The sequence below is a fragment of the Panicum virgatum genome, chromosome 3N (assembly GCF_016808335.1).
Source record: "Panicum virgatum strain AP13 chromosome 3N, P.virgatum_v5, whole genome shotgun sequence".
Taxonomy (NCBI): Eukaryota; Viridiplantae; Streptophyta; class Magnoliopsida; order Poales; family Poaceae; genus Panicum; species Panicum virgatum.
In genome coordinates this window covers 13,643,426-13,704,373 of record NC_053147.1, presented here as the reverse complement: position 1 = coordinate 13,704,373, position 60,948 = coordinate 13,643,426, and the positions used below count along the sequence as shown (strand labels likewise).

Below are 60,948 nucleotides of genomic sequence, written 5' to 3'. Positions count from 1 at the left end.
AAATTTGTTTGCTACTATGCATAAGTACTTTCCTATAATGTAAATGTCTTGTCAAACCGGGATATGCTGTCAGTATTCTCTAACTTCGACACTGGTATGTATTATACCATGTCAATTTCCCAGATGGAAAAGGTAGGATTTGTTTCTTATAAATAAATGCTACCGAAATATTACAATTTTAAAAGTTCTGCTTACATATGATATTTAAAACTGATAGTCACAGATATACCTTGAAAGACTGCAATTTTTAAAAAATGCCATAAGTATATAAATGAAAGTAGTGGCTATGTGAAAATTTTTGTCAGAGATTCTGTACCCAGTTACACCTGTTGCATGCTTGCATTGCCATGCAGGTTGCGTGTCACATGCTGATTTCAAGTTATACTATGTGGAAGAAACATTTTCAACTGGATTCAAATTATCACAAAAGTTCAGATAAACTTAAATCAGTGTGCAATTTCACTATATGCACCTATTTGTTGTAGCATGGATTTTCAAACAAAAAAAATGTTGTAACATGCAAATTTTACATGGTTACAAGTGTTTCACAAGTTTATTGCCTGACCATTTTTTGTCTAATTTATGAGCAGGAGGAAGGACCACAAGAAAGAAGTGAAGCTACATGCTGGGGACTGATGTATTTGACATGCCTTTGAAGGTACAGATAATAGCCTTTCGAATCTTTAACAATCCCATTGGAAAGGGTATATTAGAGTTGTTCCGCGTACTTAGATAAAATGTAAATTTCTAGTAACAGCTTCATTTTCTTATCATTAGTCCTTGTAATTTCTGGCTGTTTTATGTTTAGAGTTCACCAGTTTATGTGTCACCAATAAATTGCTGTTGATTCTATTTGGCCTCTTTTTTCTGGTTGGACCGTGCAGCTTAAGATACAGTAAGATTATGATTCCTGCTCCTGGTAGATGGTAAATCTACATGTCATTTGATTTGATTCTGACAAAGGTTTAAGATGATGATTTCTGCTCCTGGTACATGGTTAATTATTTGTTTCTGCACACTCTATGTTTTGCAGTTTCCAATGCAGTGCCACTTTACAGGACTCAAATTATCACAGAAGTTCAGATGGCTTAAATCGATATACCATTTTACTTGATGCTCCTATATGCTGTAACCTGCAATGAATGTTTACAAGTGTATCACAAGATCGCTACATAAACATTATTTGTCTACTTTTTGAGCAGGAGGTAGATCTACAAGAAAGAAGTAAGGTGAAAATACATGCTGGAGGCTGATGTGTTTGACATGCCCTTGAAGGTATAGAAAATATCCTTCCAAATCTTAGCTTAACGATCCCATTGGGAACAATATATTAGAGTCGATACACATGATTGAATAACAAGATGCAATGTCAAAGAAATCGTAAAATAACATTGCAGACTCTGTTATTTATTTTTGGGAAAAGTCCGGTTTACACCCTCCAACTATCGCAAAAGTCCGATTTTTAACCTTCAACTACGAAACCGGACAACATAGGCGATCCAACTGTCAAAACCGGGCAAATTTGGCTCCTGTGGTGGTTTTGAAGGTAGTTTTCTATTTTGTGAGAATTAAAAATATTCAACTTTACAATAAAAAATTTATAAGTAATTAATTTTAAGTCAAAAAATTATGAAATGGATATCAAAAGTTTTCTAAAAATATAACCTATCTATTGTCACATGACTTGTGAGCTATTCAGATCTAATTTTTTTATGTTCATAATATTTGGCTACTTACAGTTATGCCTCTTATATTTAATAACTAAGATTCAAATTGAGCAATAATAGATATTTTACAATTTTAGAAAAATTTTAGTACTAGTTTCATATTTTTCTAATTTAAAGTGAATTAGTTTTGATTTTTTTAAATCTAATTATATTTATTTAAGGGAAAAGTCTATTTTTCAACCCTGAACTATCACGATAGTCCGATTTTAGCCCTTGAACTACGAAACCGGATATCTTACACCTCCAACTAACGAAACCGTTTGAAAAAAAAAACCCTGGCTCAGCCAAAGGCGGTTTGCTACAGTAAATTTCCGAATTTCTAGAATTTCACACCTCTCTCAATTAAATAATAAAGAAAGCATAGTTAATATTGTCTAAAAATCATGATATTTTTTGGGAGGTAGATCAAAAGACAAGGAATCTATTTTGGCTAGATGTGCTACAATAGACATAAAGGAATTTGAATTATAAAATTTTAAAAATAGGTAGAATTCAAAATTCCTTGAATTTTCAGGTCAGCTAAACCTATGATAAAAATGCATTAAAATATGATAATTCATAATTTTTTATTTAGTTTAGTTAGGTACTTTTTATTGGCCCAAGTTCTATAGAAAATTCATAAATTAAAATTTGAGGAATCAAATTTGATTCAAATTTGAGCATTGCGAAGGAATTCAAAAACTTTCATAAAAACTTGGGCCAATAAAAAATACCTTATTAAAGTAAATAAAAAATTATGAATTATCATATTTTTATTTCATTTTTATCAAAGGTTTAGCTAACCCAAAAATTCAAGAAATTTTGAATTCTACCCATTTTTAAAATTTTATAATTCAAATTTCATTATGTTTAATGTATCACATCTAGCCAAAATAAATTCCTTGTCTTTTTATCTACCTCCCAAAAAATATATCAAGATTTTTAGACAATATTAACTATGCTTTCTTTCTTATTTAATTGAGAGAGGTGTGAAATTCCAGAAATTCGAAAATGTTACTGTAGCAAACCGCCCTCAAAACATCTTGCTACAGTGCTCAAGGGGGTGATTCGGACGGTTTTGCCAGTTCAAGGGCCTAGGTTACCCGGTTTCGTAGTAGGAGGTTGAAAAACGGACTTCTTGACTAGTTCGAGGTTGTAAAATAGACTTATCCCTTTATTTAATTTTAAAAAAATGCAAAACCACACAAGGGCCAAATTTGACCAGTTTTGACAGTTGGATGGTCTATGTTGTCCGATTTCGTAGTTGAATGTTGAAAATCAGACTTTTGCGATAGTTCGAGGGTGAAAATTGGACTTTTCCCTTTATTTTTCTCTTCTCTGAACTGTGAGATAAATTTCCATTACAATGTCAAGAATCATAAATTAACTGTTAATAATGGTGGTACAGTTGCACCTTATCACTACAGAAAAGGCGCCCCATAAATTTCAAGAGTCAACAATAATACTCTTTGGCTACATTTTCTTCTAATACTACCTCATTTACATTGCACACAAAATTTCAAACCATCACTGTGCTGTTTCTGACTTTATTAGGGATAAGTCTATTTTACAACTTCGAACTAGTCAAGAAGTCCGTTTTTCAACCTCCAACTACGAAACCGGGTAACATAGGCCCTCGAACTGTCAAAATCGTCCGAATCACCCCTCGATCACTGTAGCAAGTTGTTTTGAGGGCGGTTTTGCTACAGTAACATTTTCGAATTTCTGAAATTTCACACCTCTCAATTAAATAATAAAGAAAGCATAGTTAATATTGTCTAAAAATCATGATATTTTTTTGGGAGATAGATAAAAAGACAAGGAATTTATTTTGGCTATACGTGATATATTAAACATAATGAAATTTGAATTATAAAATTTTAAAAATGGGTAGAATTCAAAATTCCTTGAATTTTTGGGTTAGCTAAACCTTTGATAAAAATGAAATAAAAATATGATAATTCATAATTTTTTATTTAGTTTAATAAGGTATTTTTTATTGGCCCAAGTTTTTATGAAAGTTTTTGAATTCCTTCGCAATGCTCAAATTTGAATCAAATTTGATTCCTCAAATTTTAATTTATGAATATTCTATAGAACTTGGGCCAATAAAAAGTACCTAACTAAACTAAATAAAAAATTATGAATTATCATATTTTTAATGCATTTTTATCATAGGTTTAGCTGACCTGAAAATTCAAGGAATTTTGAATTCTACCTATTTTTAAAATTTTATAATTCAAATTCCTTTATGTCTATTGTAGCACATCTAGCCAAAATAGATTCCTTGTCTTTTTATCTACCTCTCAAAAAAATATCATGATTTTTAGACAATATTAACTATGCTTTCTTTATTATTTAATTGAGAGGTGTGAAATTCCAGAAATTCGGAAATGTTACTGTAGCAAAACCGCCCTCAAAACAGCTTGCTACAGTGATCGAGGGGGTGATTCGGACGGTTTTGCCAGTTCGAGGGCCTATGTTACCCGGTTTCGTAGTTGGAGGTTGAAAAACGGACTTCTTGACTAGTTCGAGGTTGTAAAATAGACTTATCCCACTTTATTAATCCCTCTTATGCTCTGTATTTCGTGAAACGTTGGTCTCTCTGCCACATTTCTTCATCTATTCATTTCCATTCTCATTCGCAGCCTTGCTCTCGCCAATTTCTTTCCTCTTTGCTTTGAGGAACTCAAGGAGATCCTGGAGTACAACATCACTGTTCTCGTTCCTCATTAGAACCTCAGCAACCTCTGCAGGTGAGACCATTACCTCCTCTATCAGCTGTTCAATTTCTGGGCACATGGCATGATTTTCAACCGAGTGGTAGTTCCTTGCCAGAATCCGGAACGACTCTGCAGTGCAGTACCCCATGTGGATGTGCATGTCCATCCTGCCAGGCCGCAGTAATGCTGGGTCAAGCCGCTCCCTGTAATTAGTGGTGAAAACGATGATCCTCTCCTCCCCGCTTGTTGACCAGAGACCGTCCACGAAGTTGAGCAGCCCAGATAGCGTCACCTGTTCAACAAAATTACCAGCAGCATTGGTAAGAAAGCTGTCCAGTCAACAAATGCAGGGTGCTTATCACATAGTACGTGGCTACGATTCAATCTAACTGATGTAGTAACATCTAACCTTGTCATCGTTTTCTTCTCCTGCAGAGCTGGACCTGGCACGTTTCTCACCATCTTCCCGCTGCTGCAGCTCAATGCTACAGTCAATGTCTTCAACCACAAGGATGGATCGGTTGCTCATGCCGACAAGAAGCTTCCGGAGGTTCGAGTTGCAACTGACCTCGGTCAGCTCAAGATCATATATGTCAAACTTGAGGTAATTCGCCATTGCGGCGATCAGGCTTGACTTGCCGGTCCCAGGTGGCCCGTAGAGCAGGTAACCTCGCTTCCATGCCCTGCCGATCCTCTTGTAGTAGTCTTTCCTCTTGACGAACCTCTCAAGGTCATCCATGACAGACTGTTTCAGCTTCTTGTCCATGGCGAGCGTGTCGAAGGTGGACGGGTGGCGGAGGTCGACGGCTGTCCAGGCGTCGTACTCGATCATGTGCATCTTGAGGCTCCGGTGCTGGTCCTTCATGGCCTTGGCCGTGGCGACGATGTGCGGGAGGTACGATTTGAGGGCCTTGTCCTTGTGCTTCTTGTGGAAGCTGACCTCGAACGACTTGATTTCGAGACGGCCCCTGGCCTTGGCGCCGGCGCCGGTGGTGCCCGCGGCCCTGGAGGCGGCGCCGGGGGTGGTGTTGTCCCGGGAGACGAGGCTCCAGGTGTACTCGACGCCGTCGTGGACGTCGACCATCTGCTCGCCCTGCTCCATGCCGACCATGATCCCCTGCGCCTCGTCGACGCGGCTGACGCGGAGGCGCGGCATGTCGGTGCTGATCCGGGCGGCGAGGTAGGTGCGCGCGGCGTCGTAGATCTGGTTGGCGGAGAGGCCCTCGGCCTCGTCGATGACCACCGTGTGCCGCGAGGAGACGCGGGACCGGAGGTAGCGCCCGGCGGCGTACAGCAGGTCGCGCACCTCGTAGGGGACCAGCTCGCTCACGACGCTGCGCACCACCATGGCCGTCGCCGCCACGGACGCCGCCGCGGTGATGTACTTCTCGTAGCTCCCGCTCGACGACGACATGGCGCGTCGTGGTATGCAGCCGTGATGCGGATGGATGTGAAAGGTTTCCAAACGCGCCGCCGCCGTTCGTGCTGGAGCAGAATAGTTTTTTTCTTCCCGGGCAAGAAGACGAAGAGTGAAAGAGTATAGAAAGGACAAGAGAAGAGTTGATATAGTTCACGGGCCTCACGGCCCTCACTGGTGGTTTTTTTTTTTTTTTTTGAGATTCTCACGGGTGGGTTTTGGGAGGGGTTAACAAAATTGGAACTCGTCGTCGTGTGGTGGACGGAGACAAATAGGGGAAGAGTAAGACGTAAGAGGACGAATCACGAAAGGCCTATGGGCCATGCATCCTAAAAGCCCATCATTTACGTCGGTTCGTTTCTGGCCCAAACTACACGGCCCTCGCGGCTCTACACCTCGGCAAGCTCCGGGTGGTCTGCTAAGAGCATCTTTGGTGATGATCCCTGAAACAAGATCCCTATCACTGAAAGCACAAATATTATTAAATTTTATAATATTTATTTTCATAGGGAGTCGAATCTAGAATCTAAGATTCTATCGAAACTCTTGTGACTACTAGACTAAAAAACAAGATTTCTACTTTATTGTTAATTACTCCCTAATAGTTTTTAGGGGTTTGGTTTTTTGCACTCAACTCCGGCAGGGCCTCTAAATCTTAAATCCCGTTGTTTGATTCCCATCCTAATTTATATAACCTTTGATTAGGTGGAACCATTCCTAGGTAGACTAGGTTCGTGCCCGTGCGTTGCTACTGCAAAATATTCATAGTGCATTACAAATAGCATTCAATGAATCCAATCCTGATACTAACAATCAGGAATGCTTGAAATTTACAAAAAAGAATACACATAATGGGGTGGTACACCTTTTATCTGTCTTGCACCGACTCTTAATTGCCCTTGGCCGCATTGCTACCACTTTTCCATCGATTCTTGATGGCCACCTTTCACTGTGAACGTCGTTCCCTACAGAACCGAACTTCAGGACCGGTCATGTCGTCGCTGTAGGTCACGCGGTTATATCGTTGTTAATGAAAAGATATAATATCATTGGTAGATTGAACGAATATAAAATATTATATGCAACAAAGCAAACTACCCTGCTAACTTGGAAACAAACCAACCTACTAAACAGGAAACAAACTGAGGCACGTTAGCGTAAAAAAACTCGACCGGCGGGGGAAAGACCGCCCCCACGGCTTTCAATTAAAAAGAGGCCAGTTGACCCCGGCCGAGAAAACCCCCGAAAGCCAGCTTCCGGGCTTGGACTGGCGGCACCTTGGCCCTGGGCCGGTCCGTAACCTTCATGGGCTGGGTTCCGTCGCCCACTGGGCCGGGCCGTAGCCACATGGGCCGGGTTCCGTCGCCCAAGAGCCGTGCCAAGCTCAACGGAAGCACAGCGAGGAGGTTTTTTTTTTCCCACAGGCGGGATAAATCCGCCCCTGTGGAGTGTCGCCGGTTGCTTCGCACCAACTGGGCTAACATCCTTAGGCACGTTAGCGTATCACGTATGAATATCTACCTCCAATCATATCCCGTCCTACTTGACGGTTCATTTAAATGGTTAAATTGTGAAACCTGAGTCATTAGCACACTGATTACTAACCAGTAGAAGAAATCAAGAAAGGCTGCTTCTTTCACATTGGAGCCAGCAATCGTAGTAGTAGTGAAGGTTATGACCGCAGCGGTGTCGTGGGTCAATCAGTTTGCAACCAATTTCAGTAAGAAACGAACATTAGCTTATTGCTTGATCGAAAAATATGTAATATCTAAAAAAAAATCAGAAGTATATTCAATCAACACTCACAGCTTCGAACCAGTGCTGCAATGCGAGCTTCTGAGCCTTGCCATCATTGAACAATCCCTTTCCAACCTGAAATGGGCACATCAATTTTAGTCCAGTCCTCCCATCTCTGAACGATTAGCTGACAAATCCTTCAGGAAAAAAAAAACTAAATCAGAAGTAGTATATTCAATCAACACTCACCGCTTTGAGCCAGTGCTGCAATGCGAGCTTCTGAGCCTTGTCATCATTGAACAATCCCTTTCGAACCTGAAACGGGTACATCAATTTTAGTCCAGTCCTCCCATCTCTAAACGATTAGCTGACAAAATCATTCAGAAAAAAAAAACTAAATTTGTACCTTGGCAGCTCGAGTTCTCACTCTTGACCACTTGGACATGGCGGTCTCCTGCTTCTCGATGTTGAAGGACATGGAGCTGCACTTGAGCAGCGCGAAATCCAGCAACTTCCATCTGTCCAATCGCAGCAAACAAAAACAAATCAGCATAGCAGCTTCCATTTTCACTCTTTCACTTGCACTCTCAAGATGCTACTGGATCAAACACACAACCCACATTGAATTAGCAGAGAATCATAAAACACTCATTAAGCCCATAAGAGAACAGACTGACCAAAATCTAAACTGAATTAGTCATTTCTGCTGCTATTAGCCAGGAACATTGCAGGCACAGCTGATGCAGGCTTATCATTGCTACCTGAAAATCAACCAGCCCATTAACTTATTCAGGCATGCAATGCTGCATTCCGTCAGAGTAAAAATACAATAACAAATTGGATACAACTAACCATGATAAGTCAATTGAAACGTTTGGCATTCACTTTCCAGACTTGCCACGGAGCCGGCTTTCCTATTTCAGCTAAGGTTGTAAAATTATCTTTATTAACTGTGATGTGCAAGTGCCTTGAATCTTGTTTGTTCTACGAACTTGCTATCTAGTTCTTTGTTTTTATTTTGAAATTCATGTACGCAATTTCTCTAGATTTCTTCATCCATAAAGCAGAGAATTCTTGAGAGTATACAAACAGAGCGCATCTTCTTAACTATTGAACCATTAATTAATAATTATAAAGTGAAAAACAAGATCTTCTGAAGATAATAGAGAAATTGGAGCAATGGATGTGTATCAACTTTATTCAACGATTGCATGATAATTAACTGGATTCAACGCAAGCATCAACTCATAAGATACCATAAGAATTTATCAATAGTGGAGAAAATGGTGAGGATATGCGATGGAGATAAGCCTGCAGAAAATGCCATTTGAATACTTAATTCAAAACAGACCAGATGATTTCAGTTCCTTAACAAGCATACTTACTACTTAGGAAATGACAAATTACAAGATATTAAGAATTAGATAGCAATAGCAACGAACACATGAAAGAAAATACTATTAATGCAATGTTATTAATAAAGTCAACAAGCTTACTTTTAGATAGTAGCTGACTATTAGAAGCATTTTGTTGGTTTTCTGCACTACACCAGGCCATATGAGTCACTAAAGCATCGAAGATGGAAACAGTAAAAGCATTCTGTGCAGAAACACATCCTACCATCTGTGCTTTGTGTCTTTGTGCATAACATTATATGTTGTGAGAATGCTTAACACAATTTGGCGTTACTAAAACCAATTTGGTGTATCACCTGAATATTATCCTCTGAAAACTGAACCTTCAGGTGCACCACATGACTACTGTTGTCATCTCCCAATCAAAGCTTCCCCATTCTCCTCTTCCCTACGTCAATGTTCTTGCGCTCCCCTATTTTGGCCCGCCTAGGCATTTTAGCCCGCCTAGGCGTCGCCTTAGCCCGCCTAGGCGGCTAGGCAGTGGTGACTCGCCACAACTCGCCTTAACGCCGTAAGAACATTGCCCTACATATACACAAAATTGAAAGTTACATTACAGAAATAAACATCCAAATATCCCAAACATAAATAATACGGAAGCAACTCTGATCTTTCTTCTTACTTGCTCTTCGATAGCTACAAATGCATGCAGAACTCCTCCTGAAATCAAGAACTTCCTGCAGGAACACAATAACACATTGAATCTGCATTTTTTGGATCAGTTTGATCCTTCCATAGTTGCAGGAAGGGGAGGACAACGAGTTTACCTCTCCAAACCTGACAGGGGGACAGGAATCAAGAACTCCCTGCAGGAAGACAAAAACACATCGAATCTGCATTTTTTTTGGATCAGTTTGATCCTTCCGTAGTTGCAGGAAGGGGAAGACAACGAGTTTACCTCTCCAAACCTGACAGGGGGGCTGAAATCAAGAACTTCCTGCAGGAAGACAAAAACACATTGAACCTACATTTTTTTGGATCAATTTGATCCTTCCGCAGTTGCAGGAAGAGGCAGACAACGAGTTTACCTCTCCAAACTTGACAGGGGGACTGAGAGTGGTCGATCTGCACTTGGTGGCGGGGGTAGACGCCAGCAAGGGTTCCAAGCTTGCCCATGGCCGCCTCCTCCTCGTGGCTGCGGTGCCAGCAAGGGTTCCAAGCTTGCCCTTCCTCCTGCCGGCCTCCTCCTCCTCGCGGCTGCGACGCCTCGCACAAGCGGACGGGGGTAGTAGGCGTGCCTGTCCTCCCGCTGGCTTCCGGCGAGCGCGAGGATGAGAGTGGCGGTGGCAAGCGGGTGGAGAGAGATGGGGTAATCGAGGAGGAACTCAGCACGAAGTCGGCGACCGAGAGGAAGGCCGACGGCGTCTGCGACCCGCCAGGGAGGCCAATAGCGGCCGCGAATCGAAGGCGAGCAAGTGGGTACGGCGCCCGCATGAGCCGGGACGGCCGGGAACGCGACCGCCCGCCAGTACCAACCGGCACCCCAAAACCCTCCCCCGCCGCGGCGGCCGGGCCCGAGCGGCGGCGACGGCAGTGGGGGCGGCTGCGGCGCGACGCGCACCTTCATGGAGTCGACGATGCCATTGATGCATCCTCCTCCCAGTTCCCTGCCGCCGGGAGTTCCGACTCCGGCGGCCTAGGGTTCCGGCGACGGCGATGGCGCGACGGAGGATGACGAGGCGTACCGCGAGGAGGCAAGGAGGAGATGGCGGCTGTGACGGCGTGACGGGGGCGACGGTGCGCGCCGCGAGGAGTAGCGAGGAGGCGGCAGCTGGGGCGGAGATAGCGGAGGGGCGTGCAGAGGCGCTGGGTAGGCAGCGAGATTTGTGGGCGGGCGCTGGATTGATTTGGATTCAAGGATGTCAGAGGCTGGACGAAGGGCCTCTTTGGCCGCAGCCCTGCCAAAGGGGGCAAAATGGAGCAGCTCCAAGCCCGGAGCTGCAGCTCGAGCCCTTAGCGGCTTCCACGCACGAGGCGAAGCCACGAAAATATGGCTCCGTCCGGCTCCGCGCGTAGTCTTCTCTCAGTTACCTTTTTTTTAACCCCGTGGTGCGAGCCCGAGGCGGAGGAGGGGCCGGCGGGCCGGCGGCCACCGGCAGGAAACCGAGGCGGAGCAGGTGGTGCAGGCCGCCGGAGATCGAGATCGAGACTGAGACGGCGCGCGAGCAAGCAGGAGGTCGGGATAGAGGCGGCGGCGCGACAAGGAGGTGGGCAGGCCGCCGGAGGGGAGCTCGAGGCCATGGAGGGGGGCGGTGGGAGCTCGAGGCGGGGGAGGGGGCCGGCGGCGGGAGATCGAGGCCGGGGAGGGGGCCGCCGGCGGTGGGAGCTCGAGGCGGGGGACGGGGGCCGCCGGCGACGAGAGCGAGGCGGGGGAGGTGGGGCTGCGGCGAGAGCGAGGCGGGCGCCGGGGGAGGGAGCCGAATGGATAAGGAGGGAAAAAAGAAAAGGGAGAGGAAAAGAAAAGGAGGGGGGAAAGAAAAGAAATCAATAGGAAAAAGAAAAAAGAAAAAAATAAGAAAGGGCAATTTAAACATTTTACAACCTCACCCTAACTGGTGGAGCTATTTTGCCAAACATTTTCCAAAACGACTTCAGCTCCACCTGAGAAGCCGCTTCACTAGAGATCCGTAGCCGGAGCTGTTTTTTTAAAGAGCCGGAGTTTTACCAAACGGACCCGAAATGTCGCAGGGGCGATGGACGCGTGATGCGGGACGACGACGTACGACCGACGGACGACGGACGAAGCGACGGACGAAGCGTGAAGAAAAACATCATACTTTTTAGTTGTATATATATAGAGATAGAGATTCCTAAGGAAACGAACCAGGCCTAAGGGAGTGCACAAGCAGACGCAACTTCAATGTTCGTGCATGTTGGGGTAGTACCCTGAATTTAGCCATGAATTTAGCCCTGAATTTAGTGCATGTTTGGGTCGTAATGGGTCTTATGAATTGGGTTTTGATACGTAGTATGTATAGGTGGTTAAAATAGGTTGTACTAGGGAGTGCGTGTGATCTGAACGAGGATCATGTGCTGGCACCCATTTCGGACTATGTTGCATGTATTATTGCTGATGATTTAGCACTATCTAAATAATGGAAGCTGAATTTTCTTTCAAAAACATAGGTTGTACTAAATAATGGGGCAGGATGGAGCGAGTTCTATATAAATACGGATACGGGTTGAGGTGGATTGGAGTGGCTTGAAATGAATAATTTGTGAAAAACTATGACTATATATAAATATCGGTTTCGCATTAAGAGCCGGACCTTAAAATTAAAAATCAAGGGTTCATACCATGAAATTTTATTGAAATTTACAGAAATTTATTGTAGATGACTCAGTATGACTGGCAGCTAGTCTATGCAAAGCAGTGTGGTTAGACCTACACGTGAGCCCCACGTTAAGAGTCTGACCCTGTAAATAAAATCTTGTGTTCACACTATAAAATTTCATCGAAATTGATTGAAATTTGTTGAAGACGACTCTGGTAGCTACTCTATGCAAAGTAGTGTGGCTAGAACTATATGTGGGCCCCACGTCAAGAGCCGGACCCTGAAAATAAAACTTCACGTTCACACTATAAAATTTTATCGAAATTGATTGAAATTTGTTGGAGATTACTAAGTATGACTAACAGTTACTCTGTGCAAAACAGTGTGGCTAGAACTACACATGAGCCCCACATTAAGAGCTGGATCCTGGAAATACAACCTCGCGTTCACACTATAAAATTTTATCGAACTTGACTGAAAATTATTCAATATGACTAGTAGATACTCTGAGCAAAACAGTGTGGTTAGAACTACACGTGAGCCTCACGTCAAGAGCCGGACTGAAGCGTCCCCTCATAAGAGGTGACTCAAATGTGATACAAATATCAGTCCCAGGAGGCTGATAACATATTTATTACATCAGATGGTACATCACCGTACAACTCTACGCGGTAATGGGCAATGAAGCACCACTATCGCGAGAATAACAACTAAAACCCAAACAAGAACGTGAACTACGAAGAGGTCATCAGAGTCTTGCGCCATACGAAACTTTCTACGGGTGACCATATCCACAGGCAAGGTTGGGTGCAGAACGGAACCCCTACTCAACGTTCTCGGGAATACAGTCTAGATCTTTCTCTGTAAAAATTAAGCAAGGGTGAGTACAAACGTACTCAGCAAGTCCAACCACACCCACGGAGGGGTACAAACAGAATATATACAAGATAAATCAAGGATAAAGTTAGGGTTTAATTTGCGGAATGCTAATTTTTATGCATGAGTTTATTTTAAAGAAAAAAAATTCTGAGCAATTATTTTGTACCGAGTAGCACGTAGGGTTGATCCATCTAGGATCTAAGTTTATAGGTTGCCACCGGACTCCTCGTCCGTAGTAGCACACGGCACAGCTGTCGGACACTTTTCCAAAACAACTCACGCAAATCCAACCATTCCCCAGAAGAAGTACTAGTTGTGTGACCAAACCGTAACTCGCCTAGTACTGTGGGCGCGGATATTCGAATAGATTTTATACTCTGCAGAGGTGTGCAACTTTACCCACAAGCGGGGCACCATAACACGAACACCTTAGTGTCAGTGCAAATCCCAACAAAATCATTACCCACCTTAGCTAGACCTGACTAGGCACCACGGAATCCATCAAGGGGTCATTGACCTATCACCGAGATTTAACCGGGGCATAAGTCACCGCGATCTTATCCCATCTCCTCGATCACTGTTGACGCTCTTTAGCGCCCCAATTTATGTACCGCAAGCTCACGGATCATGGTAGCTTTTCTCTTAGAGTGATCCCCCAAGATTTATCAATCCGTGGATCGACAAAGAACTACCTAAAATTTTCCATCTAATCTAACGGAACTATCCTAACATGAAGCATAAATTGCACATATAGAGTAAACGTTTGATAGATATGAGTGTTGTGTAAAGGTTGATCTCATCCATGAACATAGGCGTAACCATAGCAAAACCAAAGACATGACTAGGTCTATCGTCATCTAGTTGTAGTTCAAGCTAACGAGCAAATAAATCATGTATCTCAATCAATAGCATCATTAAATCAAAACCTCTCATCCAACCCCTCGGGAACCCTTCTACTCAGGCCACGCCCTGTCACGACGCTCCCTTTAGACAAAAGCACCCCGAAGCACGCTAGACGTGTCGAACCCCCTTGGGTAGATCCGGTATGAACTCCTAGCCACCATAGCTACAAGAACACCCCATGCAATCTATCTCGAGAATAGATCTAGTAATAAGCGCACCCAAGGCAAGAACGAAATAAAAAATGAGAGACATGATCGCTAATAGATTCAGAATACATAATTATCATTACTCACATAATAGATGTGTTTGGATCATCACCGCCGTGTGCACACCATCGATGAATCCAACTAGCTCATGAACTCTGCCATGGCACAACCACGCAGGGAGGCCATGGCGGCTAGGGGCGGTCTAAGCCATCTCCTAGACAACTTCGAAGACTTGCGGCGGCCGTCGTCTCCCTCCGGTCTTGGCCCTAGGTTTTCGTCGAGTTCTGGGTGGATGGATGCCGCAAGTTGAATAAGGTGCGAGCTATTTATGAGCCGAGAAAGCCACCGGTCAAAGGGGAGGCCGAACCGCCTCGGAAACGGGCTAGGTCAGCTGGCTCATGGGCCTAGGCCGGCCGGCCTACACTCTTTCGGGCCCGCCTCAGTCTCATCTTTCGCGTGTAGACTCCTCGCGTCTTCTAGAGTTTATGTCATTCACGATTGCACCCCTTTGGACGTCGTTATCTTGGAGATATCTTCGAGGAAAGGATAGGATAGGGAATCCTACCTTAAATCTTCATTTGTTTTACTTAATCCCAAAGTATCTTGATCTCATCTTCGTGGGCTTAGTCCTTTGGGCTCTCTTGGAGGATGGATGTGCATGAATGGGCTTCGAATTAACATGGGCTTTGGTCCTTCCTTTAGGCTTTGGCCTTTGTCTTTCTCCGTGTTAACGCTCGATCACGGGCCTCATCATTTCATGCTCCAAAATAGGCCAAAAACCTGCAAAAACAAAATTCCTCCAAAATATATGTGCAAATGTAAAAAATGACCAATAATTAGGCCGGGGTTAAGACGGTTAGTGATTTTAATATTAAATTCATGCCATTATCAAGGATAAACAAGGGATAAATGAGTACTTAAGGAGCGCCAACAATCACCCGTTGCTCTCAGCTCTCCTGATGGCTATCAGACTAACTAGTGAGGTTTATGCTAAGCTGTTGCCACATACAACGGTCGAGTGGTTTGCACGATAGTTGAGTTAGGCAAGATGACATATCAACTCGGTCCTTAATTGTGACAAGATGGATATCTCCCAACCTTGCTCAACCACACAGGTACGAGCACACCTTTTGAAAATTCACACAGAAGTGCCATCCATCTCATCCAAACTCATCTTTCTTTTAGTTTCCAAAAATTCCACATTCTCCCTTCCCACACACTCACACATTTTCTTTTTATAAAACAAGTTGTACCATGTTCAAGGTCCTAAGCATTCTAGCAGTGATTAACATCCAAATAGAATAAATCATATTTAGACATTAATCTAGGTGGTCAAGGAATTGTTATAACAAATCAAGGGGTGGCTATCCAACCATGTTTTCAGCAGTCAAAGCATATGCAGGTTTATAAAACAGGCCAATAGGTCGTGTTTATAAAACTGGGACAAAATATGTATCAAAGGATGAGATTGAACTTGCCGTCTTCGAATCCTTCCGGAAAGTCCTGCTCGCGGTTCGGGTATTCGGGCTCGGGCTCGTAGTACTCTCCTGCGTGTCCCGGCTCGTGGTGCTGCTCGGCAAACTCCTCGACGGGTTCTCCCTCGTTCACATCGTGATCTACGGCGCACACAAACAAATACACAATAAAGAAAAGTAAATAAAGGTTTTACCGTTGAGCCCGAATTGGGGAAAATGAAGATATAAAGATAGGAGGAATATTTTTGGGAGATTTTCTAATGGCATGGCCAAAATTATATTGGAAATGGCGTGGTCAAATTTTGGGGCAACCGGAGGATGTTTGGCGCATGAAATGATGAGTTAAAGAGGGGTTCAGGGGTTAAATAAGGATTTGGGGGCCTATTTGTAATTAGTTCTGGGAGTGAAAAGGACTTGATTAGGATTTCTGGAAATATCCAGGCTACTCTGAAAAGAGACATGGGTCTATCTAGAATTATTTTCTTATGGTGGAGGGGTCATTTCTTAGATGGGGAAAATATGAAAGGGCTTCCTTGGAAAAGGACTAGAGGGGGGGTTTCTTTAAAGAAACGAGGAAAGGGCAGGGGCCTCTGGGCAAATGTGCCCTTTCTTCCTCCTCTCTCCCGTGAAACAGAGGAGGGGGGCAGGGCACCGGCGGCCATGGGAGGGGGGCGGCGGCCGGGGAGAGGAGGAAAAGAGAGCGGAGGCCGAGGGGGTCTGATTCCCCTACTCACCTCGAGCGGAGGCGGCCTGTGGAGGGCGGGCGACGGTGGCCGGAGGGAGGCGGCGATGGTGGCTGTGGCGGCGGCGCTGGAGGGCTGGGGAGGGGATGAGCGGGGGTGGCCGGCGTTGTGGTGGTGGTGGGCGGCGTCGAGGGCCTATTTATAGGCGCTAGGAGGCGGTGGAGAGGGGGAGCGCTGGTGGCCGGTCGGCGAGCTTCTCGGCGGCCATTAATGGCGCCCGGCGTCGCGGAACGGCGGCGCGAGCGGTGAGGCGGGCACAGGGCGACAAGACGGGTCGGGCAGGGGCGCAGCGAGCATCTCGGGCGCGTGGGCGCACAGGGGCGCGCGTGCAGCGCGTGGGAGGCGCGCATGTGCAGGCAGCAGGAAGGAGGAGAAGGAAGGAAGGAGAAGGGAAGAGAAAAAGGAGAAAAGAAAAAAAAGAAAAAGAAAAGGAGAAAAGGAAAAAGGAAAGAGGAGAAAAAAAGGAGGCGCCGGCGGGATTCGCGGCGTTGGTCGCGAGCCGAGCGTGGCGTCGACGAGAAGCGACGCGCACGAGAAACGAGGAGAACAGGGAAGGTTTAAACGATAATTGATTTCGGTGTCGGGACAGAGATTGGGTTTGGTGTCCGAGCGACAAATCGCCGGATAAGATTCGAGCTCGGCGATGAAAAGTTTTTGAAAAAAATATTTTTAGCGAGTAATTTATTTGGGTGAATTTTCGGGATGTTACACGGACCCTAGAAATACAACCTCGCGTTCACACCATGAAGTTTTTTATTGGACTTGATTGAAATTTGTTGAAAATGACTCGTATGACTGGTAGTTACTCTATGCAAAACAGTGTGGCTAGACCAACACGTGAGCCCCATGTAAAGAGTCGAACCCTGGAAATAAAACCCCGCATTAACACTATAAAATTTTATCGAAATTGACTGAATTTTTTTTGGAGATGATTCAATATGACTGACAGCTACTCTATGCAAAATAGTGTGGCAAGACCTATAATATAAAACTTTTTTTAAAATAAATTCTTATTGAGTTGTAACCATAGTTTGACTAATAGTTTATTACATTATGAGCTGAAATGTTTGTGCTAGGTTGTTGTGTGGTGGTGGTGGTTTGGAATGGAGTGACTAATATTATTTTTCTCACGAGAATAAATTAGTGTGGGTATAATTTGGTTCCAGCCCATTTGCAGGGCTACCTGAATTCTCTTAGCAGAGTTTTGACGCGGCGTATTCATAATACTTGCTGTTGAGAAAGTACTTGCAGAATTCTGCTGGTGTACAATGTTAGGAACCAGTGCCTTTTATCGCTCCGAAAGCACAATGTTTTTAATACTCGAACAATCACATATTTCCCATTGTTTCTCTTTCAAAAAGTAACATAATTGCCGTTGGTCATTGTTAGTGTCGACACCCACTTCTAATTCCCATCTTCTGTTTCTTACAGAAATTGAGCTAGTGGTTTCCTATTTTAGACATCGTCTCCGTCATCCTCCTGGTTATTTGCACTGACGTGTTCGGTCTTCACACTGGCATCATTCAATTTTGACTTCAGAACATCGACAAGATCATGGAGCGCGACATCAGCGTCGTCATTCCTCATCAGAACCTCAGCAACCTCTGCAGGGGTCACCATCACCTCCTCGATCAGCTTCTCTATCTCCGGATACATGGCATGGTAGTCGATCAAGTGGTAGTTTTTGCCAAGGATCCGGAACGACTCGGGTGTGCAATAGCCCATGTAGATGTGCATGTCCATCCTGCCAGGCCGCAGCAGCGCCGGGTCAAGCCGCTCCTTGTAATTGGTCGTGAAGACGATGATCCTCTCCTCCCCGGCCGCTGACCACAGCCCATCAACAAAGTTGAGCAGTCCAGAAAGTGTCACCTGTGTGGAACATTCAGATTCTCGTCAGCATATCAGAATGTATCCAAGGAGGAAGTAATGGAATGAAGAAGAACAGGTGTTAGTTTATCTTATATATCAACACATGATGCATTCTGATGACTGCAAAGCTACTCACCTTGTCTCTTCCCTTTTCTGGGTCTGAAGAATCTGAATTGGTATCCTCCTCGCCTCCCTCCCGCTGCTGCAGTTTGATGGTGCAGTCGATATCCTCAACCACAAGAATCGATCGGCTGCTAATGCCGACAAGGAGCATCCTGAGGTCCGAGTTGCTCTGGACTGCGGTCAGCTCGAGATCATAGATGTCAAACCTGAGATGATTGGCCATGGCCGCGATCAGGCTGGACTTGCCGGTCCCAGGTGGGCCGTAGAGCAGGTAACCCCGCTTCCATGCCTTGCCGATTCTCTTATAGTAATCCTTTCTCTTGATGAACCTGTTCAGGTCATCGACGATGGACTGCTTCAGCTTGGGGTCCATGGCAAGCGTGTCGAAGGTCGATGGGTGGTGGAGGTCCATCGGAGACCAGACGTCCGAGCCCTCGTTCATGTGTATCTGGAGGGCTCTCTCTTGTTGCCTCATGGCCTTGGCCGTGGCCACGATGAACGGGAGGTACTCTTTGAGGGCTTTCTCCTTGTGCTTCTTGTGGAAGGTCACCTCAAAGGAGTGGGCCTCGAGCTGCTTGCCATTGCCGCCACCGCCACCGCCGGAGTTTCCTGTGGGGACGCTGCGGTAGATGTGGCACCACCTGAACTCGGCGCCGTCGTACACGTCGGCCATCTCCTCACCGTCCGCCAGGGCTACCGTCATCTTCTCGTCCTCGTCCATGCAGATGACGCACAGGTGTTGCTGCGCCCTTATGTTCGCGTGCCCCGCGAGGTAGGTCCGGATGGCCTCGTAGACATGGTTGTGGGTGAAGGTGTCGAGCTTCCTCTCGACGGTGATGGTGTGCCGCGAGGACACGCGCGAGCGCAGGTAGCTGGCGCCGGAGCGCAGCGCGTCGCGCACCTCGTCGGGCAGCAGCTCGTTCGCCACGCTGCGCACCAGCATGAGGGCCGCCGCGGCCGACGCCGCCGCGGCGAGGGCCTTCTCGTGGGACGGCATGGTGTGTGAGTGGTGAGCGAATTCACCCCTCGGCTCTCGATCTTGCCCTCTTTCGCTAGTGACTGGTATTCGAAGACGAGGCGGAGGTTGGAGGTGGGAGATGAGCTGAGGTGGAGCTTGCTTGGGGTACGATGGCAATGCATTTATGTGCGCGAGTCGAGTGGTGACCAAGTAATTGATTGGTGACTTGGTCAAAGAAGGGGACGGAGGCACACGGCCCGCCCGGAACAAACACAAGAGTGGTGACCAAGCTTGCTTGGGGTACGATGGCAATGCATTTATGTGCGCGAGTCGAGTGGTGACCAAGTAATTGATTGGTGACTTTGTCAAAGAAGGGGACGGAGGCACACGGCCCGCCCGGAACAAACACAAGAACCGTTGAATGTTGACCTCCTTTGCGCAATTGGCCTGGTTAGAGTGCTATTTTTTTTACGGTTGCACAGGGAAGTTTTAGTTTCCCTGTCAGTTTTAAGTTTTAACACAACAAACCGGAAAACTACCTATATGTATATGTGTAAACAGAGTCATTTTCTTACCTGGAGAGCTCTGTATTCGCTAGAAAATATACAAAAAAAGGAATAGCTCTTAGTATACAAGTACAAAGTAGGGTGGTGTTCCAGCTTCCACCATCACTACCGTGATCTTAGATTAGTGGCAAGGAGAAGCAGACCCGCGTCCGTTGGAAGGAACCGTTTAACAAACATTCCTTCCATCGTTCATCTTTTTTGTGAACACAACTTCGAATAGCATTTTGAATACGTATCGTAGATTTTTTTTCTTTAGATAGATTCCCGAACGCGTCCGGGCACGTGTTTCATCTCATCATGCAGCACACTGTAACGTATTTAATCCACCGAATAAAGTGTGGTGTGGAGGGAGTGGAAATAAATGGCTTCTCCGGTGTTCGCTTTACAACCTTGGCGTCCAAGCTTCCTCTCAACTTCCCTTTGTTTTTCTTTTCCCCTTTTTTCAGAGTAATGTGCACCACGACCGTGAGGGCCCCACATCCTTTGTGCTACGCAAGTAACGAAGCTTCGTGGATGTGTGGATTGTCCTCCGCGTTGGTTGAAGTTCCCAATGATGATTTTACGCTTTGGCCATAAACCCCGTAACCGCAAAAAAAAACATCACATCGAATGTTTCGACATATGCATGTAGTACTAAATGAAGTCTATTTATAAAACTTTTTGCATGGATGGGCTGTAAATCGCGAGACGAATCTAATGAGCCTACTTAATCCATGCTTTGCAACAGTGATGCTACAGTAATCATCTGTTAATTATTGATTAATCATGGATTAATTAGCATCATTAGATTCGTCTCGTGATTTACAACCCATATGTGCAAAAAGTTTTATAAATAGACTTCATTTAGTACTTCAAATTAATAAGATTCCAACGCAAAAAAATTTGCGCGTGGAACTAAACACGGCCTCAATAGTAAGTTTTGGAGTGAGCGGTCGATTTTTTTTCATCACCGTCACATGTGGGCCCAATGCTCCGCCTTCACTGTCCCTTTCTCACATCTGGATCTCGCGCTCCCGACCTCCCTTTCATTCCTCTCTCTCCCGGTCCTCTCCCCATTCCTCTGCTCCAGATGCATCCCGATGGGGCCGCGACGGGAGGAGCGGATCCCGACGGGGCCGGCGGGAGGCGCGGAGCCGACGCGCTACGGGCCGGCGGCCGAGGGAGACGCAGCGGAGACGGGTTGGCGGCGGGAGGCGCGGCAGTGCTCGCCCCCAGCACCGCCCCGGTAGATCTAGTTTTTTTTCTTTTTTTAATTCATTTTTATCTGAGTTTTTTATTTTTTATGTAAAATTTTTTTCTCTTGTAATTTTTTTCTTGAATTTTTTAATTTATTTTGTACATTTTTTTCAAATATTTTCTTGAAGGTTCCCTCTCCCCTAAATTTTCTTTGAAAAAATTCTGCTCTCTAATTTTTTTTCTTTGATTTTTTCCTTGAAAAAATTTCTTCTCCGAATTTTTCCTTGAAAATTTTGCTGCTGCTCCAAAAAAAATTGTTTTTTCTCTAATTTTTTTCCCAAAAAATGACAAAAAATTTCTATAAATAAAAAAAAATGCATGGTCGGAAAATCGACCGTAGGTCCCTACGGTCGACCGCAAATTAGCCTGTCCCGTTGAAGTTGCATGTGCTGGATGACGGCAAATGACAAGTACTTCTGCGTCACATGTTCCGTGAACCTGCTCCACCTATGTACCTTGAACCCCCCCCCCCCTCTTTTGTCGAAAAAAATAGTTCTGCCATTTCAAAAGTAGGTCGTCTTAGTTTTGTTCAAAGTTAAAAATTTTCTAATTTTAAATATATTTATAGAAAATATAATAAATGAAATCATTTGAAACAATATTTAAAAAAACATTTGATCTATTCTGTTGTTAGTGATTGTGATCTTTTGTAGGAGTAATTCTGTTGGCGAGCTGGGCCCATTCGCGGGCCGCTTTTCTAGCAGGCCAAGCCTAGATCCGCAACTAGACCCACGGCCCAGCCACAGCGCATCGGCATCGGCGTCGCCGGTCAAAATCCCCAACTTCATCGCCGCTTTGCCGCCGGCAGGTCACGTCTTCCCCCTCGGCGTCGACGGGCCAACCACCGCGAGGCGAAGGATGGCGCGGGTCGATCCAGATCCGGAGCAGAAGCGGGCGCGCGGCTGCGGCGTACGACTACGAGGCGACGCGCCGTAGGCGGAGTACTGCTCCGATGTCCTCGTCCCGCCGAGTTGAGCGAGGATTTGGAGGTGAAGCTACCCTCCTCCTTACATTCCTACGGGAAATCAAGAATGTACCGCCCCCATCCCCCGTGTAAATGGCGCTAGGCCCACCAGTCCTTGTTTCACGGCGAAGTGGCATGCTTGCTTCTGTATATGTTTCTGTAGAGACTATGTTGAGATGAATTGTAGTTTATCTTGCTAATTCCCCACATTTTTCCTTACCTTTTACCTAGGTATAGGTATCTCAACCAGGTAGTTAAGCTCAGGTCTTCTTGTTCTTAATGTTACTATTCTATCTGCTTCCGCTTCCGCAAGAATTATATATTTTCCATTATGTAGTGGGAAATGAAGGTTTAGGAGAAGGAGAAAATACATTATATTTTGCAGAGTCCTACACTCTTGGTTGATACAGTAATTACAAATTTATCTGGATGCACATTGGTAAAGTATCAGCACCCTTAGTCACTCCAAAAGCACAAGTTATTAATACTCAGACAATCAAACATTTGTCAATGGAACTATTGTTACTTTCTACATAATCTGCTAGTAGCAATTTCTTGTATTTTCTTTCTTTCCTTTTCTTTTGAGGGAAACTGCTTGGGATGTCATTTACATCAGTGCCTCTGTCATCTCTCTTCTCATCCAGCTGGTTATTTGCATCCTTGTGGCTAGTTTTAATTAGATTAGCATGTTCATCTTTGACTTCTGAAGACCAACAAGATCATGTTTCATCTTCCTCACTAGAACTTCAGCAACCTCTGCAGATGTCACTGTCCCCTCTTTTATCAGCTCCCCAATCTCTGATACGTGGCAAGTTTAAATTGTGTGAAATGCATGACCTCCGTGGGAAATGACTGTAGTTCCTAGTGCCGTAGGCTTCCCGCACTGTGCGGGGTCTGGGGAAGGGTTGTCTTTAAGCCCCAAGCCTTACCCACACAAATGTGCAGAGGCTGGGGCTCGAACCCGGGACCTTCCGGTTACAAACGGTAGGCTCTACCGCTGCACCAGGCCCGCCCTTCCTGGGAAATGACTGTAGTTGAATAGCAATATAGTACTGGTATAGTGGTATGCACTTTCCAACATTAGCATTTACAAGACAATGACATGTTTGCAGTTTCATATAAAAAGCCATATGGATTCTGCATATTGTAATTCTATATACATGCTATTATGGCGGTACTAACAGAACTCTGCAGACACACTGCAAGTACCAATGCACCTGATTGATCTACAATATGCGAATCCCAATAGATCTCCTGTAGGATCTATCCCAATATATGCTTCCACACAGGCCGCAAAATGCTTTCTCTTCGTTTCCAGTTTTCCACATTTCGGAGGGAATTGCACTGGGCTCTATTTTTTGTCACTATCTCTGTTGTCTTCCTTCTCATTCAGTTGGTTATTTGCTGCCTTGTGTTCAGTCTTGACCTCATTGGTTTGTATCACTTTTGACTTCAGATAAGCGACAAGATCATGGAGCGCAGCATCAGTGTCATCATTCCTCATTAGAACCTCAGCGACCTCTGCTGGTGTCACTGTCACCTCCTTGATCAGTTTCTCAATCTCTGGATATGTGTCATGGTAGTCGATGGAGTGGTAGTTGTTGGCAAGGATTCGGAAAGACTCTTGGGTGCAATACCCCATGTGGATGTGCATGTCCATCCTTCCAGGCCGCAATAGTGCTGAGTCGAGCCGCTCCTTGTAATTGGTTGTGAAGACAATGATCCTTTCTTCCCCACTTGTTGACCACAGGCCATCAACAAAGTTAAGCAGGCCAGACAGTGTTACCTGTTCAGAATATCCAAATTCTCATCAGGACATGTGAGGAAGCGTTGGAATCAAAATGAGATGAGATATGTGCCCAGTATGTGTTCTGAATTCAAAGTTACTGACCTTGTCTTCTCCCTTGTTTTCTTCTGTAGAATTCGACTTGTCATGTCCCTCACCTTCCTCCCTTTGTTTCAGATCGATGGTGCAGTCAATATCTTCAACAACGAGAATGGACCGGTTGCTCATGCCAACAAGAAGCCTCCTAAGGTCTGAGTTGGAATTGACCTCAGTTAGCTCGAGATCATATATGTCAAACCTGAGATGGTTGGCCATGGCTGCAATCAGGCTGGACTTGCCGGTCCCAGGTGGACCATACAGCAGGTACCCCCGCTTCCATGCCTTGCCGATCTTCTTATAGTAATCCTTTCTCTTGATGAACCTGTTAAGGTCATCGATGATGGACTGCTTCAGCTTCTGGTCCATGGCAAGTGTCTCAAATGTAGATGGGTGGTGGAGGTCAATTGGGGACCACTCGCTCGAGTACTCAGTCATGTATATCCTGAGAGTTCTCTCTTGAGCTTTTATGTCCTTGGCTGTGGCCAAAATGAACGGGAAGTATGATTTGAGGGCTTTCTCCTTGTGATTCTTGTGGAAGCTAACCTCGAAGGACACCTCATTCGGACTGCCACTGCCGTTGCTGGAGTCACTTGAGTTGTCTTGGCAGATGAGGCACCATTTGAATTCCGTGCCTTCATAAACATCTAGCATCTCCTCTCCCTCCGCCATGCTGATCATCATCTTGTCATTCTCGTCCATGCTGCTGACCCGCAGACGCTGCTGCAGATCGGTGTTGATGCGTGTTGCGAGGTACGTCCTCACTGCATTGTAGATGTAGTTGTTGGTGAATCCGTCATTCTTCTTCTCGACGATGATGGTGTGCTGCGACGATGTGTGCGAGCGCAGGTAGCCGAAGCCGGAGATGAGCATCTGGCGCACCTCGTACGGCACCACCTCATTCACCACGCTGCGCACCAGCATCAGAGATGCCGCGACAGATGCTGCGGTGGTGAGGGCCTTCTTGTAGGACTCGAAGGCCTTGTCGTAGGACGCCATGGTGAGCAGATCCTTGGCCCCCTCTTGTTCTTTTCCTCTTGTTCTTTGTTCTTGATGTGGGGTAGTGAGTGGTATGAGAGGATGAGGCTGGCTTGCTGAGGAAGGAGGGGAAAGGAGCTGGTGTTGAATTGGGGGTGGAACCGTGGAGCTGGGCTGCCATATTTATAGGCGTGAGTTGCGAGTGACCAAGTGACGGATGACTTCGTCAAAAAGAATAGATTTTATGCTCGTCCAACAACTCCCATGAGCATGGTCTTACGTCAGAGAAAAAGATGACGTCACATTTAGCACAAACCTGGGTTTGTGTCCAATTGCAAATGGAGCTTTTTGAACAGGCCTTTCACAGATGAAGCGCACTAACATCCTTTTGGCTGCTGTTGATTCCTTCCAGCGTTGATCCTATAGTGAAGCCCACTTTGAATAATATCATATTCGTGTTCAGAGTTCACACACTGTAATCCTTGAAAACTAACCGAATAAAGTCATTTCTTGTTTATAGAAAATAAAAGTAGTGGTGGTGGCTTTAGTTATTTCCTTGGCATCCAAGCTTCCTTCTGAAACGGAAATCTTTTGTGCAGAGTGCTGTGCGCCGCAAGTTTCCTCCTGCAACTGGAAGTGGAAGAAGGAAGCTTCTGCCGGCAACGCCACGCCGTCCCAGGGTCATCGCTCCCGGCCGTTTATCCCCACTTGCACCCATGGACGGCACGCGGTGACCGAAACGAGGTCATGTGCTGGATCGTGTCCCGTGGCGAGGAAGACTCGTCGAGGTGCGATCAGCAGACCAGACCGCCGGATCAGATCTGAGCAGGGGCGGCAGATCGGAAGCAGCCTACGACGAGATGCAGGCTGGAAAGCGGCCAGATCAGATGTTTGTCCGTGTCTTGCTCCCGAGTCCCGTGCCAAGCCTTGTGCAGTAGATTGGCTTAGACCGCGAAGTCTAGTTTTCAAAAGGCGAAATAGCAAGTATCAAATAGTCCATCTAAGTCCTTCAACTTTTCATATTGGATCAAAATGATCCTTAGGCTGATGTGGCATGCCATATATTAATGTCATGTCAGTTTTTAGTTGTCCTTGGATGAGTAAATATGTTTATTATGTCTCATTTAACCCTTGTTACATCCAATTATAAACAATACTTTTAAGTGGATTTGATAGTAATACAAGAAACCTATGTTAATGACTCACACCACAAAATCTTATATCTAATAATAAATAATACCTAGTACACAACCATTATAATAGGTATGATGAAAAAGGTGAAAATCTACTATTTTATCATGCTGACTCATTTAAATGATGCCCTTATTGCTGACATGGCAAGAACATACGGTATGTCAAGTCAGCATAGGGACCATTTTGATCCAAAATAGAAATTTTAGGGATTTAAGTGGCCTATTTGATAGTTTAGGGATAAAAATGACGCTTAGAGTAAAGTTCAGAGACGTAAATGACAATTATGCCTTTTCAAAATAGACCGCGAAGTCAAAAGCCGCCCGCCTGACGTGTTGCGTCGCCATACGCCGGGTTTGGCTCCTGGCGTCCCTGTGGTTGGTAGCATCTGTGCGCGCTCGTGATGCGGTAGGCTGAAGCAGGTCCTTTGGGTGCCAGTCTTTTCTGCAAGTTTACAATTTTACGGTCTGCTAAAATTCATATTGATGGCCGTTCAAAAAAATCATATTGAGGGAGGTTTCCAAGAGGATACAGATTTTGTGAATTTTTGTATGCCACTTTCTTTCTGAAATTTATATTCTTGTTCCCCAAAATTCCCACGAAGGTCCCCGAAACCATTCGGGTCCTTTGAGTCGGCCCACCAGGACCCAAAGGGTCCCGCCCGCTTTGCCAGCGTCCTGGGCCCTGGGTCGAGATATCCATGGCCCACCAACCTAACAAGGAGAAGCGACCCACGACAGACAGCGGAGGAGCCGAGTCTGCTCGTCTCGTCTCCCCCACCCGGCATCACCCCACTGGGTCAGCATCGCATCGGGCATCCCGCATCCGCATCGGCTTCCTTTCGTTGGGCGTCGCCTGCCAAAATTCCCCAACTCGCGTCGCCACTCTGCGTGTCTTCGTCGACCAAAACCCCAACCCCAGGCTCCAGCCCCGGCGATGGCAGGGTCCGGGGCGGACGCGGAGCAGGCGCAGAAGCGGGCGGCGGCGGCGGCGTACGACTATGAGGGCGACGCGCGCTGGTCCGACTACTGGTCCAACGTCCTCGTGCCGCCGAACCTCGCCTCCCGCCCCGACGTCATCGACCACTTCAAGCGCAAGTTCTACCAGCGATACATCGTGAGTACCCACCGACCCACTCGGTACCTGCTGCCGTCGCCCTTGCCCAAGGATCTCCTCTCCTAGCTCCGATTCCCCGATTCCTTCCCCTGCTGCCGCTGTTCCTCGAGCCGTCCGTCCGCGTTGGGTACTAGTAGGATCTGACGCGCTTTCCGTACGGAAGCGCGATCGTGCTTGCTACATGTGCGGGGGTTGCTTAAGCTTGTTGAATTGAGCTTGTTCGGTACTAGGAACTAGGATCTGCCGCCGCAGGCTGCTTGCTTCGCTGGCGACGGCAGTATTGCAGATGGGATGCCCGCTGCGACCTGCTTGCTTAATGTAGGCTGTCCTTGAAGGACACATGTTCGTTTCGATGTATTCCTTGCTTCGAACCCTGGATGTTATTTCCACTTGATACTAAGCTATGATGTTCAATGAACTTGGTGCCACAACTAGGTTTCCAGTAATTTGTTCGTCCTGTTACAGTCTGCTGTCTAGCAAACATTTTGAAACTTGAGCTTCATCTCCTTCAAGTTTTTTTATTTCCGATGACGGACGTGCAACATGTCAATTTTTACTTTACTTTCTTTTTCTTATTAGTTTATGCTGTATATACAAAGCCATCTATGAGTTCAATCAGGATATTCTTATACAACCATGCAGGCAGAGCCACAGAAGAAGTTTGTTTGTACATAAAGCTAACAAAATGAGAAAACAAATTCTTGCCATTGTGTTTTCTTATCATTTAGTTAATATTACCACTTGTGTGACACTAAGACTGAATCAATACAGTGGTTCATGCATTTTTATTTCTTCTCTTATTTTCACAGGACCGTGATCTGGTGGTTGAGCCAATGTCATCCGCCGGTTCCACTCAGCAGAGCAGGCCAGATGTAAGGTCTTCATCATCGCCATCCAATGAGAATCTCAGGGCTCGTAACTCAGGTAAAGCATGTACTTTATGAGTTTTTTACTGACCATCATTCACATCTATCTGTTAGCTGAGTCCATTTCATGTGCAGGGTCTACTTCGAGGTCAGCACCGCCGCGGCCACCACCAACACAAACAGACAGTGCTGTCAACCCTTTACGGTTTGATGCACGGACAATACATTTCTCCATCAATGCCTGGGTAAGCAATAAGCCACCTTTTTCTCTTTGGTAACGGTTAGTTATGTATGCCTAAAAGACTTGCTGGTAGAAGAAGTTCCATTGTTCTGTTTGATTCTATAATTGTGGTAATCCTTATGGACATGGCATCTATCTCTGAGCCATCATCCTGTCATAATTTATATTTATTTTTGGTATCTTGGTCCTGCTACTCTTCTTTGGACACTAGCCTTGCTCGTACCATTTACTTGGCCGTGATCAAATCATTATTTTCAGATACTTGTAGTTGCTGGTCTGGGAATGCTTCCAATTCTGCCAAAACACCTTGCTGACAGAGCTTGCAAACTTTCATTACTGGGAACAATATTATCCTCAGGATATTCTCTATACAGTACTTATGGGGTAAGTACCTGCCTATCTGAAGATTGATTTTTTTTTACCTGGTGGGACTTTGATCAGATGTTCCTTTTTGTGTAAAGAAACCAAGAGCATGGAACATGCCAGCAATTCAGGCTTGGTTGCAGTCTGTACTTGCAACCAAGGATTTTATCCACTTAATGTTCTCTTTTATGCTCTTCACATCTCAATTGCACTTAAAGAGTAAGATGCACTTTTTCTCTTGCAAATTTGTGACCCTGATATCTTCTTTTTGCTGCTTTTTGGATATGCTTCCGCTTAATAATTTTATATTTGTAACAGTTGCTGCACTACCTGTGCTCTGCTGGGCACTTGATCATGTAGCCAGATTCCTAAGGTGTAATTTCGCTCGATCCTCTTTCTATAGGTAACTGTATGCTCCAATATCTGTGAAGTTTGTTTTTGTATCCTCACAACCGGTACCCAGCGTCCATTTCTCAATGCTGTATTGATTTCTTTTTCAGGAGATACTTGGAAGAACCTTGTCTTTGGGTAGAGACAAACAATACTACACTGTCTCTCCTTAGCTCAAATGCTGAAATCGCCTTGGGCTTTCTCCTGATCATATCATTGTTCTCGTACGTTTATTCAGTTATCCAGATAATTCTAAAATTTTAATTTTGTTTGAATAATTGCAGATTTTGACCTGTACGTTTCTTTAATGTTGCAGGTGGCGCCGGAGCATAATTCAGACGTTCATGTACTGGCAGGTGAGTTATCCTCCAAACATTCAGCATTCCCTTTTTGTATGTCATCTCTTACTTCCATGCACTGAATAGCTGAGGGATTAAGTATGAGGTCACCCTGTGCTGTTTTGCTGCATGTAATTCCTAACATCTATGTACCTCTGGCCATATGTTGTGATTTGCATTGTTTTCTGTATCATTCCGATCCAAGAAACTCAATATATTTTCTGTCCTGCTTTTTGTCCATCTTGAACTGGTTAGCATTTGGTTGGCAATAGCGAGTAGGTTATTATTTGTAGCTATCAGCTTTCAGGTGCATTGCTGCTCTTTCCCAAGCTACTCATATCAACAGTCAGCACACACGGCATTTTTTTACTGCATCGCTTACTAGTGTCTTCCACATGCTTGTATATTGTGCAGGTGTTGAAGCTGATGTACCATGCTCCAGTGACATCCAGCTATCACCAGAGCACCTGGGCGAAAATTGGGAGGATTGTGAATCCATACATCCACCGCTATTGCCCATTCCTCCAGACACCCATTTCTGCGATCCAGAGATGGTGGTTCAGGCAGTGAGATAGGCAGGGAAATTACATAGGCTGCTAAATCATTGAGCCACTCCAGTCTTTTGAGATGGTTACACAAACATAGCATGGCGTTGATTTCCTGTAATGCAGCTGCGCACTGTAACCTTTGCAAGTGTGGACTTGCGGGATGACTGATATCCCAGAATTATGGAGGATGCTCATCGTAGCAAGAAGGGTGCTGTAGCCTGTAAACTCAGATAGGCGGTGTACCTTGGTGCAGGGATGACCATGTGTGCTGAATACAATCTCAGCATGGTTAAGCTAACTTGATTTCATCTTGCCCTTTGCGTTATCCACTGGTAGTTTCTGTTCATATTTGGACTGTATTTATGTAGAGCACGCGAATTTGCTTATTATCCATGCTTTGCAGCGTTTTGGAAGTAATAACTGGCTGTGTGTTACAAACCCAAGTCGTATCATTTTCATTTCGTAATTTTTTGTGACCATCATGTGTGTTTTACAGACAAACGGACTGCCCGATATCAAGGAGGAGGCACGCTTGTCCCTAACTAGTGACGCTAATTTTCTTTTTTTAAAAAAAGTGATGCTAATGCTAATATCCGAATACTGTACACAGCACAAGATTTTGGCTTGGCCTACGACCTGTATAAACTAATGAGCACTAATACGCTAATCTTACTCGAAAACGTAAATATTGGAAGAAACTAAAATGTTTACTTGGATTTGTTGGTGGTCTATCAAACTCTCGATTTTCTAGTGGGAAAACGCGCATCTGTGGTACAGTGGCGGACCTAGGATTGGAACTTAAGGTATGCCATGTCAAAACTTCAACATATAATTCGGCATTCGGTATAATCTAAAAAAATAGATACACAACAAAAAATTCCACGAGCAATTCGGTATATAAGCACTTAGATTCAATACTTACATAGATTACAATATAAGTAGTAGAAGCACACTAAGTCCTAGAAAAATATAAAATAAGCTTACAAACCTATAATAGTTCAAAAAGATTACCTAATTTCTTCTTATTAGGCTTACGCTTCTTAACTATTAAGTTGTATGCATCAATCAATTCAACCCAAAAGCTTAAATTGATGGGAAGAGGTGGGCAATTCACTTATATTAACACTCCCTCGCGTGTAGGCTCTGCTATGCCTCAAACGTGAAAATAAGAATCGGTTGCAATTATTTTATTTAATCGCACCTGCTGAGTTTTGAACTCGAGACTGTCAGACCCAGGGCAGCGGGACTGCTCACAGACGTGGAATATTATAGAGTAAGGAATAGCACATGGATACACCTTACCTCTCTTGTAACTACTCGTACGGCAGTAGGACTAGTTGATGTACATTGAAACCACTCGACCTCGTTGTAGTAGTACTCGACTAATACTTTCCATATAACCCTGTCCTCCCAGACTATATAAGAGCGGGCAGGAATCCTTCCAAAACATCTCAACACCTAAGGCAATACAAACGACCACACAGAACGTATGGTATGACGGTCTGAACTTGTCTAAATCTTTGTATTTCTTGCACCATCGCGTTCTGATCTCGACGAGTCCGTGCCTAAAAACAATCTCCTCGAAATATACCTCGGAGAGCTTGGCAGTAAAACACCGACAGAGACCTCTGGCCCTGATACCATATTGAGTTGCATGTACCAACCAATTCAACCCAAAACCTTAAGCTGGTGGGAAGAGGTTGACAATTCATTTATGCTTCAACATTAAAGTCCATGAAGTATTAATTATATCATCTTCATCCACTCGAAGAAGATATCTAGCTTGATGAATGTGTGTAGACAATCATTTAAAAGACTATCTCCTATCTTATTTCTTAGCTTAATTTTTGCTAAAATCAATGACCAATTTTAAAAAATTATAAACCATATCATAAATCTTATTTCTCTCAGTTTGAACTAGCTTAACTGAGAGATAACCATGATTGGTCAGACATTTGAAGTTGTTCCCATGTCTACTATCACCAATATAATTGTTAAGTTGCAATTTGAATTTGATCAAATCTAAATTAAAGAAGTCATTAGAGTAAAAGAGGGCTGGCTTAGGGTATGCCACGGCATACCCTGGCCACCCTTTGGGTCCGCCAGTGCTGTGGTATGATCTTAAGTCTGTCTATTTCAAACGATTAAAAATCGAAAAGGGCCTTTCAGCAACTTGATAATATTTGCACCAAGTTAGATACTCCTTATGATAAACGATCTTTACTGCTACATTTCTGATGCTTAATGTCGAACTGCCTCGTTGGTTCCAGACAGTCATGGGCGCGTCAATTTTTTTTTTTTTTTGAAAAGGAATGACGGGCGCGTCATGGGAAAAAGAAATGCTCAAGTATTAACAATATTAACTATGTACGATACGTGTCATACGTGTGTCGCACGTCGTAGATCGTACGAAGCAGTCTAGTATACGTGCTTGTATTATGCGCCAAGGATCAATGGATCCGATTTTTTAAAAAACACATTAGAAAAAAAAATTGTTGCTGCCCAGGATCGAACTGGAGACCTTCAGTGTGTAAGACTGACGTGATAACCACTACACCACAGCAACTTAGATGCCTAAAGTGCCGAATTTAATTTATTAGGCTTTTTAAACATCTGTAGGGAGTGCGTATTTCCCCTGCGAAAAAATCTCACGTGCTCCTGATTCCCCCGCACCTTCAGGAGGAGGGGAGGGAAATAAGGAAAGAATCTGAGTGCTGGAAGAGGAGCATAAATAAATATCTGACTAGAAAAGATCCCAACTCGCTTTCAGGCTTTCAGCCCAAGATTTTTCAGGGCCTACCAAAGTTTGGCACTAAAGCAAACGACAGCCAATTTTGCAGGGCATGGACAAATTTTGGTTTGGCCAGCCAGGGTCAGCAACCAAACGGACCCTTTCTTCCTGTGCCTAGCAGGGCCAACCAAAATACTAGGCCTGGATACTGGATAGGGTGCTCAACTGTGGCAGGCAGCTCGGGTTCGGCCCCAGTTCTCTTCTATCCCTGTTCCTGCTATCCTTCACTCTCCCCCCATTCGGCCTTCGTCTGCCATTACTGCAAGACAGGAGCTGCGTCTGTATGGGTCTGCAGATGATACAAGGCAGGCCCTGCTCCTCGTGCTGTCCATCGTCCTCGTCGTCTTCCTCCTCGTGGATGATGGCGGCCCATCCCCCGAAACAGTCTCCCCATCCATGTGAGTGCTCGACTGCTAATCTTTCATGAGTGATGAGTAGTACATGTATATTTTCTTTGCTGTTATTTTCTGTGGAGTATGCCCCTTTCTTTTTGATCGCTGAAATAGAAGATACTACTGTGATACTAACAAATATGATCACCTGACTGAAATGCTATTTGTGCCATGCAAATATGTCATTATTACACCTCTTCTTTTTCCAGAATGAATGTCATGATTGACTGACTAGCTTGTTCTTCTTTCTGTGTTGTTTACAGTAGGGGGAAGGCCAATTTCTTCTGAATCCCTTGCAGCACTGGCCTTGCATCTCGTGCTAAAACGCCGCAAATACCATGGCCTGGACATTGCGACCGCTTTTGCATCTTCATCCAGTGTGCTTCAGATCACAGAGAAACCCAAGGTCTTCCTCATGGCTCTATGATGAACATGGTCTTTTTTTTCTATTCATTCTTGGTACGGCAAAAATATTTACAATAAGAATTGCAGGCAGAAAGGAAGGTCCTTGATGACTCTCTTGACAGAAATTTACAGTATGACTGGATGGATGAAGAGACGTTATTCTGGCTGGATAGGAATTACACAAATAGCAATCTACAGTATGGCTTGTTAATGGAAAATCTTCAGGCATTGGAGACTAGTTTTAGTTTGGCTGGCAAAGACTTGAAAATGCTGGAAAAGGATATCCTTGTACATATTGAACATCTTGGAGCTCTGGGATCGTTTAACGCGTCTATGTCCAGGGCCACCCTAGACACCCTAACACAGATCTCACATGAACCAGATTTCTCTCTGCTTGACAAAGTCATCAAGTTTGACCCAGAGACTCCTCTGAAGGAGCAAGATGCTGAAGTAATCGTTCGGAGTGGCAAGAGTCAAGAGAGGAAACAGAAAAGAATGAGAGCATCAGAAAAGGCCTCCAGGATATCTGTGAAGGTAAATCCAAGAAGATCGAAGAAATCACGCAAGTCTAGTAGCAGTCAGTTTATATCCGAGTGGAAAAATTATCCGGGCCGGAGAAGGACCATTGTACGTGAACAATCATCATTGTTAGTTACCATCAAGGTACTATATCATCTGAAACAGCATTCTTGATCTTATTAGTGAATGCCATCAGAAAATGTTATATTCTTTAGGGAAAAGTCCAATTTTCACTCTCGAAGTATCACAAAAGTCTGATTTTCAACCTTCAACTACGAAACCGGACAACATAGACCATCCATCTGTCAAAACCGGGCAAATTTGACCTTTGGGGTGGTTTTGCATTTTCTAAAAAAATTAAATAAATCTAATTACTAATTCACTTTAAATTAGAAAAATATGAAATTAGTACCAAATTTTTTCTAAAAATATAATCTATCTATTATTGCTCCATTTGAATCTTAGTTATTAAAAATAATAGGCATAACTGCAAGTAGCCAAATATTATGAACATAAAAACTCACAAATCATGTGGCAATATATAGGTTACATTTTTAGAAAACTTTTGATACCCATTTCATAATTTTTTACTCAAAATTAATTACTTATAAATTTTTTAGTGTAAAATTGAATATTTTTAATTCTTACAAAATGGAAAACCACCTTCAAAACCACTCTAGGGGCCAAATTTGCCCGGTTTTGACAGTTGGATGGCCTATGTTGTCCGGTTTTATAGTTAAAGATTGAAAATCGGATTTTTGCGATAGTTATAGGGTGTAAACCGGACTTTTCCCTATTCTTTAAGATCTTGGTTTAACTGTTTACTATTTTCTCGACTAGGAATGTGCGAACCTTGAGAAGATCAGAGAGGACATGATAAAGGAGGGGCAGGAGGTGAGCTATCAGAGGTGGGCAGAGGCAGCTGGACTTGATGAGGCAGAGCTGAAGAGCAGGCTGCATTCGGGTTACTGCTGCCGAGAGAGGTTGATAGTGACCACCGAGTGGCTCGTCCGGTACATTGCAAGAACATACACCGGAATGGGGACGGCTTTCGACGATCTACTTCAGGTTGCAACATTGCATCTTCAGTGACCCTTTTTATTATCTCCCATATAAGCTTTGACAAAACCATTCTTAATGACTTACTCCCTCCGTTCCAAATTATAAGTCATTCCAAGAATTTTGGAGAGTCAAAATTTTGCAAGTTTGACCAAATTTATACAACAAAATAATAACATTTACGATACCAATTAAGTATCATTAGATTCTTTGTTAGTTATATTTTTATAGTATACCTATTTGATGTCATGAATCTTTGTGTTTCTCTCTATAATTTTGGTCAAACTTTAAAATAATTTGATTTTTCAAGATTTTTGGAATAATTTATAATTTGGAACGGAGGGAGTACCTTGCTTACTGGAATGGCATCGCTGCAGGCTGGGAAGATGGGCGTCCTTGATGGTGCCGAGAAGTTCGACAGCCGGAAGGGGTGCAAGTTCTCCACATACGTCAAGTACTGGATCAGGAAAGGGATGCTAGCTCTGCTCGCCGAAAATTCAGGAGTCACCCTGCTGCCGGTATGCCTCTCTCTGCAACCATTTGCCGATGACATGTTTTCCAGTTTGTTTGCTGTCAGAAAAAAAAACGTGTGCTGGTGAATCCTTCCATCACAATAATCGAAGTGCAGGCAAGAATGGAGTGCATCATCCGCAAGGTGAAGGAGGCGCGGCGCGCGATCCGGTACAGCCAAGGGAGGAACCCTTCGGATTCAGAGATCGCCGCCGTGGTCGGCGTGTCCGTGGCCAACGTCAGGCTGGCGCGCAAGTGCTCTCGCAAGGTCCTCTCACTCTACTCGGAGATCGGGATCGGTCAGAATGCAAAGTTCACGGTATAAATCCATGCGGCCACAGACATTTCTGGATAGACATTCTGGTTCTGACGAAGGACACCTGATCTTGCACGCAGGAGGTGATCCCGGACCCATCTCTGGAGGCTGCCGACGAGGCCATCTTCCGGGCGCAGCTGAGGGAGAGGCTGCTGGTGGTGCTGGACAGGCTGCCGGCGCGGGAAGGGCACGTGCTGAAGCTGCGGCACGGGCTGGAGGACGGCAGGTGCATGTCGCTGGAGCAGATCGGCCGCATCTACCGCGTGTCCAAGGAGTGGATCAGGAAGATCGAGAAGTCGGCGATGGCCAAGCTCAGGAACCAGGACGTGCAACGCGAGCTCGACGACTTCTGCAGCTTCTAGATGCTTCCGTGTGAGCTATAAGCTGTGCACGGTAGCATGTACAGTTTAATTTCCAGGCAATTCACGCTACCAGATTGAAGCTGTATATATCACACTTCTTTTTTATTTTTTTTTTGATTGAGGCGACACATACACACCCTCAGTATTCATTGTACTAGCATAAGCAGCTTCCTGGATATATCACACTTAATACTATGGAAACTGCGCACTCTAGATGTTCGCAAGAGGTGGAGTTATTTGGACCATGCTGGTTGCGTTTATAGCAGAGAGGTTTGGTTTAAGGTTCTACGAGGCTGGGGTTGGCACTTGACAGAGGATGGCACCAGACCGAGACGCTAGCCTGATCACTTGGTGGCTGGCCGTCAGGAAGCGTTTTGCAAAACAGGCAAGAAGGATGTCTGACTCCCTGCCCTGGTGGCCTTGACAGTTTGGAAGCTGTGGAATGAAAGGAACTAGCAAGGTGGGGTCCGCACTAATATCGCGGGTAGCTAATTTTTTATTTAATTCTTTAAAAAGTTTTATATTGACAGCAGAGATGTATTTCATAATTTATTTACTTCTCATTTGCTCTTGTTTAATACTACCTGCAGCTTTCTATGCATAGGAGTTCATATCAATCATCAAATTTTATATTGTTTTGTTCTATATTATAGTTGCATATTTTAGTACTTTAACCTGAAAAATCTAAATTTGAGGATTCAATTTAATTTTAGGTTATCTTGAATACGGATGCCTACTATACATATTTGTATTTATATAAAGTTTTTATAAGTAGTTATGAAACATATTTATATGTATGTGTAAGTTATGTTTGCCAACAATCTGTAACTTAGCTGTTGGAGTTCGATTTGTATCTTGCAATATTTTGAATATTATTTAGAGAAAATATATCTAGTGTAGTTGTTAGAGCACTTAAGTAGCATCTAGTAGATCTAGATCTGACTCATCATGGGAGCGAAATAAAAATGATCATGAATTAGACAAAAAAAAGTTATGTTAAAAAATAAGTTGGGGCCTCCTGCTAACTTTGGTAAATAATTGTTATGCAAAACTTATATATATGTGTGCTATATTAATTCATATATGTTATAATTTTTTTATTTAATCAAACATATTATTATTTTTCTCACTTTGGTTACTGCACAATTTATTAGTTTTTAGCCCATATGATTGTATAAATTGGCCTACTTTAGAGTTTTGTCATCTCGATGATAGATAGTTCCATATATATCTTTGCTATTGTTTCTAACTCTTTTCTTTATCTTCCATTTTCTCTAACTATTTCTATTGATTTCTCTGTCTTCTATTTTGTTCCTCTGTATATGCATCTAATGGAGAAATTCTCTGTTTAGTATTGTGCCTCAGGGTGTTATTTTCGGAGCGAAGAGGAGCAGCGACAACATACATTTGTTTGAATCATTTATTTTGTACTGTAGGCAATCAACTTTGGGATAGAATAGCGGGGCTCCAGGACTCTAGCTGTGGCTAAAATAACCGTTAGATCTTGGTAAACTCCAACAGTGCAAATCCTTCTCTTTTTAGATTAACATAGGAATTTCTAGACCCTCTCCACTAATATGATGACTTCTTTTAACACTCCCTTAATAATATAATAAAATTTTATACTTTTAATTTTAATTTAGCTATTTGGCTAATATTATTTTTTTGTCGAGTGATAATGCAATTTTCTTAATTTATAATTCCGAATTTGCCTATTTAGTAATTGTATTCAACATGAACTCTTTGGTTATGCCCTAATTTCTTTATTTTTTATAATTTCAAATTAAGCTATTTACTAATTGTATTCGGCATGGACTCTTTATCATGTCCTAATTTTCCTTAATTTTTTAAATTCAAAATTAGCTATTTATTAATCGTATTTGATATGAACTCTTGAGTTAGTTTGAACTGTTAGATGTTCATAAAATTCAACGGTGCAAATCTTTCTCTTTTTTAGATTAACCTGGGAATTTCTAGACCCTCTCGGCGAACGTGGTGGCTTCTTTTAACACTCTCTTAATAATATAATAGATAGATGCGAGGGTCATCAGGGCTAAATCTATCCAGCCGGTGGTTCTGGCCAACCTGATTCTTGCCGAGCTCCAGGGATTGGAACCGAGCATGTCTGGTAGCAAGAATTGGGGATGATGAGTAGAGTAATCGATCTTTGCACACTAAGTCGCGACGAGCCTTGTTCTAGAGTACAACATGTCAAAGAAAGAAGGCCAAGTCGTGGAGGCACGGGCGTCAGTCTCGGGACTGACGGAGGCGACGGGCGTCGATGGCGTCTAGGGCCTCGCTGCGGGCGAGGAGGTGATGGGCGTCGGGCGGCGTCTAGGGTCGTCAGAAGGCCGAGGCGGGAATGGCGTCTAGCGTCACGGCGTGGAGGCGGGAATCTTCCCGCGTGAGGTGTTTTGGCGGTTTTCTCAAAACCGGCCACCTACACGGGTTTCGCGGACTCTCCAAAACCGCGGACCGGAACTTCATCGATGTGGCGGCATCGCTGCAAAGACGTCGAGTCGAAGAAAGAAACTGCGCTGTCGATCGAGTCTGTACAGCGGGCTGCTGCAGACCCGACCGGTCTGGCCGCAGCAGCTGGGTATAAATACCCCCACCATTCCGTGGCTGGTTGAGTCTCTTGAGTCTTTTAGTATTCTCTTCGTTTTTCCTTTTCCCTGCCCCTGCTCCAGGTTAGGGCCAAGGACTCCAACGCAAAAGAGGGTTAGGGTTTAGCTAATCTCTCAATTTTAGTGGGTAGGATGATGGGCGGATGGCTCTAGCTTTGTATAGGTGAATTCCTCTGAAATTTATGAATAAAATCTTGTTGAGATCATCTATGTGTGCTGAGTATTCGTTTTCCCCTTCCTCTCTTGCGTTTTGGATTTGATTTCTCCTCTTTTGGGATGCTTCGTGTTTAGAGGAATCGAGCCCTTGGATTCGTGTTTTGCCGAACTCTTTGTGACGATTCCTATGCATCTAGTCTAGTGCCAAACCCCCTGGAATCGTGAGTTCTCACGAATTGGAATTTTTGTGTTCTTGAGAAAACCCCAATCCACTTTGATCTTCCCCCGAATTCTCAAGATCCTTTTATATTTTGGGAGAGATCTCTTGGGGATATGTTCACGGGACAGGTGTGAAGGTATCTTCCAAGTTTTGTTGGATATAGACTTCGTTTGCTCGAGATTTGCCATTTGGAGCTTTGGTTGCGGGCTGTCTAGGAGCGACCGGTCTGTGAAACCGGTCTGACCGGTCTGGAAATTCAAATTCCAGCCCGACCGGTCTGTGCTAGCGGTCAGACCGGTCTAAATCAGTAGAGCTGCTGTTTGGGGAGTTTTTTCCGCATTGCTTCCGTTTATCTTCCTAGGGGTTTTTATTAGAGATAGCTAGTCCATAGCTACTCTCTCACCCTATGTTCGAGGGTTTGTGGTGATTTTCGGGATATAGGCCGATGGATCGATTTCGAGAGAAATTTTGATCGGCTCCCATTCACCCCCCTCTGGTCGCCAGTTTCGGTCCCTCAATTGGTATCAGTTTTCTGAGCAGATGTCCAGGGAGTTCGAGATGAGCATGATGGGTGAGCTGCAGTTCTTCCTCGGGCTGCAGATCAAGCAGACTTCCCAGGGCACGTTCGTTCATCAAGCCAAGTACACCAGGGACTTGCTGCGGAAGTTCGACATGAGCGACTTGTCTCCTCAGCCGACTCCGATCAGCACTTCGACAGCGCTTGATGAGGACTTGGACGGCGAGGCGGTGGACCAGAAGGAGTACATGAGCATGATCGGCTCGCTCCTGTACCTGACGGCGACCCGGCCGGACATTCAGTTCGGGGTTGGCCTCTGTGCGGGGTACCAGGCTTCCCCGCTCACTATAACGTCCCGCCTCCCCGAGGCCGGACCCGCTTACATCAGGCAGCTTTTCTAGGACATAGACTGCCCTCACAGACCAACACTAGTCTTTTCTACGCACTTTGTCCTCACTCATGCGCACCCAGGAATGACTTCCCGGTCGGTCATCCATCGCCCCAGGCTAAGCACGCTTAACTTTGGAGTTTTTTTAGATGGGCTTCCGGAAAAGAAGTTGCAACTTGTTGGTATGAGTATCCTATTAATCCTATTAAGCCCCGGGCCGGAGTGTTACATCCTCACCCTCTTAGGAGATCGACGTCCTCGTCGGTCAACCCCAGGCCAGGAACGTCCTCTCTTGGCCACGTCCGTGTGCCCAATGCCAGGGCATATGCCATGCTGTGTGACCACTCCGGATCCACACCAGCCATGCGCACTATGCCTGCGCAACTGCGACACACGCGCCCGTGAAACCGTGAGAGTCGGCTCTGATACCATTCTATAACGTCCCGCCTCCCCGAGGCCGGGCCCGCTTACATCAGGCAGCTTTTCTAGGACATAGACTGCCCTCACAGACCAACACTAGTCTTTTCTACGCACTTTATCCTCACTCATGCGCACCCAGGAATGACTTCCCGGTCGGTCACCCATCGCCCCAGGCTAAGCACGCTTAACTTTGGAGTTTTTTTAGATGAGCTTCCGGAAAAGAAGTTGCAACTTGTTGGTATGAGTATCCTATTAATCCTATTAAGCCCCGGGCCGGAGTGTTACACTCACCTCCCACAGACAGGTGGTGAAACGCATCTTCAGGTATCTGAAATTCACCCCTGAATTTGGTCTTTGGTATTCTGCGGATTCTTCTCTGGTCTTGGTAGGCTTTTCTGATGTCGATTTCGGTGGATGTCGGTTGGATCGCAAGTCGACATCCGGCACTTGTCAATTTCTCGGTACATCTTTGGTGTCTTGGTCCTCTCGCAAACAGACTAGCGTAGCGCTTTCTTCCACAGAAGCTGAGTATGTTGCTGCTGCTAGCTGCTGCTCCCAGATACTTTGGATGAAACAAACCTTGCAGGATTATGGATTGAGTTTTGGTAGGGTTCCCATCTTTGTAGACAACATGTCTGCTATTAGCATTGCAAAGAACCTTGTCCTACACTCCAGGACCAAACACATTGATATCCGGTTCCATTTCCTGCGAGACAATCATGAGAGAGGCCACATAGACTTGATCCATGTCCCTTCAGAGAGGCAAACCGCAGATATCATAACCAAACCTCTAGAGCAGGACACCTTTGCTCACTTGCGAGGGGAGCTTGGGGTTTGTTACCCCTTTTGATCGCTGACTTTTCTTTGGTTAGCTTTGTAGGTTTTTATTTACTTCTCTTTGTTTTCTAGATTTGGTAGTTGCATTGTGCATATGCATTATACATGTTTGCATTTTGCATTGCCTCACTTGCACTAGCATTCTTGTATACATTGCTATGATCTTCTAGTGCCTGCTAGTGTGAGTTGATAAATTTGATCATGTATAGCTTGCTCCACTGTGTATATGACATTATCTGAGTTAAGCTATTTTGATTTGAAAATCTGAAAATATGATCACCCTGTCTTGGCTACTAGCATGTTAGGGCATGTTGATATGCTTTGCTATCTTATTCATGCTAGTGTAACCTTTCGTTCAACAATTCATACTTGAAATGATCTAAATCTGATAAAATTGCTTGAACTGTTCTTGAAATGGATTGAAAAGATCCATGTGGGATTGCTTGTCGCACTGATCGAGTTTTCGGGATGGCTCACTTTGCACTTTTGAGAACCCGGACAAGGCTGTGCATGACTGAAACAAGTGCATTAAGCTTCTGATTGTCTTTGGCATAGGCTTGGCCTCGTTGCTAAGTAAAGCATGACAAGCTTTCAACCCCTGGCATTAAGAATTGCTTGATATAAATTTGATCGAAAAATTAATGTTTGCAACATGCTTTTGGCTGGTTTGGCTCACCCGTATGAGTAGGATTAGCACTGCTTTCCTTTCCCTACTTGTTAGTGCTAGATCTTAGGTGATGCTTTTATTTCTCCTAAACTGAACTTTATTTCTCCTAAACTGAACTTGCCTAGCTCTAGACTGATTTGATATACCCTGTTGAGCTAGATGCAGGTCTTATTTATGGATGCACACGTGCTTGTGACTAGATATTGCTCATACTCTTGTATCCCTGAATGCTTTCACTTACACCTCCTGCATTGCATTCATTGCATAGCATCTGTTCAGGGGGAGTCTCAGCTTTGTTTGACTTTTTGAAAAACTTGTTGTGCACAGGGCTTTGAGAGTGCATCATTTTGTGAGAGTTGCACGTGTGAAGGGAAAATGCATTTTAGGGGGAGTTTCTGCGTCGGTTATGGTTCCTGGTTTCCTCGTTTTCCATCTACTTCTTGCATGACTGCATCGAGCGTTACCTCTGTCTTTGAGGAGTCATGTTTTGGCTTTTGATCGATTGCGTCGAGCCGTTGCCCTTGTCTTAGGGGATCGATTTGTGCTTGAGTAAGTAACTGGTCTTGCCTTTCTGAGCTTTTTGTCACTTGCTTGAGTTCTTCTCTTTGTTGCTTCCATTTTATCACTTCTCTGGTTTCAGGTGGTGTGTTGACAATGCACTCATCAAGGAGGAGATTGAGGAACGAGAGTACTCTATCCTGCCTGTGATGAGTGAATTGTCAACCGTGCGGTGTGATCGTGCGCTTGGTCTTTGGATTGCAGGTACACGGGGGTCGAGTGTCGACAGAGAGTTGCCGCGGAGGAGCTCGGACCGGGCGGCAGCTGTGGCGTCCATTCCTGGATCGAGGGCGCAAGCGGCGACGGAAGGCAGGTTTCTTGGTTTGCGCCACAAATCCAAGGAGGCGGACGGCGGTTGAAGACGCCAAGTTGTGGAGGTACGAGCGTCGGTCTCGAGACTGACGGGGGCGACGGGCGTCGACGGCGTCTAGGGCCTCGCTGCGGGCGAGGAGGTGACGGGCGTCGGGCGGCGTCTAGGGCCGTCAGAAGGCCGAGGCGGGAACGACGTCTAGGGCCACGGCGTGGAGGCGGGAATCTTCCCGCGCGAGGTGTTTTGGCGGTTTTCTCAAAACCGGCCACCTACTCGGGTTTCGCGGATCCTCCAAAACCGCGGACCGGAACTTCGTCGATGTGGCGGCATCGCAGCAAAGACTTCGAGTCGAAGAAAGAAACTCCGCCGTCGATCGAGTCTGTACAGCGGGCTGCTGCAGATCCGACCAGTCTGACCGGTCCCATGGACCGGTCTGACCGGTCTGGCCGCAGCAGCTGGGTATAAATACCCCCACCAGCCCGTGGCTGGTTGAGTCTCTTGAGTCTTTTAGTATTATCTTCATTTTTCCTCTTCCCTGCTGTAAGGATCGATGGACCAAGAGGGGGGGTGAATTGGGCCTTTTTCAAAATTCTAAATCAATAAAACAACCTTAACCTATGCAAGGCTAGTAAGGCTCAATTCACCAACTGGCTAAACAAAGCAAACTACACAAGCTAACAAAGATATGAAACTAAGCAAGGTAGAGCTAAGCTATGATCTCTAGGGTCAAGCACATGAAAGAAAGCATGAAAGTAAGTGCTTGAAATGAAAGAGAGTGCAAGAGACAACCGGATTTTTCCCGTGGTGTCGATGTGTTGGCACACACCCCTAATCCACGTTGTGACACTCACTAAGAGTCTTGTCACCTCCCATGTCACCGAGACTTGGGCGCTCACTAAAAGTCTCCGTTCACCATCCCGGCGTGGTGGAGCTCAAGCCACGTACAATCTTCTTCTCCGGGCTCCCACAATCCTTGGCAAGCTCCGCGAGAAACACTTCGATCACCAAGATCGTCTAGGTGCTGCCAAACACCAAGAGTAACAAGTTCCTAAGCCTTCACTTGACCTACACTCAGTTGGCCCTAGCTCAAGCACACTTGCTACACTTGCAATGGATGAGTTCTTCAAGGTTGAAGCACAAACTAAGCACTAGATCTTCTCTCTTTTGCTCAAAGCTCTTTTTCTTCTTTTGCTGTTTTTGAGTGAGTGTGTAATATTTCTAGGGCCAACTCAAGTTTGATCAAGCTACTAACTCATGAACCCCTCTTAATAGTGCGATCACTACAAAACTATAAAACCTATACTAACCTAAGTGTCCTTCTCAACCTTGTGACACTTAGGACTAGAAAGATCCTTAGCCTTGTCAAATATAAGTTAAAAGCCGAGATCGCCTTTTTGAATGACCGAAATTGAGGGGCCTCTCTTGACATATGACCAAATGAGCGATAATGATCTATTAAGCTGCACAAACTCATTAGTCACAATAATGGTTGTCATTAATCACCGAAACATACCTTGAGGGCCTAGATGCTTACAATCTCCCCCTTTTTGGTGATTGATGACAACACAAACATAAATAACGAGAGAGCGAGAAAGATAAAGCAAGATAAACACAAGCGAACTCAAAAAGAAGGACCAAAGAGCTCAACGGCTCAAACGAAATTCATAAATATGTCTCAAAGCACGGCATACTCAAGCGACAAATGTACATATCCATGAATTAACACCAAATGTGATACAAAGAATCAAAGTCCTGATAACTACGAGCTCTCTCTAGCTCTACCCTCCCCCTAACTCTGTACCCTCCCCCTAAAACTTCTCCCCCTTTGGCAACAAAGCACCAAAAAGGAAGGCGATCTAATCCTGAGCTGGAGAAGGCGGGGTCTTCCGGCTGGGTCCGGTGGAGAACTGAGCGGCGGAGTCGTCGGCGTCGTCGTCTGTCCAGTCGTCGTCGACCGAAGAAGACTTCTGCTCGACCGGAGTCGTCGGAGCAGCAGAAGTAGCTGGAGTAGCGGTAGGAGCTGGCGCGGCGATGATCGTGGAGTCCGTCGGAGGAGCAGACGTGACGGGAGTCAGGTCTGGCTGAGTGGGGCGCACGACGGACGGACGGAGCACCTCGGGCTGAGAAGGAGAGTCGAACGTGAGTGACTGAGCCGAGGGGTGCTGGAGCTGGTGTAGGATCTGCTGCTGTCTATGAAACTCTGCACGCTGCTCGGCTGTCCAGACACTAGGCTGTGGAGCAGGTGCCGGGGCAGCAGTAGGAACAGGACTGGCAAACAACCCGGTCGGTAGAAGTGGTGACACCGGGAAAGATGACAAGGGTGTCTGCATGAAACCGCCAGCAGGTGGAGGAGGAGCAGTGGGGTCGAACTGGAGCTGCTGGGGTGTAGGGAGCTGAGGCTCTGGCAGTCCAGTGTGTCTGTACAGCTGACCGAAGCATCCCGAGAAGAAGGTAAACATCTGCTGCTGGATCTGGGACTGCTGCTGAAGCTGTAACCTCATGGCCTCCTGCTGCTGTCGAATCCCCTCAAGCACCAAAGTCTGGGCCTCCTGCTGGCGAGCCTGCTCGGCCTGCATGCTCAGCTGAGCTGCTGCAAATCTGTCCTGCTGATCTGAGAGCCGAGTAAGAATAGCAGCGAGTGCATCTGGCTGAGTGACCTGAGCGGTGGAGACTGGAGGAGCGGGGGCTCGTGCTGCACCAGAAGATCCTGCCTCATCATCATGAGCTCCTCGAGGGACGGTAACAGTGGGAATGAAGTCCTCGTCATCCTCCGAGTCCTCTGAGTCAGTGATCAGGTAGTGTGGGAGCTGGGCCTCTGCAGCTGCTAGTGAAGCGTCCTCGGCTGCTGTCGGATCATCTGCAACTCTGCCCTCAGCCAAGAAACGCTCATCCAGAACCCGCTGTGCTCGGCGCTGGCCTCTCGAGCCACGACGACCGTCTCGAGAAGTAGCTGGTGAGTAAAAACTGAACTGTGTCCTCGAGTGCTCCAGCTCATCCATATGCTCATTCTGACTTAGCTGAGCCAGAATCCAACAGATCCAATGAGCAAACGGATGCCGACGGTGAACTGTCATGCCATCCAGAATCACATCCTCTAGCTCGCAGATAAAGAAGTCGACTAGGTCAAAGTCACGACCTGTCATGATATAAAGTAGAAGCCACTGCTGCAGAGCTGTGATCCCCTCGTTGTATCCAATCCGAAACAACAAGCTCTTCCTCAAGGCCAGATGGATAGTGTGTGCCATGGGAGTCAGCCTGTCCGGAGTCCTCGGTGTGCCAGGCAGGAAAGGCTGCTGAAACAGAACACTGATCTCCTCATCAGATGGAACGTGAGACTCGTGAGGACGTCGAGGAGGTACCGTGCTGCCATAAGCCTGATAGTGTATGAAGTGTGGCTCCTCGGCAATCTGAATTCCAAGATAGGTAGCCAGTCGTGCTCGGGTCAAGCGATAGTGCCTTTCCTGGAACATGAAGTCTATAAACTGCCGGTCCTCCTCAATAAACAGAGTGGCGTAGAAGACTCGAACCCACTCTCGAATATACCTGGACCTCTCACTGAGTAGAGCAGGCAATCCAACATATCTCTCAAAGAGAGGAAGCACTGGAGTCCCACCTGCTGCTACATGCATAGCTACCCAGTGGAGCATCTTGTGCTCACTAATCTTGATGTCCAACTGGCAGTAGGTGTGGTAAAAAGACTCCTGAAGCAGAGTGTAAAAACGATGATCAACTCCGACATCCCTCTGCTCGGGAAACCACTGCTCTGGGGTCACATAACGCAATCTCTTGACCCTAGGTCCTGGAATACCCCTGAGATCGAACAACTCAACCTCGGGCAGCTCCTCACCACTGTCCTGACCACCTGTCTGAGTCTGACTGTCGGTGTGCTGCTGCGGTGCATGACCTGCTCCCCTCTGAGTGCCACCACCTCGAGTCTGTGGACGTGAGCGGGACTCAGGTGTGGCCTGAGCTGTCTGAGTACGTCCTGAGCGACGTAACTGCTGCTGTGGCTCCCCCTGAGCCTGAGGCTCTCTGATCCTGAGTGAGCCCTGCCTGTCAGCTGCATCTGCCACTGCCTCGGCCTGCTCTCGCTCGCGGTCCTCACGGGTGCGCTTCTTCTTTTTCTGCACAACCATCTTGCTCTTGCCCTTCTTGTCACCAGCCATCTAACATAGAGTCAAAACAAAGATTTGATTTGAGCCTATGACGTGAAATCTAGTGGATAGCAGCCTTGATATCGATGACATGCTAAAAGATTTAACTATGTGAGCATGTGCAAAGATAGGTGACAGGATTCTTATGTGTGTGATCAAGGAAATGATATATGTAAACACATGTGCAAAGGATGATATACAAAGGAATTTCACTTTGCTACAAGATGTAAAGGTCATACCCTTGCAAATCAGGGAAGAAGACGAAGAAAGAACCTAAGAGGAAATTCCTCGAGCACCTTGAGAGCGCCTAAGCAAAGGGTGGATGGATCAAATCAATCTTGAATGCTTGAGCGTGGGAGGCTTAATCGGAGCAGGGGAGGCTGCACGTGTGTTGGAGTGTGCGTGCTGGTGCTGCAGGCGGCGGCGCAGAACTTGGATGGCGGCGGCCTGGTGGTTAGCGGCGCACAGGTGGTGCAGGCACGGCGCGGGCGCACGAGTGACTGCGGAGCAGCAGCGCGGAAGAGGAGGGGTCGCGCGCGGGCGGCGGCGCAGTGGAGAGCTTCGGGCGCGGCGGCAGCGTGGAGTGGCGAGCAGGCGGCGCGTGAGCGGCGGCGGCACGGTGTACGGGCGTGGGTGCAGGCGGCGGTTTTGCGAGGAGGAAGAGAAACAGGACTGAGACTGACGCGTGGGCCCGCAGAAAGATTAAGTGAAAACATAACGAGCGGGCCCGCCAACCCTAAGCACCGGAAGGTCCGATGGTGCAGAGAAAAGACCGTCGGTGTAATCACCGGTGTAAGATTGACCAGATCTGAACGAGATTGAAACGTGGTCAGAAGGGCACCGGAAGATCCGCCACTGAGGCACCGGAACATTCGATGGGCGTCGGTGTATCTGCAGGAGTAAGGTCCAGAGGCTATGCAAGGCCCATTTACTCCACGCAGTAGCACCGGTTGAACCGATGCTGAAGCGTCGGTTCATCCGCCATACATCGGAAGCACCGGTGAGCTATCGGAGTAATGACCGGAGGTTGTTCCAGAGGCGTTGCAGAAACCTAGCCACGAAGACTTAAGCACCGGTTGAACCGATGAGATGAAAAAACACGGTGTCGGTTTAACCGGTGGTTAAAGAAATTTTCTGCTGAACTACAAACTCTACTTCTGATCCAAAAACTCAAAGCCAAAGCCATAAACACTCAGTTTTGGATCATTTTCGAGAGACAACCTCACCCCTCAAACATTCAAACTAAATGCTCGCAAGCTTTTTATATTAACTTAGGCGAATTAAGAACCAAGCGAGGTTTAAACACAAAAACCAAATGTATGAGCCACTTTGCCTATGAACTTAGAGATTTAAACTTTAAGTTCGATAGGACGTGACTCAATAGGCATGAAAGCACAACATTGATCTTATCACTCTTGTGGAGATGACATATCATATTTAGCATGAATATCTTTCTCGAAGTGTGATTTGCTCCCTTGTGATGCTACTAACGTGATGCAATGCCAATGCAAAGCGTGAAATTAAACATGGATGCATTCTATATGACAAGCACATGCATTGCAAAATTTAAATCTAACTTGTCAAGTTTGAACCCTCGTCAAGCTTCTTCATGATGAACCATTCTTCATGCCATGAGCAAAACCAAGACCACCGGCTCATGCAAGACCCATGTTCATCACTATCTTGACAAGGTTAGACAAGCCCCTAGCACATGTACATATGAAATGCATCTATATGACAAGGCAATTATATGACGTTAGAAGCATCTAGAACGTTAAGCTCACTCCTTAGCCTAACAAAAGTACTCTCGTCTAAAGGTTTTGTGAATATATCCGCCAATTGCTCCTCGGATCTCACACCTTGTAGAGATATATCTCCTTTGGCTTCGTGATCACGCAAGAAGTGATGGCGAATATCAATGTGCTTTGTGCGAGAGTGTTGAACCGGATTTTTGGCAATTTTTACGGCACTTTCATTATCACAAAGGAGCGGGATCCTATCTAGTTTCACACCAAAGTCCAAAAGGGTTTGCTTCATATATAGGATTTGGGCACAACATGCACCGGCCGCTATATATTCCGCTTCCGCGGTGGACAAAGCCACGGAATTTTGCTTCTTACTCGACCAAGAAACTAGAGAACGCCCAAGCAAGTGGCAACCCCCGGAGGTACTCTTGCGATCCACACGGCTTCCGGCAAAATCCGAATCCGAGTATCCCAAGAGATCTAAACTAGCGCCTTTGGGGTACCACAAGCCTATGCTAGGGGTGTGCTTGAGATACCGAAGGATCCTATTCACAGCCGAAAGGTGTGACTCCTTTGGGTTAGCTTGAAAGCGGGCACACAAGCACACACTGAACATTATATCGGGCCTAGATGCGGTAAGGTAAAGCAAAGACCCTATCATTGAACGATAGAGGGATTGATCAACCGGTTTACCGTCCACATCCAAGTCGAGATGCCCATTGGTTGCCATGGGTGTCTTGATTGGCTTGCACTCATCCATCTTGAACTTCTTCAAGATATCTTTAGTATATTTTTCTTGATGGATGAATGTCCCTTCCTTCATTTGTTTGACTTGGAAACCAAGGAAGAAGGTCAATTCGCCAATCATGGACATCTCGAATTCCCTAGACATCATGGTAGCAAACTCATGGCTTAGTAAATCATTAGTTGAGCCAAAGATAATATCGTCAACATAAATTTGACAAATGAAAAGATCCCCGTTGACGTCTTTTGTGAACAACGTGGTGTCCACCCTCCCGATCTTGAAGCCTTGCATGATTAGGAAGTCACGAAGCCTCTCATACCAAGCCCTTGGAGCTTGTTTTAGCCCATAGAGTGCCTTGTGCAACCTATAAACATGGTTAGGATTCCTCGGATCTTCAAACCCGGGAGGTTGCTCAACATAAACAAGTTCGTTAATAACGCCATTTAAGAATGCACTTTTCACATCCATTTGATACAACTTAATGTTATGATGTGAAGAGTAAGCAAGAAGGATACGGATAGCTTCAAGTCTTGCGACCGGAGCAAAGGTTTCACCAAAATCCAAACCTTTGACTTGAGAAAACCCTTTTGCCACAAGTCTTGCTTTGTTGTGTATCACCACCCCATGTTCATCTTGCTTGTTTCGAAAGACCCACTTGGTGCCGATGATGTTCTTGTCTTTTGGAGGAGCTTCGAGGACCCAAACTTCATTGCGGGTGAAGTTGTTCAATTCTTCTTGCATGGCCATTACCCAATCCGAGTCCTCAAGCGCTTCCTCTATGCTAGTGGGTTCAATACAAGAAACAAACGAGTGATGTTCACAAAATGAAGCATGCTTAGAGCGAGTTCTTACTCCCTTGGAAGGACTACCAATGATTTGACCAATTGGATGATCCTTGGAGATGCGACCATGCTTCACTAGCGGTATCTGCGTGGATGGTTGTTGGGGTGGATCTTGTGTGACTTGTACTTGTTGTGGAACACTTTGCTCTTCTTGTTCTTGGACTTGGGGTGTTGGTGTTGGCACATCTTCTTGAGGTAGTGGATCATCTTTTTCTTGATCTTTATCCACTTGGGGTGCCTTGGAGGTGCTTGGTGTAGATGAGGAAGGTCCTCCCCCTTGATCATTGCCTTTATGCACCTCTTCCGGCTTGATATCCCCAATGGACATCTTTTTCAAGGCTTCATCAATCTCCTCATCACCTACATTTTCATAGCCAACAACCTCCTCTTGGGAGCCATTAGATTCATCAAACTCCACATCACATGTTTCTTCAACTAACCCGGAGGTTTGATTGAATACTCTATATGCTTTGGAGTTTGATGCATAACCAAGAAAGAAACCTTCATCACATCTACTTTCAAACTTACCGAGCCTTTTCTTCTTATAGATGAAGCATTTACAACCAAAAACTCGAAAGTAGGATATATTTGGTTTCTTCCCGGTGATGAGCTCATATGGAGTTTTCTTGAGGAGTCGGTGGGGATACACTCGGTTGGATGCATGACACGCCGTGTTGATTGCTTCCGCCCAAAACTTCTCGGACGTGCCATAATCATCCAACATTGCTCTTGCTAGGGTGATGAGTGTCTTGTTCTTTCTTTCCACCACTCCATTTTGTTGAGGCGTGTAGGTGGCGGAAAACTCATGCTTGATACCCTCTTCATCGCACCATTCTTCAATCTTCATGTTCTTGAACTCGGTGCCGTTGTCACTCCGGATCTTCACAATTGGGGAGTTGTACTCCCTTTGAGCTCTTCTTGCAAATGTCTTGAAGAGTTCCGGAGTTTCACCCTTATCGCCTAGAAACATAACCCAAGTGTAACGTGAAAAATCATCAACGATTACTAGGCAATAGAGGTTACCACCAATGCTCTTGTATGTAGTTGGACCAAAGAGATCCATGTGAAGTAGCTCGAGCGGCTTGGAGGTAGACAACATCGTCTTGATGGGATGATGTGTTGCAACTTGCTTCCCGGCTTGACATGCTTTACATAGCTTGTTCTTGTCAAAGGTGACGTCCTTCAAGCCGGTGATCATCCCTCTCTTGTGGGCTTTCTTGAGGTTGCTCATGCCAATATGAGCAATTCTTCTATGCCAAAGCCACCCAAGAGAAGACTTGGTGAAGAGGCATGTCATGGTGCTTGTTTGCTTTGAAGAAAAGTCCACTAAATAGATGTTGCCATGCCTAAACCCCGTGAATACCATTGACTTGTCTTCTTCAAGAGTTACTACAACACCATTCTTGTCAAAGGTACACGTTAGTCCAAGATCACACAATTGAGCAATAGAAATAAGATTAAAACTAAGTGCTTCTACAAACAAGACATTAGAAATGGATAAATCTTTAGAGATAGCTATTCTACCCAAATCTAAAACTTTTCCCCTTGAGTTATCATCATAGGTGACATGTTCATGATCGCCGGGGTCTTCAAGAGAGGTGAACATGCTATCATTGCCGGTCATGTGTTGAGAGCAACCGCTATCAAGTACCCAATGTTTTCCACCGGCTTTGTAGTTCACCTACACACATGAGAATTCACTTTTGAGTTTTGGGAACCCAAACAAGCTTTGGGCCTTGCACATGTGTGATAAGAGCTTTTGGGACCCAAAGTTGCTTGGGGAGCTTTTTCTTTGACTCCTTAGTGAGTTTGCCAATAAACTTGGCCTTCACCTTGCCCTTCACTTTACTCAAGAGAAAATGGTTATTTTGAAACATTGAAGAGTAATTCTTGGGTAAATTAGGAAGAGGACGTGATGGTAAAGTGCACTCCCTAGTGTGGTGCCCGGTGACTTGGCAATGTTGGCAATATGATCCAACTTCCTTGATGAAGCTAATCTTGATCTCCGGAGAAGGAGTAGTGCCTTGATTTGGCTCCGGAAATGAACCAAGACCTCTCTTGCCATAGTCACGTGCATTGTTGAAGAGAATTTCCTTGTGGATGTATTCTCCTCTTGAGAGCTTCTCCACACTACTCTTGAGGCTTGCCACTTGATCCATCAATTCCTTTTCCCTAGAAGGTACAAGCTTGGGCAAAGCATTAGTGGCATTTGCATTAATGAGTAGGTCATCACATGAAGTAGAAGCATTGACCTTCTCAATAGTTTCATGAGCAAAGTTCTCAAGACTTGGGTCAATTGCTTCATATGCAAATTCAAGTTCTTGATATTTGTGAGCCAACTCCCTATGCTCTTGTTTAAGCTTTTTGTGGCTCTCTTCAACTTGCTTAGTAAGTACAAGTGACTCATTGTGCTTTTTGAGCAAGTCATTGTACTTGCCAAGCAAGTCGGAGTGGGCAAGCTCTAACTTGGCATGAGTGCTCTCAAGAATCTTGACTTTGCCCTTTTCCCTCTTGATGACGGACGTGTACTCATTAATGAGATTAGTGAATTCATAAGGATCAAGCTCTTCATCACTTTCATCTTCACTATCTACCTCACATACCTTGGTGTTACCTTTTGCCATGAGGCACATTGGAGGTGGAGGTAGTGATGGTTCTTCATTTGTGAGGGCGATGGTGACTATGTCTTCTTCATCACTTGAATCTTCGCTTGATGAGACATCGGTCACCCATTCTTGTTTTTCCACCAAGAAGCTTCTCTTGGTGTGCCCTTTCTTCTTTGGGAAGAGCTTGGTCTTCTTGTCATGGCTCTTCTTCTTCCCAAGCTTCTTGTTCTTGTTCTTCTTCTCATCTTCTTCATCATCACTTGAATCATGGCGATGTTTGCCTTTGTTGTCCTTCTTCCTTTTGTCCGGCTTGGGGCAATCGGGAGAGATGTGGCCTTTTTCTCCACAATTATAGCAAGTTTTGTTCTTGACATCTCCCCATGGCCGGAACATTCTTCTTTTGGGGTCAAAGTTGAAACCCTTCTTGTTGATCTTGTCATTCAAGCGTGTGAACTTCCTCATCATGAGAGCAAGTTCTCCATCATCTTCTTCATCGGATGAGCTCTCATGATGATCCTCTTCTTCATTGCTTGAGCTTGATTCTTGCTTGACCATCTTGAGCTTGCGGGATTTGTTAGCCTTGGTTTTGAGAGCAATTGACTTGCTTGTTGTTGGCTCTTCGGTCATACCAAGGATACTCATTTCATGAGCGCGAATTTCGCCCACAAGCTCTCCCACTTCCATTGTATCAAGATTCTCCTTTTGAAGCATAGCATTGATAATGTTGTACTTGGGCTTCGGAAGGAGCATGAGAATCTTGCGGTTGATGGAGCCACTGTCAATTTTGGAAACTTCAAGAGCATTAATGTCCTTGACAATGACATTCAAGCGGGAATACATATCATTGCAATTTTCATGAGCAAGCATTTTAAAAGAATCATATTTTGCTCTAAACAAGTGATATTTTTGTTCACGGACTTTTGTGGAGCCTTCATGAATTTCAATTAGCTCTTTCCATATATCACTTGCTAAGTCCATGCTATTTACTCTAGCAAAGACTTCCTCACTAATGGCTTCGAAAATTGCATTTCTAGCCTTTGCATTCCATTTTAATTGCTCCGTGGTGGGAGTTCCGGTGAACCCGGTCTTTGTTGCCAACCACACTTCGGGGGCAATCGCATCAAGGTATGCGGCCATACGAACTTTCCAATAGGCAAAGTTCTTGCCCTCGAAGTGAGGCGGCGAACCTCCCATCTTGGCCATAGCTCTAGGCGGTGAAGCCTAATGATCCAAATGAGCAACGAGGCTCTGATACCAATTGTAAGGATCGATGGACCAAGAGGGGGGGTGAATTGGGCCTTTTTCAAAATTCTAAATCAATAAAACAACCTTAACCTATGCAAGGCTAGTAAGGCTCAATTCACCAACCGGCTAAACAAAGCAAACTACACAAGCTAACAAAGATATGAAACTAAGCAAGGTAGAGCTAAGCTATGATCTCTAGGGTCAAGCACATGAAAGAAAGCATGAAAGTAAGTGCTTGAAATGAAAGAGAGTGCAAGAGACAACCGGATTTTTCCCGTGGTGTCAATGTGTTGGCACACACCCCTAATCCACGTTGTGACACTCACTAAGAGTCTTGTCACCTCCCATGTCACCGAGACTTGGGCGCTCACTAAGAGTCTCTGTTCACCATCCCGGCGTGGTGGAGCTCAAGCCACGTACAATCTTCTTCTCCGGGCTCCCACAATCCTTGGCAAGCTCCGCGAGAAACACTTCGATCACCAAGATCGTCTAGGTGCTGCCAAACACCAAGAGTAACAAGTTCCTAAGCCTTCACTTGACCTACACTCAGTTGGCCATAGCTCAAGCACACTTGCTACACTTGCAATGGATGAGTTCTTCAAGGTTGAAGCACAAACTAAGCACTAGATCTTCTCTCTTTTGCTCAAAGCTCTTTTTCTTCTTCTCAAGGGTGGCCTCAGGTTTTCAAGGTGTCAAAGGCAACTGAAATGAACCAGGGGGTACCCTTATATAGAGTGGAGGAGGTCACATAGCCGTTGGAGGTTTTCTGCACAAAAACCGTGACCACCGGAAGAACCGACGGTATAGAAAATATGGGCGTCGGTTCAACCGGTCTCTCTGTGTCAAAGAAGTAGCCGTTGGAGTTCTGACACAGTATCCACGCTTGCGTCATTGCACCGGTGCATGCTCCGTAGGGGCATCGGTTCAACCGGTGCTGATGAGGTTCGCTGATCAACTCAAACAAGCGTTCTGGAACAAAGTACATCCAATGCACCGGTGCTTTGTTTCTGAACCATCGGTTCAACCGGTGCTGAAGAGAAGTTGGAGTCCATCAAACATGCTCTCTGGAACAAAGGACTTTCATTGCACCGGTGCTTTGATTCTGAACCGTCGGTTCAACCGGTGCTGAAGAGATGTTGAAGTCCACCAAAACATGCTCTCTGGAACAAAGGACTTTCATTGCACCGGTGCTTATCTTCTTGACCATCGGTTCAACCGGTGCTTTACTTGATGTCTGCCTTCATCCAGAGAAGATGGACCGACAGGGCATCGGTCCTTCCGCCATGCATCGGATGCTCCGATGCTCGTGCACCGGTTCAACCGGTGCTACTGATTTTCTTTGTTTTCAGCTGTTTTGACTTGGATTCGAATGTGACTTTGATTGTTTCTTCTTCCAAGAGTTGTGTTGACTTCTATTGACCATCTTTTGCTGTTTTTGAGTGAGTGTGTAATATTTCTAGGGCCAACTCAAGTTTGATCAAGCTACTAACTCATGAACCCCTCTTAATAGTGCGATCACTACAAAACTATAAAACCTATACTAACCTAAGTGTCCTTCTCAACCTTGTGACACTTAGGACTAGAAAGATCCTTAGCCTTGTCAAATATAAGTTAAAAGCCGAGATCGCCTTTTTGAATGACCGAAATTGAGGGGCCTCTCTTGACATATGACCAAATGAGCGATAATGATCTATTAAGCTGCACAAACTCATTAGTCACAATAATGGTTGTCATTAATCACCGAAACATACCTTGAGGGCCTAGATGCTTACACCTGCCCCTGCTCCAGGTTAGGGCCAAGGACTCCAACGCAAAAGAGGGTTAGGGTTTAGCTAATCTCTCAATTTTAGTGGGTAGGATGATGGGCGGATGGCTCTAGCTTTGTATAGGTGAATTCCTCTGAAATTTATGAATGAAATCTTGTTGAGATCATCTATGTGTGCTGAGTATTCGTTTTCCCCTTCCTCTCTTGCGTTTTGGATTTGATTTCTCCTCTTTTGGGATGCTTCGTGTTTAGAGGAATTGAGCCATTGGATTCGTGTTTTGCCGAACTCTTTGTGACGATTCCTATGCATCTAGCCTAGTGCCAAACCCACTGGAATCGCGACGAGCCTTGTTCTAGAGTACAACATGTCGAGTGACCTCGCAAAAAAGAAAAAGGACTGTGTTGAGTGAATAATATTATGTTTAATTACTGTGATATTCCAAGAAAAGTTGCCCATGGTGCCGTGGTGTAATTGGCTGTCACGTCAGTCTAACACATTGAAGGTCCTCCTGTTCGAGTCCTGGCGACGCCAGGCTTTAGTTATTCGTTTTGCTGTTTTCCTCACCTTCGTGCTTCGGACATTTTTCATTTTTATATTTTTTAAAAATTAAAATTTCAAAAATATATGTCTATTTTCAAATATTTCAAAAATATACCCCGGTCGCCCTCCCATAGGGCGACAGGCCCAAAGTGTAATTTTTTTTCTTCCAATTTGCAACGAAGTCCCTGGAGAAAAAAAAAAGGGGAGACCTGTCGCCCCCCCCCCCCCCCAACGGGCGACAGGGGCCTGTCGCCCACCCCTCGGCCGACAGGCCCCTGTCGCCCGTTGGAGGGGGCGACAGCCCCCCCTTTTTTCCAGGGACTTTTATTTTTTCAGGAACCTATTTTGAGCTATTTGAGCGTGTATTCGTCATCATCGTCGGCAAGATCTCGGCCGCTAACTCCTACCGCACGTAACTTGTCCTTCATTAATTCACGGGAAAAAATCGCAAGAACTTCCCTTATTTCACGACCATTATGGAACCCACAAACATAATAAGTTCACATCAATAATATCTATAGAAACAAATGACAAGTAACCTACCACAATCATAAACATCGGATACAAATAAACGGTCCACAGCTATCTCATTACAAATAAACATCATATACATCTAACCACCCCTAGGGCGTCGGACCCTCTTAGCCCTCTGCTGGGCACGGACATGTCCCTCGGAGTAGGTGAGAACATCCGGAGACCTCACCTGTCGCTCAGGACGCGCAAGGGGCTGCGGTGTCTGCTGCTGAGAGATCTCAAGTGGTGCTCCTCCTAGCTGTGAATACCCCAAGACATCGGGGTCACCTTGCGCGGCAGGCTCTTCTGGACTGAAGCTGTCGAAGTCGTCTAAGGTGAATGTCTCGTTATCTGGTCGAAAGGAGGAAGAAGAAGGTCCGGCGCCCGCATCGGGGTAGAATCCTACGCAAAAAATGTGGATGTTAGCGTACGCTCGTATATTTCGTAATGACATGTAGAAACCGAAATACGAAACATAAATTAACCTGTGTAGGCCGGTATCTGTGGCCCCGGTACCATCCCTGGATACGGTCCGCCAACTGGTGCTGTCCCTCTAAACATTCCAGTATGGCCGAACGCAGTAGCTGGATCGTATCCTGTATGTGATATTAGTAAATATGTAGGAACACTTGATGTAATTTTAAAGAGATATGTACGTTACCTGCACTTGGGAAGAACTGCGACGTCGGCCCGTGCATGGTCGACGGACACGGGAACGACGACGAGGCCTGAGACGACCCGTGGCTGTCTTCGTACTGCACACGGCTTCCGAAGTTGTGCGCTACCTGACGCAACTGATCACGCTGCCTCGACCATGCCTCTGTCTGCTCAAACTGGGTCATTGGGGATCCGGCACGTATCCTCGTCAGGTAAGTCGAGCAGTCCGTCTCCATCATGTTGCAAAGGTGAAGCTGCATCAATTCAGTAAAGTTACAAACACATGAATTATCTTATGAATATGATTATATATATGCAAATATGATCAAGAGACTCACCGCGCCAGCTAGTGCCTCCACGTGGTGCCGGGCATAGCCATCCTGAGGCCTCGCCTGGTGTGGCTGCGGGTGAGTGTCAACAAAAACCAGACGAGCCCGAGTCCGGGGTAAGTACCAGGTGAGGTAAGCCCTAAAGGAGCTATCTGTGTGTGGTCCTGTTGGATGGACCAAGTGCTCGTCTGCCTGTTCCCATTGGTCCACCCACGGCTGGATCTTGGTGACCTGCAAAAAACAAAAAATGTCGAAACAAAGGAATACCGACGAATACAAAAGTGATAAACAATAATATTTCATTACATACCGATCACACCAATCGTGGTGTATAGAGATCGCCTCGCCGGGTGGACGAGGACGTAGCACCTCTAGGGCTCGGTGCTCAACAGCTGCAAAGTAAGACCTGTGGCTCGAGTCGATCACTGGGTCTAGCAAGGAGTCCATCTCCATACCTGCATTCAAAAATATATGAGAACACATAGGTAAATATATATTTCATACAAACTGGACACATAAATACAATAATACTTCATTATATACCTGCCATATTTCATTACTACATATTACAAATAATGAAATACAATTGTGGATCATGACACCGAATGCCTTCCACGAGCAATTCTCGCCGATGCTCGTCTGAACGTAGGAGGTGCTCCATCTCTGGGATTTCCGGAAGGACCGACGTCAGCAGCATCGTGAAGTGCATTCTGAGAACACTTCTTGTAGTTGTGACTCAATGATCCACATTGGCTGCAACGCTTTTGTGCCTTGCTTGCTTCCGACTCGTCCATACCATTCCGAATACGACGTGTCTGACGGCGGCCTTTGCCTTTCTTAGTGGCTGGATCAGGAATAAACATCTTATTCTCATTATCCTGAGTGAAAAGCCCCACAATTCCAATCCCGTATACCTCATGTCTCCATGTGGATACAGCTGCTTCCTTGCTGAAGTACGGTGAAACAAATAGTCCTGGCTGTAACGCAGACTCTGCACATGCCGCAATGAGATGGGAGCATGGCATATGCAATAACTTAGGCTTCATGCAGGAGCAGAATGCTTTGCCATCAACTGTAATCAAACTCTCCTGTACCACTCTATCTCTACGGATACCACGACCACTTCTATCCTTATATAGAACCTCAAATCTATGCTCCATTGTACCTGTGGATATGACGCGGTGCAGTTTGGCCTTTTCAATCTTCTCTTGCATATATTGTGTCACTCTTTTGCAAAACTGAATTTGGGGGTTGCTGATGTTTATGCTTGCAGCCGTGTAACGCTCTCTGAAATACTTCATGCACCCATACATGATGAACTCAACAATTCCCCCAAGTGGAAAGGCACGACAAGAACGCATAACCATATTGAAACACTCTGCATGGTTCGTTGTCTGAATATCATACCGTATTCCGTTGGTATCATAAAGGAATGACCATTTCTCCTTAGGTGCACCTCGAATCCAGTGTGAAAATGGCTTCTCAATTGAATCCCTAGCCTCTGCAGCCTGACTCGTGCCTGCTCCTGATGCCCTTACCTTCACTAGCTCTGCAGTCAACTGATCAAGCATCTGCCATAATGCATTGAATTTTCTCTGTTGATTTTGGGTGCATAATCTCTTAAACAGGTTCTTAAGATCCTTGTTCTTGAAGTGTTCATAGAAATTTGCACCCATATGCCTAATGCAACACCTGTTTTGGACATCAGGCCATAATGGAGGCGTTGTCGCAGTTCCACGTTGCAATTTCAGTATTGATTGCAGGATACCTGCATGCCTATCACTAATAAGGCACACATCTGGACGTGCAGCAACAACATGATTCTTCACTCGTTCAAGGAACCAATACCAACTGTCTATGTTCTCATTCTCAACAAATGCAAATGCGAGCGGAACAATTTGGTTGTTGCAATCTACACCGATTGCGGTGAGTATCTGACCTTTATACCTTCCAGTCAAAAATGTGCCATCAATGCAGATCACCGGAAGACAAAACTGAAATGCTCTAACAGAAGCACCTATGCAAAAGAAGGCTCGTTGCATAATTCTTTGTCCCCTAGTCACGGCTGGTAAAAGGTATGTGTCATAAAAGCTTCCAGGATTTATAGCAGCAACCTGGGATAACATACGAGGTAGGTTATCATATGATGCCTCGTATGTGCCGAACCGCATCTCGAACACCCTTTGTTTAGCCTACCATGCCTTCAAATAACTGATGGTGTACTGGTAAGTCTGCTCAATGTGTCGAACAATCATTTTTGGCTCATAATTTAGGTTGTCCATAATAAACCCATACATTTGCTTTGCAACAAAGTCGCATGATATATTGCGATGCGAGGGAAGAACTTCTGACAGCAAACAAGTGTGCTCTGTGACAATGGAACATTTCCAGTTTGACTTCTATTTTCCCTTGAATGCATGTACTCGCCATGGACATCCAGCATTCACACACTTCACCTCATATTCTTTACTAACAGACTTTACGACTCTGAATTCTCGTTTCAATGAGATTGCCCATAGTCTCACAGCATCTTTTACGGCTTCAATGTTTGGATATGTTGCACCTTGCACTACCTCATTCCCTCTGTACTCCCACTCCTGATTTCGTACATCTTCTGCGACATGACTGCCAAAACCATGCTCTT

At 45.4% G+C, this 60,948-nt stretch overlaps 5 protein-coding genes, 2 long non-coding RNA genes and 1 other non-coding gene across 16 annotated transcripts; 3 read left to right on the top strand and 5 right to left on the bottom strand.

Moving 5' to 3' along the window:
- Positions 1–4,167: 4,167 nt before the first annotated feature.
- On the bottom strand, positions 4,168–5,957 carry LOC120664455 (AAA-ATPase At3g50940-like). The gene is made up of 2 exons (XM_039943697.1): positions 4,839–5,957; positions 4,168–4,721 (listed from the first exon to the last, which is right to left on the bottom strand). Exons 1-2 carry the CDS (start codon positions 5,841–5,843, stop codon positions 4,329–4,331), a joined length of 1,398 nt encoding a protein of 465 aa, XP_039799631.1. The 5' UTR covers positions 5,844–5,957; the 3' UTR covers positions 4,168–4,328.
- A 607-nt stretch (positions 5,958–6,564) lies between these two features.
- Positions 6,565–10,950, bottom strand: LOC120664454. 9 transcript variants are annotated; one of them, XR_005670895.1, is made up of 12 exons: positions 10,027–10,945; positions 9,897–9,935; positions 9,766–9,804; positions 9,621–9,675; positions 9,295–9,523; positions 8,840–8,894; positions 8,436–8,497; positions 8,261–8,344; positions 7,990–8,101; positions 7,833–7,898; positions 7,452–7,718; positions 6,565–6,847 (listed from the first exon to the last, which is right to left on the bottom strand). It is a non-coding gene; the product is annotated as an uncharacterized LOC120664454 (long non-coding RNA). The 9 variants fall into 9 exon arrangements; XR_005670894.1 differs by having other exon boundaries at positions 8,436–8,894; positions 10,027–10,950; XR_005670896.1 differs by lacking the exons at positions 8,436–8,497; positions 8,840–8,894 and adding an exon at positions 9,080–9,121 and having other exon boundaries at positions 10,027–10,943.
- Positions 10,951–17,750: 6,800 nt separating this feature from the next.
- LOC120664453 (AAA-ATPase At3g50940-like) lies at positions 17,751–19,695 on the bottom strand. Its single transcript, XM_039943695.1, has 2 exons — positions 18,485–19,695; positions 17,751–18,348 (listed from the first exon to the last, which is right to left on the bottom strand). Exons 1-2 carry the CDS (start codon positions 19,466–19,468, stop codon positions 17,935–17,937), a joined length of 1,398 nt encoding a protein of 465 aa, XP_039799629.1. The 5' UTR covers positions 19,469–19,695; the 3' UTR covers positions 17,751–17,934.
- Positions 19,696–21,964: 2,269 nt separating this feature from the next.
- LOC120664451 lies at positions 21,965–26,260 on the top strand. The gene is made up of 5 exons (XR_005670892.1): positions 21,965–22,220; positions 23,652–24,057; positions 24,159–24,830; positions 24,927–25,077; positions 25,655–26,260. It is a non-coding gene; the product is annotated as an uncharacterized LOC120664451 (long non-coding RNA).
- On the bottom strand, positions 23,214–25,525 carry LOC120664449 (AAA-ATPase At3g50940-like). Its single transcript, XM_039943693.1, has 2 exons — positions 24,087–25,525; positions 23,214–23,981 (listed from the first exon to the last, which is right to left on the bottom strand). The coding sequence occupies exons 1-2, from the start codon at positions 25,074–25,076 to the stop codon at positions 23,547–23,549; spliced, it is 1,425 nt and encodes a 474-aa protein (XP_039799627.1). The 5' UTR covers positions 25,077–25,525; the 3' UTR covers positions 23,214–23,546.
- A 785-nt stretch (positions 26,261–27,045) lies between the features above and the next one.
- On the top strand, positions 27,046–30,517 carry LOC120664450. The gene is made up of 9 exons (XM_039943694.1): positions 27,046–27,362; positions 28,172–28,286; positions 28,364–28,473; positions 28,728–28,853; positions 28,931–29,051; positions 29,151–29,235; positions 29,333–29,446; positions 29,539–29,578; positions 29,975–30,517. The coding sequence occupies exons 1-9, from the start codon at positions 27,183–27,185 to the stop codon at positions 30,128–30,130; spliced, it is 1,047 nt and encodes a 348-aa protein (XP_039799628.1). The 5' UTR covers positions 27,046–27,182; the 3' UTR covers positions 30,131–30,517.
- A 2,084-nt stretch (positions 30,518–32,601) lies between these two features.
- Positions 32,602–32,674, bottom strand: TRNAV-UAC. The gene has a single exon. It is a non-coding gene; the product is annotated as a tRNA-Val (tRNA).
- Positions 32,675–32,927: 253 nt separating this feature from the next.
- On the top strand, positions 32,928–36,707 carry LOC120664448 (RNA polymerase sigma factor sigC-like). Its single transcript, XM_039943692.1, has 7 exons — positions 32,928–33,297; positions 33,555–33,697; positions 33,784–34,359; positions 35,056–35,283; positions 35,652–35,792; positions 35,903–36,103; positions 36,181–36,707. Exons 1-7 carry the CDS (start codon positions 33,183–33,185, stop codon positions 36,460–36,462), a joined length of 1,686 nt encoding a protein of 561 aa, XP_039799626.1. The 5' UTR covers positions 32,928–33,182; the 3' UTR covers positions 36,463–36,707.
- Positions 36,708–60,948: the final 24,241 nt, after the last annotated feature.

What these genes read in the sequence shown, in the direction of transcription:
- LOC120664449 (XM_039943693.1), bottom strand. Translation starts at nt 25,076, where the DNA reads ATGGCGTCCTACGACAAGGCCTTCGAGTCCTACAAGAAGGCCCTCACC. An exon ending in AAAACAAGGGAGAAGACAAG is followed by an intron (nt 23,982 to 24,086) that starts GTCAGTAACTTT and finishes TATTCTGAACAG; the next exon opens with GTAACACTGTCTGGCCTGCT.
- LOC120664453 (XM_039943695.1), bottom strand. Translation starts at nt 19,468, where the DNA reads ATGCCGTCCCACGAGAAGGCCCTCGCCGCGGCGGCGTCGGCCGCGGCG. An exon ending in CAGAAAAGGGAAGAGACAAG is followed by an intron (nt 18,349 to 18,484) that starts GTGAGTAGCTTT and finishes TGTTCCACACAG; the next exon opens with GTGACACTTTCTGGACTGCT.
- LOC120664450 (XM_039943694.1), top strand. Translation starts at nt 27,183, where the DNA reads ATGGCAGGGTCCGGGGCGGACGCGGAGCAGGCGCAGAAGCGGGCGGCG. An exon ending in TCTCAGGGCTCGTAACTCAG is followed by an intron (nt 28,287 to 28,363) that starts GTAAAGCATGTA and finishes TTTCATGTGCAG; the next exon opens with GGTCTACTTCGAGGTCAGCA. An exon ending in ATTTCTCCATCAATGCCTGG is followed by an intron (nt 28,474 to 28,727) that starts GTAAGCAATAAG and finishes CATTATTTTCAG; the next exon opens with ATACTTGTAGTTGCTGGTCT.
- LOC120664448 (XM_039943692.1), top strand. Translation starts at nt 33,183, where the DNA reads ATGGGTCTGCAGATGATACAAGGCAGGCCCTGCTCCTCGTGCTGTCCA. An exon ending in GAAACAGTCTCCCCATCCAT is followed by an intron (nt 33,298 to 33,554) that starts GTGAGTGCTCGA and finishes TGTTGTTTACAG; the next exon opens with TAGGGGGAAGGCCAATTTCT. An exon ending in AGATCACAGAGAAACCCAAG is followed by an intron (nt 33,698 to 33,783) that starts GTCTTCCTCATG and finishes TAAGAATTGCAG; the next exon opens with GCAGAAAGGAAGGTCCTTGA.
- LOC120664455 (XM_039943697.1), bottom strand. Translation starts at nt 5,843, where the DNA reads ATGTCGTCGTCGAGCGGGAGCTACGAGAAGTACATCACCGCGGCGGCG. An exon ending in GAGAAGAAAACGATGACAAG is followed by an intron (nt 4,722 to 4,838) that starts GTTAGATGTTAC and finishes TTTGTTGAACAG; the next exon opens with GTGACGCTATCTGGGCTGCT.